Source organism: Sorghum bicolor, chromosome 8, assembly GCF_000003195.3.
Source record: "Sorghum bicolor cultivar BTx623 chromosome 8, Sorghum_bicolor_NCBIv3, whole genome shotgun sequence".
Lineage (NCBI taxonomy): Eukaryota > Viridiplantae > Streptophyta > Magnoliopsida > Poales > Poaceae > Sorghum > Sorghum bicolor.
Genome location: NC_012877.2, coordinates 48,844,397 through 48,916,485, shown reverse-complemented (window position 1 = coordinate 48,916,485; position 72,089 = coordinate 48,844,397). Strand labels below are relative to the sequence as shown.

At 44.0% G+C, this 72,089-nt stretch overlaps 2 protein-coding genes across 2 annotated transcripts; one reads left to right on the top strand and one right to left on the bottom strand.

Moving 5' to 3' along the window:
* Window positions 22,987–25,911, bottom strand: LOC8064100. The gene is made up of 3 exons (XM_021466066.1): window positions 25,649–25,911; window positions 24,622–25,336; window positions 22,987–23,133 (listed from the first exon to the last, which is right to left on the bottom strand). Exons 1-3 carry the CDS (start codon window positions 25,909–25,911, stop codon window positions 22,987–22,989), a joined length of 1,125 nt encoding a protein of 374 aa, XP_021321741.1.
* LOC110437589 lies at window positions 27,515–32,682 on the top strand. Its single transcript, XM_021466065.1, has 4 exons — window positions 27,515–27,554; window positions 31,199–31,570; window positions 31,942–31,965; window positions 32,213–32,682. The coding sequence occupies exons 1-4, from the start codon at window positions 27,515–27,517 to the stop codon at window positions 32,335–32,337; spliced, it is 561 nt and encodes a 186-aa protein (XP_021321740.1). The 3' UTR covers window positions 32,338–32,682.

Here is a 72,089-nt window from a genome sequence, read left to right as displayed (position 1 = left end):
AAGAGAAAAAAAATATGATGAAGTCGTCGAAAAGTAGATGCTGGAATATGAGTAAAAACGTGTGTTTGATTGATTGATAGATGTCTCATTACAAGGCCCTAGGGTTCATATTTATACCCTGCTCAAAGAGCTACAACTAAACACGACTAGAATTCGAATTCCAAATTACACGGAATCCGTATACAAAACGACTTAAATAAATAAGGAAATAACAAAGCTATCCTCCGTGACGAACTAAAATTCTTCCATTAAACCGATCAGTGGTTTCCGGACTCCTCCTCCATATCATCGGCAGACTCCTTGCCATGGTCATCGGCAGATTTCTGGCCATGGTCATCGGCAGACTTCCCCATTATAGCCATCGACATAAACACATTACTGCCTACAGACTTAGTCACATCCGACCTCTCCTTCATCGGCAACCATCCTCATCGGCAATTCATCTTTGTGAATAGTATACTGCCACCTTATCCTGCCATCCTGGACACGTGCTCAAAAACGGTGTCAACATATGTATATGAGTTTATTCATGAGCAAGTGAACCCAAGTACTTGATCTATTTTGGATTGTTAACAAGTGACAAGTACAACATTGGCAAGATAACCCTTAATGTGAGGTGTGAAAAAGCTTGTCATTGGTTCAAACTGGACTTGGAAGCTTAGTCAAATCAACATAGTTCAAGTCTGCAATTAGAAGCTCATGATGATTAGAGTACAAGAACAAGACAACAATGCAAATGGATATCTAAACACAAATGTTTCCTCAATTGGTATCCTACAACTGGTACTCATGATAGCAAATGTTCAAGAAAGCAAACAAGTGGTTCCATACTAGAAGATCTTCAATTGGAAGAAGATTTCCATATGGTATCGGACAAGATCTTTCAAGTATCACACTTATACATATGGTATCTATCCTACAAGAAGGTGGTTCCACAAGTGATCCTCAACTTTAAGTGATCATCATGCGAAGCAAGTTCCCTCACCAACAAGATTGACAAGTGAATGACCCATGCTATGACATAGGGGGAGTGCCCCACCAAATGGTCTCAAGGTCAAAGATCCTATGTGGTATCTCAAGAGCAATTAAGTAAATGTCATTCCAACACATATGGTGATGTCCATCAAAAATGCAAAATTCAAGCCTCAACCATCTATCCCAATGCAATCCTTTGTCACAATGTGATTCACTCTTTCTCAATTGGTATCAAGATTTAATTAGTATCACATACCTTTTATTGAAATTGATGACAAAGGGGGAGAAGTTGGAACAAAGATATAATCATGGGATAAGTTGGACAACAAAAGATATATTTTAAGGGGGAGAGATCAAAGATGGACATGGACAAGGGAGCAACATTAAAAGAAAAGATGAACGATCAAAATTCTTGGACAAAAGAGAAGCACACAAGTAGGGGGAGCAAGCTCATGAACCTTGTTTGTTTGCATTTGATATGTGCATACTCATGTGCTTGCTTGCATTGCATAAGTTTTAAATTCAATATGCATGCTTGTGTGGTGTATGCTAGTTATAGAACTTGATTGATGATATGATAACTAGCATGCATAGGTTGGTAGCTAGACTTGTGTTCTTCAAGTAAAGACTAGACCCTTGCTTTTAATGTTGATCTCACGGGGTTTCTAGTGTTTTTGTTGTCTAGCTACTCATGGTGCTAAGGATGGTGTACATTGAATGCTTCAAATGCTATCGAACTTGGTATCAAGCTACAAAGGTTTATCCTATACACCTTAGCACTTAGCAGGGTTTTATGGTGCTTATCCAAATCTTGACATAGAGCTTAAATGTTGGATAAGTAGCATAAAATCCAAATCAAGTTAGCAATTTACACTTGTGTGAAGTGCTAGCTTGAAAAAGCTTAATTTCCATATTGTCGGCGTCTAGACTCGCGGTCTAGGCACTAACAAGTATAAGTCTGCGTGACTGACCAAGCTTGGATGGTGATGCAAGTGAGACACGGAGGGTTTATACTGGTTCGGGCCAAGAATGCCCTACGTCCAGTGTGGCTGTGGATTCTGTATAACCTTGCACCCAAAGGTGCTTGCAGTAGGGGGTACAAGCTAGTTGCGAGAGAGGGCTAAGTCCCAGGTCTCGGCTTGGTGTGGACAGAGTGCGGGCTGCTGCTCTGTGAAAGAGTGTTGTGTGTGAATCTTCTGAACTTATCCTTAGTTGTGAACCCCGGCTCCCCTTTTATAGCCTCAAGGGAAGGCCAGGTATTTATATGAGTAGATGTCTTTTATTGAATGGTGAAACCACAGTCCCGACCCTGTTGAGGCTGGTCCATCTCGTCCTTGAGGGATGGTTGATGGCATGGCTGTTCCTGTTGAGGGTTACCGAGCCCTGTAGGGGTCGCGGGGGTTGGATCGCCAGCACTGCTGCACATCCCGTCAATAGTGGGAAAAGACCCCAAACAGTGATGCTGATTTTACCTCTCCCACTCCCTTTTTACTGTGCGACAGTACGCCACAGCGAAAGAGGTAAGGATGTATAGTGACAGAGGTAAGGCCACAGTGACCAGGGTGGTTGGAATAGTTATCGCCTTGCCCTGCCACGGTATGGAAGCCGTCGCGTCTGTCATGTCGTGGGTGCGGGCGCCGTGCGGTGGAAGTCTTGCTGCCCTGGCGGAGTGGAGTCCGGCGCCCGATCCTGGACGGGGTCGGGCGAGTCGGAAACTGCGTCCGAGGCCCTGAGGGGTCGGGCGAGTTGGAACTTGCGTCCGAGGCCCTGAGGGGTCAGGCGAGTCGAAACTCGCGTCCGAGGCCCTGAGGGGTCGGGCGAGTCGGAACTTGCATCTGAGGCCCTGATGATTGTGGTTAGTACGTTTCTTTGCGTTTTTTCTTTGCTCTGATTTGGGTATCCCTTATTATGGTACCCAACAGGAGCCCCCGAGCCTCTGAAGGGGTGATTTCACCTCTTTAGAGGTTCTTTCCCCACGAACTGTAGTCGACTCGGAGCCTTTTACTTTTCTCCGGTGGGTGCGCGCGAGCGCACCCGCCGGGTGTAGCCCCCGAGCCTTTTGGAGGAATGATGTTATTCCTTCAAAGGCTTTCACCCCTTGACATCTTTTGTCTGGAGTGTTTTAAGGGATAGGTTGCGTGTTCTTTACACGTAGTGCTTGTTCCCATGGTGCGAGGAAGCCCCCGAGCCCTTTCCCCGCGAGGGTCGATCAGGTTCTTTCTCGTCTTGTAATTACGTCCCTCATTCTTCCTTTCGCTCGGAGGAGGGGTGGGTCATGCCGTACTATCCTCGTTGGGCGAGTGACGACGCTTCCCGGGAGCTACAGGCGGGTAGATCCGAGTGGATGTCCGAGTCCCGTTCGATAGGGGTCGGCTAGTGGCCTTATGGGCACATCTCAAAAAGTACCCGAGGGCAGTCACGGTGGATGTCGGAACCGTTCGTTAGGTTCTGAGGGCTCGATGCCTCCCTCGATGGGATCCCACTCACGTGACACCCGCATGGGTCTCGGATATGACTTGCAAAGATGCGCCGACTCCCTGTTGGGCTCGGACCTTGGCCTCTATTGTGCTCATCTCCAGTCATCCCTCGCTCAGTCATCCTGAGGCGACTGTTCAAACCTGTATCGCAGGTCAGTCTCGCAACCTCTGGAACGTAGGTGGCCGTGGCCTGGGGATTTTGGGCCTCAAAAGGCTTTTTTCAGACTCGTTTTGTAGTGTTGGGGGTCGGGCGAGACGGAATCTGCGCCCGACGGGAGACCACCTTGCAACTTCAGCTCGGGGTCTTGATGGGGTCGGGCGAGTCGGAAACTGCGTCCGACGGTGACCTTCCTGCGACGCTTGGTCAGCGGGGGGTCGGGCGCCGCGTCCCCTGGAAGGAACCGCCCTGACATAACTTTTCAGGGTGCTTCTTTTGAGGCGCGGCGCGCGGGGACTCGAAACGGCCGTGCCGTCTCGCCCCGGCTGGATGGGACGTTTCGCCTGCGAAATTAATGCGTGCGTGCGGCGGGCGCGGGAATCGGAGGGAGTTGGCGCTTCGAGTTTTTCACCTGAGTGGGCGACGGTTGCTCTCTCTCTCTCTCTCGCTTGGCCTTCCTCACAGGGGTGTGGTCGTGGCTCGCCTCCTTCTATAAAAGCGGCCGCTGTGGGTCTGGTTCCTTTCCTCTCGCTCCTGCGCCACAAAACCTCTGCCTCCTGCCCCCTTCACCTGCCGGAGCCATGGCCGGCATCGAGGCGTGGCCGCCCAGCAATGTGACCAAGTCCGCGCTGGAGGCGCGCGTGAAGGCCGGGATTCTCCGCCCTCTCAAGGACGTCGGTTTCCCGGAATGGATCATTCCCTCGGCGAACGACAGGGAGCCAAACCCGCCGCCGGGTTATGTGGTGTGCTTCCTGTCGTTCTTAGACCGGGGGTTCGGGGTTCCGGCCGGCCGCCTGATCAGGGCCGTCCTCCACCACTACGAGGTGGAGTTACACAACCTGAACCCAAACTCGGTGATGCAGGCCGCCGTCTTCACCACGGTTTGTGAGGGGTTCCTGGGGGTTCCAGTCAATTGGAACCTCTGGCTTCACCTCTTCAAGGCGGACATGTCGGCCCGCTACATAGGGAAGGAGAAGATCCCTCTGCGGGCCGGTGGCTGCAGCGGTCCAGATTGTACATCTGGAGTTCGATGCCGTCGTCAAACCGGGGGTGGCAGAGCGGGTGGTTCTACCTCTGGAATGACGGCGGTTTGCTGCCAAAGTATACCGGGAAGATGGTGACGGAGGCTCCCATGAAGTGGGCGTGGGGCGCTCCGTCAGAGGAGCAGAAGAAGCTCGCCCCGCTTCTCGCGGGGCTTCAGAAGCTGCGAGATGCCGAAGTCACCGCGGCGACGGTGGCAATCGCCTTCCACAAGAGGAGTTTGCTTCCGTTGGCGCAGCGGCGAGTGCCCATGTTCGAGATGACCCGAGGGGTCCCCTGGGCAGGGACGAGGATGTTGGCCGAGCCGATATCGGCCTCGGACATCACCGCCCGGGTCGAGAAGACGACGCACCCGGATATGAAAAATTCCCGGGTGGTGCCGATGCGCCCTGAAAAGGGTTACATTTCCCTGGTAAGTATGGATTTTTTGTGCCTTCTTCTCATTTCCTTCTTGCCTTTTCCTTGACTCCTAACCGTTCGCTGAGGATGGGGGTCGTCAAGGATTCCCTGCCCCCTGTCCCAGAGGACAAGGAAGTCCGGGCCAAGAATCGGGCTCGGAACGAGGAGCAGAAGAAGGCCAAGGAGGACAAGAAGGCCAAAGCAGCGCGAAAAGCGGAGCGGCAGGAGATCTCGGCCAAAAATCATCGTGAAGCCGAGAAGGCAGGGGTCGCCCCGCCTCCGTCTCCCGAGACTTCGGTCTCGGAGATAGAGGGCGGGGGCGGCGACGTCGACTGGCTCGATGAGCTGATGGAGGAGGATGACGCAGTCCCTCCTGCCGGGGGGATCGAGGCCCCGGAGGGGTCAATGGCCCGAGGTGGGTCGGAGGCCCCCGAGGGGACCCAGGCGCCGGAGGGCGGGCAGCCCGTCCCCCACATCGTTGTGGAAGACGAGGACAGCGCCCCTCGTTAGGATCCAGCCCCCGTGAGCCCCCAAGAGGGGGAGAAGGCGTCGGGGGCAGAGCTCGAGGAGCCCCCTCATGCAGTAGTCCCGGAGGGTCGGGCCGAGCCCACCCCAACGTCCGGGGCGGGAGCCAGTGCCCCCGTGGAGGTGTCGCAGGCCGAGGCCATCATGGCACCTCCTGCGCCGTCGGCAGGCGAGGCAGGGGTCCAACCGACGGCCTCTGGCGCCGCGGGAGACCCCCAAGGAGCGCCGAGCTCCCATAAGAAGTCTGCTCCTCGGGCGAGGTAGAGACAGGATTCCTGATCCTTCTGCTGATTTTTTGTTTTTCTCTTTCTTCTAACTTGATGTTGTTCCTCCAGCCGTAAGCAAAAGGCGCCTTCGGTGGTGCTGGCCCCCCTGAAAGCTGTGAAGAGGGGGGCTCAGTCAACCCCCGGGTCGGCTAGGCCCGTGTCGCCGCCACCTCCGGGCTACGAGGAGGCAGGGCGTCACCAAGGGCAAGACACGAGGGCGCCGGAGCCCCAAGGACCGGAGGGGACGACCCTTGCCCCCGGGGCTGCGCCTCCTTCCGGAGGTGCTGATCTGGGGGGCGCGGGCCGACCTGCGCATACCGAGGAGGGCCGAGCCATCGTGGTGTCCAGCGCGGCGCCTGAGGCCCCTGCGGCGGGAAGGGAGGAAGATTCCGGATGGGGCAAGAGCCCCGTAATCTGGCCCAACCTCAGCGATGCCGAGGGGGGAGCCAGATTCGTTCTGGATGACCCGTCAGAGAATTACCTCTGGCAGGGTCTGGACGCGTGTGGGCGCGCTGGTGTCGAGGCCCTCAACTGAGCTTCTCAGCTCGTGAGCCTTGACATGTTTGACCTGGCTCAGGTAAGATTTTTACCCGTGTTGTGGAGTAGTTTCGTCCTTGCTTTTGCGATACTAACTCCCTGTGTAACTTTCGATCTTATAGGCGCTCAAGGCCACCTCCCTGGAGAAGTCAGTATTTCTCCGTCGGGAAAGGGATGCCAGGGCGTCCTTTGAGAACGAGAGGGCCACCAGGGAGGCGGCAGAGGGAGAGCTCGCGAAGGAGTGCGAGATTTCTGCCGAGCTTCGGCAGAAGTGCTCGGCACTGGCCACCGAGGCCCAGGAGGCCCGTGACAAGGTCGCCCCCTTGGAGGAGAGGATTGGCGCCCTTGCCCGGGAATCTGAGGCGCAGAAGGCGGCGGCTGAGGGGTACAAGGGTGAGGTCGCTCGGCTTGAGGCTTTGCTCGCCGAAAGGGACCTTGCCCTGAAACAAGCTCAGACCGACCTATCCGGGGCTCTGAGCCACGTGTCCCGCTGGCATCAGAGCTCGGCGGAGCACGAGAAGCGTGCCGAGGGTAAGATTTGCGCCCTTTACTTTGGACTCCTTTATACTTTTGAGTTAGCTTTTCCTGACTTTTTGTTTTTTATTCTGTTTTTTGACAGAGTTAGAGAGGAAGGTGGTCGAGGCAACCTCTGCTGCCGAGACCCTGCAAAGGTCCCTTGACGCCGAGGCTTCAGACCGCTCGGCTCTTGAAGCCGTGGTCACCTCGGCGTGCGAGGGGCTCGGGGTATCGGCGTCGGGGTCGTCGCTGCGGAGTCGGGTCGAAGCCCTTTATTCCCGGTCCGGGGAGAGGATGAGGGAGGCACTCCACTCCGGGGTGAAGAAGGCCCTGGCGGTGGTGAGCTCTCACTATGCCGGCATTGATTTGCCGGCAGTCTGTGAGGGCTACGTTCTCCCGGATGATGAGACTGAGGCCTAGGAGGAGGTGCAGAGGCTTGAGGACGCCATGGCTGCCCCTGGAGATGCCTTGGCCACCTTCTTCGACGACGAGGTGGAGCTTCCGCCCCTTGGGGCTCGAGGACCTGAGTAGACAGGGCAGCAGGACTCTTAGGTTTCTTTTCTTTTTGTGGGTGTTGAGGACGGTGGGCCTTGTAATATATATGTACAATGTTAATGTAGATATTTGTATGAATGCTCTTTTTGAGCTTTTTCCCTAAGTGTTTTATTTTCTTTCTCTTTGTGCCGATCTGACCTCGGCAGCGCGAGGTCGGGTGAGCTACTTAGAGTTTTGCGCTAGCCAGGGTCCCCGAGCCTAAGTGCTTTTCCTTTTTCCATAGTAACTCTTGGAAGTCCGAATTTGTTCCCTGAATTTAAGGTGAGTAGAGGTGGTCTTTGCTCGTGAGCGCAGATCATTCCTCGGGCTCATGCCTTAAGATTTAGGGGACAAATTTTCGGTTTCTTAAGTCTTTTTTAGGAGGGAGGAGGAAGGCCTTGGGTCGGGGTACTTCTAACTTGCGCGAAAGAAGAAAAAGATTTGGAGTCGACATAGGGGGTTCCCCCCATGTAGCCCCCGAGGGAGGCCCGGACTCTGCTTGGCAGGTCCGAGGCTCTCTGATAATTTAAACTTTGATTTATTCCTTGAAGGTAGTGAATGAGCAAAGAAATTTTTACAAAGTTCTAAGGGTAAAAGCGACGTAGCTGTTCTATGTTCCATGCGTTTCTGAAGACCTCCCCTGCTTCATTGGCGAGCTTGTAGGTGCCGGGTCGGAGAACCTCGGCGATGACGAAAGGTCCTTCCCAGGGGGGTGTGAGCTTGTGACGACCCTTGTTGCTCTGTCTGAGCCTTAGCACCAAGTCGCCGACTTGAAAGGCTCGGCCTCGGATTCGTCGTGCGTGGTATCGGCGGAGGGCCTGCTGGTATTTGGCAGAGTGTAGGAGGGCTACATCCCTGGCTTCATCCAGCTGGTCCAGCGCATCTTCTTGGAACGTCTTGCCGCTATTTTCGTCGTAGGCTTGTACCCTCGGGGACCCGTACTCCAGATCAGTGGGGAGGACAGCTTCCGACCCGTAGACCATGAAGAACGGGGTGAAGCCTGTGGCTCGGCTTCGGGAGGTTCTTAGACTCCAGACGACGGCTGGTAGCTCTTTGAGCCACCTTTTTCCAAACTTGATCAGACGGTTGAAAATCCTAGGCTTCAAACCCTGGAGGATCATGCCATTGGCACGCTCCACTTGACCGTTGGTCTTAGGGTGAGCCACTGCCGCCCAGTCCACACGTATGTGGTGTCTGTCGCAGAATTGCAAGAACTTTCGCCCGGAGAACTGTGTGCCGTTGTCGGTGATTATGGAGTTCGGTACCCCAAATTGATGGATGATGTCCGTGAAAAACAACACTGCTTGCTCAGCCTTGATCCTTGTGATGGGTCAGACTTCGATCCACTTGGAGAACTTGTCGATTGCGACAAGCAAGTGGGTGAAGCCCCCGGGCGCTTTCTGCAGAGGCCCGACCAGGTCGAGGCCCCAGACAGCGAAAGGCCAGGTGATGGGGATCGTTTGCAGGGCCTGAGCGGGTAGATGTATCTGCCGAGCATAATACTGGCATCCCTTACAGGCCCTGACGATCTCTGTGGTGTCGGCTACGGCGGTGGGCCAGTAGAAACCTTGTCGGAAGGCATTTCCTACCAGCGTCCGAGGTGCGGCGTGATGGCTACAAGCCCCCGAGTGAATGTCCTGTAGGAGCTTGACCCCCTCTTGACGTGGGATGCACCGCATGAGGATGCCCGAGGGGCTTCGCTTGTACATCTCCCCATCAAGGAGGGTAAAGGTCTTGGCACGACGAGCCACGCGCCTTGCTTCGGCTTGGTCTAGGGGCAAAGTGCCGTCGACCAGGCGTTGAAGCAAAGGGTAGCGCCAGTCAGGCGAGTCATCAGATGCAGGTGGCTCTGGCTCGATGTCCATGGCCTCCTGTTCTTGAGCGACAGCGTCTTTGGGGTCGGCGTTCTGTTCGCCGGGGGGTTCGCCCGACCCCCCGTCGTCCTTGTAGTCGACGGAAGGTTTGTAGAGGTCGCTGACGAAAACATCCGGGGGGACCGTGGCCCGCTCGGATGCCATCTTGGCGAGCGCGTCGGCGGCCTCATTATACTTCCTTAACACATGGTTAAGTTCGAGGCCGTCAAACTTTTCTTCCAGGCGTCGTACCGCTTTGCAGTACGCGTCCATCTTGTGGTCATGGCAGCTAGACTCTTTCATGACCTGATCGATGATGAGTCTAGAATCGCCTCGGATGTCGAGCCGTTTGATCCCAAGCTCGATCGCGATATGGAGACCGTTAACAAGGGCCTCGTACTCTGCTGCATTGTTCGAAGCAGGGAAATGGAGTCGGATTGCGTATCTCATCCTTACCCCGAGGGGTGAGATGAAGACAAGGCCCGCGCCGGCCCCAGTTTTCATCAAAGACCCGTCAAAGTACACGGTCCAGCACTCGTGCTGGATTTGGGGTGGCGGGATCTGAGTCCCAGTCCACTCTGCCACAAAGTCTGCCAGAACCTGGGACTTTATAGCTCTGCGAGGCTCATATGTGATCCCATCGCCCATGAGCTCTATGGCCCATTTGGCAATCCTACCGTTGGCCTCTCGGTTCTGAATCACTTCTCCCAAAGGGAAAGATGAGACCACTGAGACTGGGTGAGATTCAAAGTAATGTCGGAGCTTGCGCCGGGCCAACACTACAGCGTAGAGTAATTTTTGGATCTGAGGGTATCGGGTCTTTGTGTCGGAGAGTACTTCACTGATGAAGTATACCGGCCTTTGGACCGGCAGGGCGTGCCCTTCTTCCTTCCTCTCGACCACGATAGCTGCGCTGGCCACCTGATCAATGGCTGCGACGTAGAGAAAAAGTGGTTCCCCCTCGGCGGGGGGCACCAGGATGGGTGGGTTGGTGAGCAGAGCCTTGAGCTTGTCAAGGGCTTCCTGGGCCTCGGGGGTCTAGGAAAAGTGCTCAGATTTCCTAAGTAACCTATACAGAGGCAACCCTTTTTCCCCGAGGCGAGAAATGAAACGGCTTAGGGAGGCTAGACATCCCATTACCCTCTGTACTCCCTTTAGGTTACGAATGGGGCCCATATTCGCGATGGCCGAGACCTTTTCTGGGTTGGCCTCGATTCCCCGCTCAGACACAATAAACCCAAGGAGCATGCCTCGGGGGACCCTGAAGATGCATTTTTCGGGGTTGAGTCTGATCCCTTTTGCCCTAAGGCATCGGAATGTTTCTTCCAGGTCGGCAACCAGGCCACTTGCTTCCCTGGACTTGACGACAATGTCGTCTACGTAAGCCTCTACCATTTTGCCTATAAGGTTCCCAAAAACCTGGAGCATACATCGTTGATACGTAGCCCCCGCGTTCTTGAGGCTAAAAGGTATGGTTACGTAGCAATACATTCCGAAAGGGGTGATGAATGAAGTCGCGAGCTGGTCGGACTCTTTCATCTTGATTTGATGGTAGCCGGAGTAAGCATCAAGAAAAGACAAAATTTCACATCCCGCGGTGGAGTCAACTATCTGATCAATACGAGGCAAGGGAAAGGGATTCTTTGGACATGCTTTATTTAAACTAGTATAATCTACACACATCCTCCACTTCCCATTTTTCTTTTTAACTAGCACAGGGTTGGCTAACCACTCGGGATGGAATACCTCCTTGATGAATCCGGCCGCCAGCAGCTTGTGGATCTCCTCCCCGATGGCCCGGCGCTTCTTCTCGTTGAATCAGCGCAGGCGTTGCTTCACGGGTTTGGAGCCGGCTCGGATGTCCAAGGAGTGCTCGGCGACTTCCCTCGGTATTCCAGGCATGTCCGAGGGACTCCACGCGAATATGTCGGCGTTTGCGCGGAGAAAGTCGACGAGCACCACTTCCTATTTGGGGTCGAGGCTGGAGCTAATCCTCAACGCCTTGCCCTCAGAGGTTCTGGGGTTGAGGAAGACTAGCTTAGTTTCCTCCGTCGGTTCGAAGCTCCCGGCGTGACGTTTGGGGTCGGGGACGTCCTGGTCGCAGTCGCCGAGGCCGGTAAGAATGGCCAGAGACTCTGCCAGAGCCTCGGCCTGCTCGACGCACTCGACGTCACACTGGTAGGCGTGCTGACTGGTCGTGCTGACGGTGATGATGCCCTTTGGCCCTGGCATCTTGAGTTTGAGGTAGGTGTAGTTAGGGATGGCCATGAACTTGGCGTAGCATGGTCGTCCCAGGATGGCGTGGTAGGTCCCTGGGAACCCAACCACGTCAAAAGTGAGGACCTCTCGTCTGAAGTTGTCGGGGGTCCCGAAGCAGACGGGCAGATCGATTTGTCCGAGGGGGTGGGCACGATGTCCCGGCACCACTCCATGGAATGGCGCAGTGTCATTCCTCAGCCGGGACTTGCTTATCCCCATGAGGGCCAGTGTCTCGGCGTAGAGTATGTTGAGGCCACTGCCTCCATCCATCAGCACCTTAGTGAGACGGGTCTCGACGATGATGGGGTCGACGATCAACGGATAGCTCCCGGGATTGGGAATCCGATCCGGGTGATCCTGCCTGTCGAACGTGATCGCGCTCTCAGACCATTTGAGGTACGAGGGCGCGGCCGTGCTGACTGCGCAGACTTCTCGGAGTTCGTGCTTCCTTTGGCTCGCAGTGAGGCGAGCCGTGCGTCCCCCAAAGATCAGAAGGCAGTTCTTGATCTTGGGGAAAACCTCCCCCTCGGGGTCGTCGTCCTTGGGAGGCTCTTCGGTACTCTCCTTGGTGATGATGTCGGTATAGTACCGACGGAGGACTGTGCACTCCTCGAGGGTGTGTTTGGTTGGCCCCCTGTGATAGGGGCACGGCTTCTTCAACATTTCGTCGAAGAGACCGGGGCCAGCAGGAGCCCGTTTGGGGTTCTTGCGATCAGCTGCGGCGACTAGGTGGTCGTCCAACTGACCCTGCTTCCCCTTGCGACCCATCTTCTTCTTCTTGGGGTCGCGTGACCCTGAGGCTTCGGTGGCCTCGGCCTTCTGTTTCCCCTTGGGTGCGCCGTCGGAGAAAATGGCGCCAACTGCCTCTTCGCCTGAGGCAAAGTTGGTGGCGATGTCGAGCAGCTGGCTAGTGCTCGTGGGGGTCTTGCGTCCGAGCTCGTGTACCAACTCCTTGCAGGTGATACCGGAAATAAAGGCTCCGATCACGTCGGAGTCCGTGATGTTGGGGAGCTCGGTGCATTGTTTGGAGAATCGCCTGATGAAGTCTCGGAGGGACTCGTCAGGCTTCTGCCGGCAGCTCCTGAGGTCCCAGGAGTTCCCAGGGCGCACGTATGTGCCCTGGAAGTTCCCGACAAAGATTCTGACCAGGTCAGCCCAGTCATGGATCATGCGCTCAGGGAGGTGCTCGAGCCATGCCCTGGCCGTATCGGCCAGGTGGAGTGGGAGGTTGCGGATGATGAGCAGGTCGTCATCCGCGCCGCCCAGCTGGCATGCTAGGCAGTAATCTGCCAGCCAGAGCTCAGGATTCGTTTCCCCTGAGTACTTGGTGAGGTTGGCGGGCTGTCGGAATCGCGCCGGGAACTTGGCCCTGCGTATGGCCTCGCTGAAGACGCGGGGACCCGGAGGCTCTGGTGACGTGCTGCGATCGTGATCGGGGTCGTACCTCCCACCTCGGCGGGGTCGGTAACGTCAGGATTCGGCTTCGTCCCTGTCGCGTCGCCTGGCCTCGAGGGTGGCCCGCACGTCCGCGCCTGCTCCGACGCGCTCGTGTACCGACGGGGCCTTGTCGCCCCTTTGGGGTTCAGGGGGCGGCGGACCCTGTACCGTTGGTGCCTTGTTCGGAGGGGATCAGTTCCCACGACGTCTTGTGCTATGGGATTGTGAGGCAGAATTCTCCGCGTTCTGCACCACAGCCTGCTCGAGGAGGCCACGTAACCCCTGGCGCACTCTTCTTCCCTCAGGGGTCGATGGCTCGGGCATCGCCCTGAGGAGGAGCGCAGCGGCTATCACGTTTTGGCTGGCCGTGCTGAAGACTGGGGCATCACCCCCTTGGTCCTCGACGATACGGCGGTTGACGTCACGAGCGCAGCGTCTAGCCTCGCCCCCATCCCCGCGGCCTGACGGCTCTCGGACCAGGGCCTCGCGGAGTTGGCGGAGGCATGAGCGCTCTTCTTCGAGCCTGGCCTCCAGCTCATCGAGCTGTGCGAGGTCAGGATGGTGTCCCCCAGCGGGGTAGATGCTACCCCACGGGCTCCGGGATTGGTTCCGGGAGTCGGATTGGGAGGTGGAGTTGCGTCCTCTTGCCTAGAGGGCCCTGCGTCCCCCTGGGCGCCGTGCGGCGTGCCTCCGACTTCTAAGTTGAAACACTCTCGTGACGGGTCGTAGCTTCTGCCGTCGAAGTCGGAGTAGCCGAGACAATAGTTGCTGGCCTCCAAGAAGCGCATGAAAGTCTCCGGGTCGCCACACCCGGAGAAATCAGCGCCAGCCCACTCGTCGTCGCCCGAGGTTAGGTCCTCTGGGTATGATGAGACGGGTGGTGTGGAGACGAGGTCCAGTGTAGACCTCAAATGGTGCCCTGGAAGTTCCGCGTACGCACTTAATGAAGTGCTCACGGAAGAGGCGTAGGTGGCGGCGGCATTCCTGAGCCTAAAAGGTAACTCAGGAGGTGCCGCTGCCGCTCCTTCATCCGTAGGTGGAGGAGGACGGGATGTTGAGGCCCCTTTGTCCCCCTTGCGGGGGACGGGTGCGGTCCTTGCCTTCCCCTTTGACCTGGGCGGAACGGGAGGCCGCGATGGTCCTCTGTCGGTCCTGGAACCGGGGCTTGATGCCCCGCGAGCCCTTCCTCTAGCGCCTGTCGGGCCGGAGGAACGGGCGACCTGGTGAGGAATATGCGGGGGAAGGGCCGGACGGGTCCTAGCCTCAGAGGTAGGGTCAGAGATCCTAGATCTCTGACGCCCCCTTCGTGAGCCCCCCGCATGGTGTCCCGAACGTCTCCCACGCACTGACTGTGGTGGGATCGGCTCGGGGCTAGGCTCGACGTCGTCACGTGGCAGGAGGAGGACCATGTCGTAGCCGGAACCGAGGGACATGAACTCCAAACTCCCAAACACCATGATGGTGCCGCGACGGAGCGGGCGAAATCCGTCCGCCATCCAAACCTTCCTAGTAGGGACAGGTGAATGTCACGCAGAAGGCCCCTACCTAGCGCGCCAACTGTCGGCGTCTAGACTCACGGTCTAGGCACTAACAAGTATAAGTCTGTGTGACTGACCAAGCTTGGATGGTGATGCAAGTGAGACACAGAGGGTTTATACTGGTTCGGGCCAAGAATGCCCTACGTCCAGTGTGGCTGTGGATTCTGTATAACCTTGCACCCAAAGGTGCTTGCAGTAGGGGGTACAAGCTAGTTGCAAGAGAGGGCTAAGTCCCAGGTCTCGGCTTGGTGTGGACAGAGTGCGGGCTGCTGCTCTGTGAAAGAGTGTTGTGTGTGAATCTTCTGAACTTATCCTTAGTTGTGAACCCCGGCTCCCCTTTTATAGCCTCAAGGGAAGGCCAGGTATTTACATGAGTAGATGTCTTTTATTGAATGGTGAAACCACAGTCCCGACCCTGTTGAGGCTGGTCCATCTCGTCCTTGAGGGATGGTTGACGGCATGGCTGTTCCTGTAGAGGGTTACCGAGCCCTGTAGGGGTCGCGGGGGTCGGATCGCCAGCACTGCTGCACATCCCGTCAATAGTGGGAAAAGACCACAAACAGTGGTGCTGATTTTACCTCTCCCACTCCCTTTTTACTGTGCGACAGTACGCCACAGCGAAAGAGGTAAGGATGTACAGTGACAGAGGTAAGGGCACAGTGACCAGGGTGGTTGGAATAGTTATCGCCTTGCCCTACCACGGTATGGAAGCCGTCGCGTCGGTCATGTCGTGGGTGCGGGCGCCGTGCGGTGGAAGTCTTGCTGCCCTGGTGGAGTGGAGTCCGGCGCCCGATCCTGGACGGGGTCGGGCGAGTCGGAAACTGCGTCCAAGGCCCTGAGGGGTCGGGCGAGTCGGAACTTGCGTCCGAGGCCCTGAGGGGTCGGGCGAGTCGGAACTCGCGTCCGAGGCCCTGAGGGGTCGGGCGAGTCGGAACTTGCATCCGAGGCCCTGATGATTGTGGTTAGTACGTTTCTTTGCATTTTTTCTTTGCTCTGATTTGGGTATCCCTTATTATGGTACCCAACACATATCTTTGTAGAGTTGTCATCAATTACCAAAAAGGGGGAGATTGAAAGGTCCTTGTTTGGTTTTGGTAATTGAGTGACAACTTAGGTGGACTAATAGTGTTTATGTGAGATACACAGGAGATTAGTCCACAGGTGATGATGTGAAGATGGAGGAGCTCATTGCACATGAGACATGACATGGAGTCATATGACCAAGGTGGAGAAGATCAAGATGAGGCTTGGCTTGATGGACCGGTTGCAAGAGTGAAGGGCAAGTCGGAGGCTTTGAAGCGAGGGACCGCGTGTGACGGTGAAGCTTGAGCAAGACTTGGCGCCGATGGACCGAGGCAACGGTGAAGAGCAAGTGAGGTCAAGATCGATGAACCAATACGGTCATGTGATGATATGAAGTGGATCATATCATTTGGTGATTGGTTGGTGCATGTGTTGCATCAACATTGGAGGAGATGGAATGGAAAGCGCAAGGCAAAGGTATAACCTAGGGCATTTCCATTTCACCGGTCATAGGTGTGTAGAGAAGTTTATGACCGGATTTAGGATAGATGGCCGTACTATCAAGAGGGGCAAACTTGTTTGCATATCGGTCATCTAGTGCCACTTGAGCGATCTAACTTTGCATACGTGTTAGGATCGAGTGGCGTGGCAAGTTGAGAGGCTAACTCCCTTGGAAAATTGTTTGAGAAAATGCTAACACACTTGCACAAGTGTGGAGACACTTTGGTGTTGGCACATGGAAGCAAGGGTAGAAGTTAGAAATCTTTTTGTGCAACGCGTCCGGTATGAGGTCGGACGCGTTCGAGTTGAGGCACCGGACGCGGAAACAGTTTTCGCGTAGAGTCCGGTGTGCCTCGTCCGGTGAGTTCGTTTCTCGGTGAAACTCTTAGAGTTTGCGTCCGGTGCATACCGGACGCGTCCGGTGTGAACTAGGACGCGTCCGAGTTAGCGTCCGGTGCAAACTCCTCTTGCAGAGCTCTCTGGTGTGAGTCCGGTGCACACCGGACGCTCCGATGTGTGCGTCCGGTGTGGCGACCGGTGTTGGCTCAAGTTTGCGACGCTCACTGAGTTTGGGTCCGGTGCACACCGGACGCGTCCGGTGTGAACTAGGACGCGTCCGGTATTTCAAAAGTGAGAGTCCGGTGCCTTGTCAGCGTTAAGGGCAACGACTAGTTTTCTAACGGTCAAGAGCACCGGACGCTGGTCTGGTCAATACCGGACGCGTCCGGTGTGAACTAGGACGCGTCCGGTGTGGTCGACTTTTGCGCAGTGAAGGGTAACGGCTAGTTTAGCCCTTGGGGCTATAAATAGAAGTGGTGGCCGGCCTTGGCTGATGCTGAGCACCCTTGGGACTTAGTGTCCATGCTTGGGTAGTGCTAGGAAGGCCTCTAACTCACTTGTGCTTGCAAGAGTGCGAATCAATAGTGAGTGAGTGATTCTAGTGCGTTGCATTGAGAGATTGCATCGAGTGGCACTAGGTGTTCGTGTTGCAAGCCGGTGGTGCTTGTTACTCTTGGAGGTTGCCACCTCCTAGACGGCTTGGTGGCTTGTGACTCCGTCGAAGCACGCAAGGAGATTGTGCGGTGCTCCGGAGAAGAGATTGTGAGGGGTACGGTGCTCACCCCGCGGGGATCGCGAAGAGCAACTCTAGTTGAGCGAGACGTGAAGAGCGACAAGTGGTCCGGCCGGGTCAAGTGCTAGAGCTTGTGGTAAGCACTCCACGTGGGAGAGTGTGACTTGCGGGTCACCACTAGCAAGAGGACCGGCGGCAACCTTGGAGCTTGTCTCAACGGGGACGTAGCTTGGTGGCAACCAAGTGAACCTCGGGAGAAAATCATCATGTCAACTTTGTTCTTCCCGTTGGTTTGCAAGTCCCTAACACAAGCTTGTTCTTACATTTATATACTTGTGCTTGTGTAGTTGCTCTTGTAATTAGTTAGCTTGTGTAGCTTGCTAGTTACCTTCTTGCTTGTGTAGCTAGAAGTAGTTCCCTTGCGTGACTAATTTGGTTTGTGTAACCTTGTTAGTCACATTGCTTAGTTTGTGTAGCTAAGTAAGTTGCGCTCTCTAATTTGGCATTAGTTGCCTTGTTATTGAGCTTGCTAGTGAGCTTAGGCTTTGTGCGCTTTGCCTCACTAGTTTGTGTAGGAGCTGCCCCGGTTTGCAAAGTACTAGTTGCATAGGTTTGTGTGACCTTGCTCCTAGAATTGATTAGGTGAGCTCTTGCTAAGGTAGCACCTTGTTTGCTTATTTAGGATCTTTTCAAGGTGCTAGAGAACTTAGATAGAGGGGTGTAGTCTTGGCTAGGCCGATAGATTTAATTCCGCATTTGTTTTCGGTTAGCCGGTGCGATAAGTTTTAGAAAGGACTATTCACCCCCCTCTAGTCCGCCATCTCGACCCATCACCTGTTGGTACCCGCACGGGCTCAACGCTCTAATGATGGAAGCTATCACATGCAGGGATGGTATTCAGTTTGCTAAAGAAAAAGGAGTGGAGAGGCTGCCAGTTGAGACAGACTGTCAGGAGCTCATCAAGTTATCAGCGCTTGGGAGCAACCAGCGTTCTTATATTATGCCAATTATCAGAGACATAACAGAACTTAGTTTAGGTTTTCTTGAATTCTCTTTGTTGTTTGCGCCTCGATCTTGTAATCGGGTTGCTCATGTGTTGGCAAAGCAAGTCTCAGAGGTCAGGTTGGGGGAGTGGCATATAACCCCAACGTGCATCGATCATCTAGTGACTGAAGAATGTAATCCTGTCAATCCTTAATGAATAAATGAAGTCCCTGAATCACAAAAAAAAATACCAACTACAACGGTAGGGACGACCGTCGCACCGGGTACAAGCGTCACGTAGGGGGAGGAAAGGCGGGTGAAGGAAGGCGTTGAGGGGAGTCAGTAGTGACAAGATGCATGAGAAAAAAATTGGGTAGTTCATAGTAGGGACAACAAGAATAAGTAGTAAGAGAGAAAAATATGAAGCTGTAAGCACCTTGATGTCGCCTAGAGGGGGGTGAATAGGCGTATCTAAAAAACCTGAAACTCAAAAGTCAAGTTGCGGAAGTTAAATGCCTGTCGGTACCACCGACAGTTTAGGCCGGTACTACTAGTGTAAGACAGCCAGTACTACCGACGCAACTATTGGTACTACCTACGCCCTAAGAGAAGCTACAAAATCAAAGTATTTTGAGTTTTGATTCCAGATCTGAGAGTTACCACACTCTCCTAGATGTAGTAGAGGGTGATGTTGAAGTTCCCTTGGCTTGGTTCTTCTCCAAAACGTAGATCGACCCTTGTTCACCTATGAACGGGGGTAGATAGGAAGAACACAAAGAACTTAAGAACAAGGGTAGTCGATGCTACCTCCACAGCAAGATAAGATATTTATCCCGTGGTTCAGCTCGCCACCAAGGCTTGCCTATGTCCACGTTGTTGAGGAAGCCACACAGGCTTTTCGGGTCTCTTTCAACCATATCCTCGTTCTCAAGTCAAGAGAGCAATCCCTTGAGATGAGGGGTGATTTCACTAGATGATTTGAGTGATTACAAACCTCCCGAGGCTACCACATGAGTAGGAAGCTCTACGGGCAATGCCTAGCCGGCTAGGAGCCTTGCTCCAAGAGTAACAAACACAAATCCAACCGGCTTGACGAAGAAATCAAGTGCTCAAGCTTTGCTTTGATGTTTCTCTCACCAAGAATCCTTCTCTCACTCAATCCCTTGCAAGATTTGAAGTTAGGAGCAAAGGGGATACAAGAGAGGAGCTTTTGGGAGCTAGAGAGGTGCCTTGGCTGAAGGTTTGGTCGAGAGTGAGAGAGTGATCCAATGGTTAGAATGAGGGGAAAGCTATTTATACATGTGTTCAGAACAACTGCCGGTACTACCGGGGCAACCACCGGTACCACCGGCTACCTCAGATCTAACGGTAAGAAGTCTCTATGATTTGTGAGAAATAAGCCTACCGGTACCACCGGGCTTTTGTCGATACTACCAACCATTGCCGGTACCACCGGTGGAAGGCCGGTACCACCGGCAGTTCAAATCTCCGCAACCAAAGTCAGCGCAGATTTGGCCTGTCGGTACTACCGGCGTTTCACACCGGTACTACTGGTGCTGGCCGGTACCACCGGCCCGAGCCAGGTACTACCGGTAGTTCATTTTCTCGCAAAACTCAGGAGAAAGGGCTGGCACTGCCGGTACCACCGGCCCTGAGGGTTGGTACTACCGGGTCACCCTGGCAGAGAAGAAATTTCCTAGATGTTCGTGCGTGCAAGTGTGTCTCTCATGCGCATTAAGTAAATTGACTTGAGCACCCCTATCCTCATGTTACCAACTTAATTTGCATCCCTCTTTATAGTGCGGCAAATCCTAAACTCAAGGTCAAAAGTATATAACCATTTTAACCACTTTGAGTCTTCAATGTCTTCATATGCCACTTCTTCTCAATATCACTTCATCAAGGATGCAATTAACTTTGTCTTCTCTCTTTGAGTAAATATAGCTTGAGCATGTGACTTGAATCATTTCAACATATATGAGTTCAATCCATGACTTCAAGTCACTTCCATTAAAGATTTTGATCCTCAACACAATATGACTCCTCATAGCTTAATTAGTACCTCAACTCAATGCAAGTACTCTCTTCTTCACCTTAGCCATGGTACCTCGGTCTACAAGCCATTGCTTGACCTTCACCTTCGCTTAGTCCCTCGAAGCCTTTTCCTTGCTATCTTCACTCTATCAAGCCATACTCAAGTCACATCATGTTAAGCATCCATTGAAAAACTGTTTCTTCAATATTGTGATTCTTGATTGAATATCTTCTTGATATGAGCGTTGACATTAATCAAGCTTCAGTTTACACCAACACACAACTTTGGTCTTCTTTGAACTTGTGTGAAATACCATCAAGTTTGCTTTCTTGTTGAACCTTTGATACACTTAGCAAACTTGTTAGACCTTTAATTGTGTTGTCATTCAATTCACCAAAACCCACTAAAGGGCTAGATGCACTTACAATCTCCCCCTTTTTGGTGACTGATGACAACACAATTAGAGCTTACAAGAGATTAATAAATAATAAGATTTTGAATCATCTAATATGGTGAGCTCCCCCTAAATGCGTGCGTTGAATGGAATTCAATTTTTTGGCCTCATATGCCAAATGCACATATTTAAGAAAAGGTGTGGAAACTCTTCTATATCTTAGCATCCGTGGGGTGCAAGGTGTCATCATGATAAACGTGATGCTCATGATAGTTCATGCACTTCAGAGAAAACAAAAAACAATACATCATTCAAGGCATGAATATCACACACTAGCATAAATATTCCTTATCAAGAGCATCAATTTAAACTAACTTTGCACACTCCACACAAAAATTGAAAAATCTTATATGCCTCTCTTTTACCCCTTTAAATCCGCATATCGATCTCTCCTCCCTTACACTCTCCCCCAATATTTCTCCCCCTTTGGCATTAATCTCCAAAAAGGATCTATCCACCCAGAGGAAGAAATAATGGCAGACAAGTGAGGGCAAGAGGTAGGTAAAAATTCAGCATATAGGATTTCTCTCCTGAGTTTTCTACCAAACAAAGTATGCAACACTTTAAGTCAAGATTCTTGAGAAGTTAGTATATTTAGCTCATACCTCACTTAGATGATAGTTCTAACATGAGACAAACTCACTTTATCACCATAGAGGTATCAACCAAATATCTAAATCATTCTCTAATCGTCACCATAACAACAAACTCATGGTGTGGCTCAAATATTGCATACACATGCACACACTAGCATGTAGGGGCCTAGATGCACAAAGGTAATACAAGAGTTCATGGAGTAATATACCTTTGTTCTAAACCTCATAACCTCCACTATGATCATGATATTATGAATTTAGTGCTTTGATGGGCTTGGCAAAATGCAAAAAGACTTCATTTATGCCCATCTCTCTTGATCATAGGAGATATCAGAAACTTGTGCTTGATTTGAGTTGACAGTCCATTGCCAGCTCTTGTTGTTATTTTGAGATACCAATTGAAGACATATTTCTTGATACGCCAGATCGAAAGATTATCCACCAATACCAATTGAAATATGATCTTCACAATTTTGACACTAATTGAAGGAATCTTCAAAAGTTGATGTCAATTGGCATGGATGCTTGTATCTCATATTGTCACCTAGGTAATGCTCACAAGACAAGAGATAGCATCAAATTGCACAAGCTGGAGTTTCACAACTAGTGACCTTTTGTATGTGAAAGGCATGTAAGTCACTAATTGCAAAACCTCATAACATAGACTAAATTTCCTCTTTTTGATAGTGCATACATATATATGTGGAAGGCAAGAACATATGCACTTTTGGTCAATTAAGTCCAAATAAGGGAATTTAAGCTACATTATGGAGAGTAGCTACTTAAGAGATAAAATTGCAATCCAAGTAAATGTGAGAGATATCTTTACCCAATTGGATTGAGTTAATGTAGCATACCCATGAGAAACTTATTCTCACCAAGAGACTACACAAATTCACTAGAAGAAAAGGTTAGTCTCAAAGACACAGGACACAGAATGGGCTCCCCCTTAATATATGCAGCAAGTACTTGAATTACTTGTAAAGTGCATTTGAATCGGTTTAAGAGTCAAGAGGAGTTCATCCTATATCTTGGTCAAGGCATCATAAATTTCCAACAATTGAAATTTTGCCATGGAAACATACCACCACCAAGGTAGATAGATCGCCACATAGATTTTTATTTATATGACCATCATAAGTGAGAATCCAATGATTTGGATGGCCATATATTTCTCAATTGATGACATGTGATGACTTAGAGCTCTAATGATCATCCAAGATACAAATTGTGTTCCTAGTTCTTTCTTTACCTAAGGCAACCCACAAAGAGCAAAAGGTAAAATTCATGAAATTTGCAAATTGTGAACTAGGAGTTACCACTCTTTGTTGACAAGATCCTGGGTGATCAATGGAATGGTTCATGAACACTTGATGAGCTCTAGAGAGAAGAAATAGCAAAGAAAGCCCATTTTTTAATTCTTTTCTCCAACTCATTCAAATCCAGTTCCACTAAAGGATTGGGGCATTCAACATTAAACTGGGAGCACTTGGTTTATAAAAACCAAGATCCTAGAATAGTTGTGAAGCACTAAGAGAATCCATTGGAATCATCCATCTTCCTTTTTCCATTGTGTGGGAACTGCATTCCAACTGGTTTCAAACTCCTTCAGGCTGCTGTAATTTAATTAGTTTCAGCTAGTTTCAGTTGCTTCCAATTGATTTCAGCTAGTACCATCTGATTGTAACTCATTTTTGCTACTTGTCACTGCTGAAGCCAACTAGTTTCATCAAGTTTCAACTGATCTTAGCTGCTGTTTCTGACAGACTGCATTTGAATTCTTCTAACAACTAATTGCGATTATTTGCTACTGCTTGTAATCTGATTGCAACTTGTTTGGATCCTTGTATGAGTTCTCTTCTTCCAATGAAACTCCTTTATCCAAACTGATGCTGCTCATTTTTAATAAATCTTTCATGACCAACTTGAGAGCCAACTGAATCTTGTTGTTACACTGCAATCCAATTCCAAATAGTCAGTTTTCAGATTCTGTCATCCTCAGAGAAGAATTCATATCTCTCAGACCACTAGCCCAATATGCATGAAATTTGGTAGAGGTCTTCATCTATGAGTCCTCTAACTTCTGTATAAATTTCATCTCATTTGGACTCCATTGGATCAGTCAAAATAATTTTCTACCAAAACTGCTATGGTCTGAATCTGCAATGCTGAAGCTGACAGAATTCAACTCAAAACTGATTTTCTTCTTAACCAATCTTCATGTAAACTGTACAGAAACAAGTATCAGATATGTGTGTCATGCTCATAATGTTTCAGGTCAATTCATCAGTGTTTGGACTTCCAAATCCATGCTTAAAGGTAGCCAATTTAGATTTTCAAATTTCTGGACAGATTTAATATTTCACAATTCTTTTTTGCTTCTTGTCCAATCTTGAGGTGGATTTGGTTGAGAATACTCTCAAGATGCAATTTCCATTCAGTCCTCTTATCAGTACTTGTCATCTTGTGAATTCTTCTAATATAGCTCATCCAATTCAACCTCAAACTTGATTTTATTCAATTAAGCCAAGCACAACCTCTTCTCATAAATTTTCACCCTTCTTGAGATATAATGGATGAGATGGTCTCTTCATCTTGACCTTGTTTATCATCATGTTGTAGGCTTCATCCATGTCTTGGACTGATGTCACCTGCTGCTATCTATATAGGGGCGGCACAACTGCTCTAAGGTGTCAGCGGAATTAGATGCAGCAGCAGCTTGAGGATATCCTTATCACTGTTACTTGGACTTCTTTGGTCTCAAATCACCAGTGGCAATTTTCTTGATTACCTCATAAGATGATTCCTCGTTACCTACAGCATAAACAAGATCTTGCTCTACTAGAGATCCATTAAAAGCATCATATGGCAAATGATTCATTTAACTTGAAATACTCTAGCCACTCTTGATAATTCACAAATACACACATACTTGTGAACTATCAGAGACTACACAAGTCAAATGGCTAGCTAGCAATGGTTAGGTGCTAGTTACCAAGGTGAATATGAAGTTTGAAATAATTTCATTAATTTATCTTCGGGTCAACCATATAAGAAGAAACAATATGAATTGGTTGATAGCTTGAGTGAATATTTTCAGTTAACTTGCTCAAGCACCCCGAAGCATCATATCACCTTTAAGTACCTACAACACTCATCAAGCACAATTTGGTACCCAAGCTATGTTGGGTCCATCATGGTTAGTCACAAGAGACTTAGGCACCCAAATGGCCTTTGTGCTAGCACTTGGTGAACCAATCACCTTTCTAGCACAAGTGTCATTTTTGGGCCTCCTAAGCATATTTGAATCAATTGATGAGTTGGGCTTGTGAGTGTTACCCATGGGACAATCCATACTTAGATGTCCCTTTCCTCGACAAGTGTAGCAAGTGCGGTGTTTGTTCTTGCAAGACATATTCTTATCTTGCTTCTTGTTTGCTACCTTGTTGACAAGCCTCTTACTTGATGATGCCAAGCCTTCATCCTTCATGTAGGGGCATGATGCAATTTCATGACCCTTCTTATTACATCCATAACACTTCCTCTTGCTTCTTCTTATCTTCATGTTTGGAAGTGTTGCTTGGTCACCAGCCTTGCTGGAACACATAGAGACATTGTGTCCCATGTTGGAGCACTTGACATGAGCCATTTTGTTCTTCTCTTGGATCTTGCTCATGCCCTTCTCTTCTTTCTTTAGAGCGCAATCTCTGACATGGTGACTCTCTTTCTTGCACTTGAAGCAAGTGATAGTCTTCTTTGGTTGACATTGCACCTTTATGACCTTGGGAACTTTCCTGTTCTGTCTAGGTGCAACACCACCGCACTGGGATGCAACACTACCACATTCTTGAACCCTCATAGCCTTGAGCACAATTGCTACATGTTGGACAAACTGCACACTTCTAGCTTGTCCCTTGACTTTGCCATTGTTTGACTTGTGGCCTTGTAGATGGAGCTTGACGCATGCATTAGTTGATCCCTTCTCAAGCTTCTTCACCATGTCTTCATGGTTATCTTGAGAAGGTTGAGCATTGCACTTGCCTTCCCATTGAATCAAATCCCTTCTTAGCCTCTCAACCTCTTCCTTGAGCTCTTCATTTTCTATTGTAATGGAGTCATCACAAGTTTCTACAAGTACATGCTCAATGGAAGGTTGACTTGCTTGAGAGCAACAATTGTTAACACATGATAAAATATATGGAACTTGTGTGCATGTGCACTTGTGAGTGTGAGGTTGATATGATTTTACCGATGTTATCACAACCTCATGAGCTATTTCTAGCATGAGATGAGAATCAACAAGCTTCTCATGAGAGCACAAGAGCTCATCATGACTTTCTTGCAAAGTCTCATTCTTGCTAGTGAGACTCTCCACTTTGTCCTTGAGCATATCATTCTCATCTTCTAATTGAGAAACACAAGATAGAGAGTTAATAGTACAAGTTTGCTCAATTGACAAGTTTTCATACCTTTTGACCAAACTAGCATGGGAGCACTTAAGCTTTTCATGCTCTTTGGTCAACTTCTCCAAGCATTTGATCTTTTTGATGACAAACTCATCTTGCTCATGGAGTTTTTCTTCTTGATCTTCAATTTTCTCTATGAGCTTGAGCACCATCATCTTGTCTTTCTTGCTTAGGCGTGCAAGATGTTGATCGATCTCATCATCATCACTTTCATCTTCACTCTCACTCTCACTCTCACTTGCCACATTCTTCTCTTTCTTAGCCATGAGACCCACATGAGAAGTGGCATAGAGAGTTGAGCTTCTCGGTGAGGTGGATTCATCATTTGTCCTCCATCGATCACAATCTTCTTCTTCCTTCAAAATGTTAGTCTCACAAAAACAAGAGGAAGTAGAAGTACCACATGTAAAAACATTGTTCTCACCAACCATTTCATCACTTTCCGATGAGTCATATGTTGATGAGGAAGTGGATGTGACATGAACACTTTGACCATTTGACGAAATCACTTGAGGCTTGTCACTTGTTGGTGAAGTTGAGCACTCCTCAAGTGGTTCTTCCAATGAGGGATACTTCTCATCATATATGGACTTGTCATATCTTTCTTTGAGTGTAGTCCAAATAAGATGAGCATCCATAAGTGGTTCACCATCTCCAAATATGACGGTATCAAAAACATCTTCACTCAAAGCACTAAATAAGATATTAGTAGCTTGAGCATTGTGTTGTAAGCATTTCACTTCCTCTCTAGATAGATAGTCCAAATCATCACTAGGAGGTGAAATGCTCACATCTACAATCCGCTCGATATGAGGACCCATGGCCCTAAAAACATGGAGCACACTAGCGGACCAAGATGCATAATTTGAACCATCTAAAAGTAGAAGTTCTAGAGATACCTCCTCACTTGTCGACATCGTCTCTCAAGGCGGTTAAGCACGAAGTTGAGAGCCTAGCTCTGATACCACTTGTAAGGACCTTGATGTCGCCTAGAGGGGGGTGAATAGGCGTATCTAAAAAATCTGAAACTCAAAACTCAAGTTGCGGAAGTTAAATGCCTGTTGGTACCACCGACAGTTTGGGCTGGTACTACTGGTGTAAGACAGCCAGTACTACCGACGCAACTGTTGGTACTACCGACGCCCTAAGAGAGCTACAAAATCAAAGTATTTTGAGTTTTGATTCCAGATCTGAGAGTTACCACACTCTCCTAGATGTAGTAGAGGGTGATGTTGAAGTTCCCTTGGCTTGGTTCTTCTCCAAAACGTAGATCGATCCTTGTTCACCTATGAACGGGGGTAGATAGGAAGAACACAAAGAACACAAGAACAAGGGTAGTCGATGCTACCTCCACTGCAAGATAAGATATTTATCCCGTGGTTCAGCTCGCCACCAAGGCTTGCCTATGTCCACGTTGTTGAGGAAGCCACACAGGCTTTTCGGGTCTCTTTCAACCCTATCCTCGTTCTCAAGTCAAGAGAGCAATCCCTTGAGATGAGGGGTGATTTCACTAGATGATTTGAGTGATTACAAACCTCCCGAGGCTACCACATGAGTAGGAAGCTCTACGGGCAATGCCTAGCCGGCTAGGAGCCTTGCTCCAAGAGTAACAAACACAAATCCAACCGGCTTGACGAAGAAATCAAGTGCTCAAGCTTTGCTTTGATGTTTCTCTCACCAAGAATCCTTCTCTCACTCAATCCCTTGCAAGATTTGAAGTTAGGAGCAAAGGGGATACAAGAGAGGAGCTTTTGGGAGCTAGAGAGGTGCCTTGGCTGAAGGTTTGGTCGAGAGTGAGAGAGTGAGCCAATGGTTAGAATGAGGGGAAAGATATTTATACATGTGTTCAGAACAACTGCCGGTACTACCATGGCAACCACCGATACCACCGACTACCTCAGATCTAACGGTAAGAAGTCTCTATGATTTGTGAGAAATAAGCCTACCGATACCACCGGGCTTTTGTCGATACTACCGACCATTGCCGGTACCACCGGTGGAAGGCCGGTACCACCGGCAGTTCAAATCTCTGCAACCAAAGTCAGCGCAGATTTGGCCTGTCGGTACTATCGGCGTTTCACACCGGTACTACTGGTGCTGGCCGGTAGCACCGGCCCGAGCCCGGTACTACCGGTAGTTCATTTTCTCGCAAAACTCAAGAGAAAGGGCTGGCACTGCCGATACCACCGGCCCTGAGGGTTGGTACTACCGGGTCACCCTGGCAGAGAAGAAATTTCCTAGATGTTCGTGCGTGCAAGTGTGTCTCTCATGCGCATTAAGTAAATTGACTTGAGCACCTCTATCCTCATCTTACCAACTTAATTTGCATCCCTCTTTATAGTGCGGCAAATCCTAAACTTAAGGTCAAAAGTATATAACCATTTTAACCACTTTGAGTCTTCAATGTCTTCATATGCCACTTCTTCTCAATATCACTTCATCAAGGATGCAATTAACTTTGTCTTCTCTCTTTGAGTAAATATAGCTTGAGCATGTGACTTGAATCATTTCAACATATATGAGTTCAATCCATGACTTCAAGTCACTTCCATTAAAGATTTTGATCCTCAACACAATATGACTCCTCATAGCTTAATTAGTACCTCAACTCAATGCAAGTACTCTCTTCTTCACCTTAGCCATGGTACCTCGGTCTACAAGCCATTGCTTGACCTTCACCTTCGCTTAGTCCCTCGAAGCCTTTTCCTTGCTATCTTCACTCTATCAAGCCATACTCAAGTCACATCATGTTAAGCATCCATTGAAAAACTGTTTCTTCAATATTGTGATTCTTGATTGAATATCTTCTTGATATGAGCGTTGACATTAATCAAGCTTCAGTTTACACCAACACACAACTTTGGTCTTCTTTGAACTTGTGTGAAATACCATCAAGTTTGCTTTCTTGTTGAACCTTTGATACACTTAGCAAACTTGTTAGACCTTTAATTGTGTTGTCATTCAATTCACCAAAACCCACTAAAGGGCTAGATGCACTTACAGAAGCCAACAAATCTGGAGGTGTAATAGGAGGTCTACTGGAGCTGGTATTTTGCCCCCACTACCCTAATTGAGGGCAGGGGAGGGGGTCTGCTATAGGGTGTTTCTGGAGATGCTCTTATCTCCTATTTTTCTTTCTTTTATTCTTGCAACCTTTTCTGCGAGATTTTTTAAATAACAAATTTACAAATAGTAAAGCTTTATTTTTACAACTTTGGCATTGAGGGCCTGTTTTCATGACCATAACTTGTCATGCCACAATTTAGGTGTCTATCGTTTCCTTTTTTATTTCTTAGATCTTGTAGTACATGTTGTAGTATCTGAATGTACAACCAAACACACACCATATACACAACACACCACTAGGATGTACACTAGATCCAGAACATATACTACCCACAACACACGTCTATAAGACATTCATGAAGACATAAGCTTCGCTAGAGATGGGTGCATCACCTCCCCTTGTGGTCTAGAAATGCCTAAGGATGCCTGCACAAAAATTTAGGAGGAAAATCCCAGGTGAGACACCAATGCCGAGTCCAAGACTCAAACGCTGGCAGGCAAGAAGCTAGCCACTGGCTCTTGCCACCCACACTACATGCGGTCCTCATGCCACTGATTTTTATATGTGTGTTTGGGTCACTGTTATTACTATGGCATGTCACACTTTCTTAATACCCCATGCCCCACATGTCATAGACTCATTTTCTTGTCGAACTTTGCCACAAAAAGCTTCGTTTTTAGTCACCACACTTTCTGTGGCTGCCACAATTTATAAAAAGTTAGACATGGTAAGTTCGGACATGAACCAAACCGACATCTGGTTTGTAGTCCATAATATAAAGTCTATTTGGACTTTTGTATTGATATATATAAATAAGGTAGGTAGTAGAACCATTATCCTCCCTATGTTTTATTATTGTTAGCAATCGTCGCACATGTGACATACAAGTGTTTATGGTTGTATGATAGATACTGTTCTGTAATTTTTATACAAAATGTTCAAATGTATGGTTGTACTCTTTTTTATGTTATGTATAAATCATTATAAAAATTTTAGTATTGCCATTGCAAATGCGTGCACTCCTGAAAAAGAAAAGGGAAAGGTATGACTCTTACTTAAATGCACTAGTTCATCGGCCAAGTTGTCTTACTCCTGTAAATTTTCTTGATCTTAAAATTTTGAAGGTGTCTCCTCTATAGCCTTTCGGATTAAAGGTCTTACCAATGATCTATCCAAGGATTTCTTATATTGGAAATCTGGAACTTGCTCACAACCGTTGCACATTTTGCTTCAAGCACCAAAATATAAGCCCAGTGTTGAGCTAGATGAATGCTCTATAAAATGGTATAAAAGATTATTACTTCCTAAAATATAAATCCAAACAGTTAGTAACTTTTTAAGAACACTAAGAAGATAACTTCTTTGTCGATTACTTCCTTATGTTGTTGACATGGTTGGCTTCTCATGAAGCCATGATGCCAGCTCATCACTGAGAGCCTGACAAACAAATGAAGTGGGCTTCTTGATTCTCTCTAATGTTGCTAAGGATTATAACATTATTAGGTAGCAATCTTTTATCAAAATCTTAAAAAAAAATTACTCGGGGACGAGCTTACCGAGATATTTACTTGCCTTGCTCATGCTCTAGTAATAGGCCAGCCATAGCCTTTTTGAGGAGTGTCATGTGCATCCATAGCAGTTATATCCTCATCACTTAGAGATAACTTCGTCGATGAATTGGATATTAAAATCTTCACTCAATGTTATAGCAATTCATCGCTGCTCTTTGGAGGAAGAAATTTTCCATTTCCATAGCAGTGGTATTAGGCAACTTCCTACTTATTAAATAGATTTTCAGAAGTAATTAGTCTGGGATGGCAACCTATAAAAATGAAGGCATTTCCATATTTATGGAAATAGGGATTTCCATATTAGGCTACTTCCTACTTATTAAATAGATTTTCAGAAGTAATTAGTCTGGGATGACCACCTATAAAAATGAAGGCATTTCCACATGCGACATCGCTTTGTGGAAATAGGGATTTCCATAAGCAGAAGGCTATGGAGGTGCGCTGATTTCAATAGGTAGGTTGGAAGGTCCCATAAACATGGATTCAAGAGGGGGAGAGGGGTTGAATTGTGCTTAATTTTAAACTTTAATCTTATAGTTCTAATTAAATTATCATTTGAAAATATTATAAGTTACTCTAATAAGAGCATCTCCAAGAGACTCTCTAAATGATCTTGCAAAGCTAAATTTAGCCATTATGAAAGAAAAAAGGCCTCCAACAGGCTCTCTATCTGGTTTTCCAAAATGGCTAGCTCTGCAACCCTTCCCCTCCGCTCCCTATTGTTGGCAGCCTGCATCGCTCGACATCCGGGTGGTTGGCGCGCTCGAGGCTTCCTTCCCGCGCGTTTTCCTGCAATTTCCCACGAAAATAGACCCGTCCCACGTGACCTTCCATTGACTTTCGCCGGCAGAGCACGGGTTGCCTCCCACCGCGCCTTGCTCCAAGGACACCTCCCCCACCCCTCAGCTCTCGCAGGCATCCTGGGGCTCATCTCATCTCATCGGTTCCCCGTCCCCGTCCCCGTCCCTCTCAGACGTCCTCATGTCCCGGCGCCGCGTCCTCTAATTCCGGCGGCTACACGCGGGGGGTACGGCGCCCGGTATTCTCAGATTCCCCAGTTCGCCAGTAGTTCTGGGTCAAGGGAGCCAAAAGATTCCGATGGTTGCAAGCAGCTCGTGAACTTGGATTGGATGGAAAATGGAGGGATGGGGCTGCTGCGCCGGCGGGTGGTGCCTCCCACTGGATTCGGTGCCCAGATGCAGCAGTTCTCTTTCCCAGTCGGGAGGCAACCATCGCAGTTCACCTTCCCAGGTGCAGACCAGTTCGACAGTGAGGAAGATTTTTCTGGTGAGGCCTTGTTCATTTTATTTGGTTTCTCAGTTTGTTCAAAGCAGTGTGTTCCTCTTAGTAAAATTGATTTAGTTCATAAAAAGAAAATCTAGAAATGAATTGTCATGATCATTGTCCATATCTTGGTCCTGTATTGTACTGATGAATTTTGATATATTTTGTACCGGAGGGTTGAATTATGAATGTCCTCTTATTTGGGAATAATTGCACTCAGAAGTGATCCTGTGGATTTTATGTATTAATTTCACAAGGTGGTGTTTGGCTCTGTCATCATCAGTAATAGCAATTTGCTTGAGACTGAACTGATACATTTTTCTAGTTTTAAGATGACATTTACATTGGAATTAATATTATTGTTTGTTTTGCAGCATCGATGCAAGGCAATGGGCAAGGTTAGTTTCTTCGATATTATTCTTGTTGCTGTGCACCTGTTACACTTCGAGAGAGCAATGCATTGCTCTGTTCCTTTGGTGGTTCCTTCACAGCAGTTCGTCACGCTACTGAATATTTTTGCTGCACTTGTAGAACAGGCTGAGAGGTTACTTGAGGCATGGATATGCATCAATCAATTCTGGTTGTCATAGCAAGCATGAACTCTTTCTTGTAGTGTAGTAGTTAACTCTTTCTTGAATGTCACAGGTGCCATGGATTCAGGGGGATATTACACCTTTCCATCCAACTGGGCAATTTTTCCAAGTCCAATGCATGCAATCTATAGAACCAAGTATTCCTGGAAAACCTCTACTCTCACCAATTGCAAGTAATCTAGCAGTATCTTGTTCATTAGGTAATCTCATGTACTCAGGTCCAAATACCTGAACAACGGCTCTGACAATCCTTCTCAAACTTTCTAGAGCAGTACTCTCCCCAATACGTGCATAGTCATCTGTAGCATTAGCTGCTACACCATAAGCTATCATCCGAAATGCGGCAACCACCTTCTGCAAACAAGATAGTCCTAAGGTACCGGCTGCATTTCTCTTTTGCACAAAGTAGTCATCATGCTTCTCAACCTCACTCATTATACGAAGAAACACATGGCGTCTCATTCAAAACCTATGGCACAAGGTAAATTAATTAGGCACACTTGGACACATTTAGAAATAAATTTCAATCTATGGGGGAAAGTACAAACCTGCGCCTAAAATAGTTCGGCCCATATGTAGGATTATCTAAGAAATAGTCTTCATAAAGTCTGTTGTGGCCATACTGCCTATCACGGTTCAATACGCGATGTCCATCTACGGAACCACCATGACATGGGTGATTGATAGTGTCATTCGCTACTATGTTTGCAGCAGCAATATATAAATCATTGTCATCATCCGAAGACGAGGACTCAAGCAAATCATTCATATAACTGAGTTCATATTCAGAATCCATCATTAGGCACGCTTTGGGCTATAGGGCAAAAGGACAAATTATTATCTAATCAACAAATATAATTACCAACCAATTGCAAAATTCTATCGTGGACAAACCTCTATGGCCGTGATGCCCTTCAAGGCAGGATGGGGCAGCCGAATGCAGATGCTGCGATGTCCAGCGATGGCCTTCAAGCCGTGCGGCCGGCTGGACGTCCTGAACTGCCGAAACCCTACGTGGCCAGATGTCTGGGCGACGATGCCCTTTCCTCAAGCTGTGCGTTCCAAGTGGCGGCGCAAAGACTTAACGAGAAGGGAGACGATGCCCACCGCACAAATGCCGCGCGCCGTTTGCCGGTCCGGAAAAAACGATGACGTGGCACAATTGAATATGAAGAGTCCTAGTTTTACCGAGTCTGCTGAAGACCACTACTAATTTTTTGTTGTTTCTATTTTAGAGAGGATCTAAATCAGGAAATTTAGCTAGTCTTTTTTGAGAGTCTCTTGAAGATGCTCTAAGATGTGCATTTAATATTTTCTAGTGTGCTCTAACTTGCATTCAAGGTTATAAAAAAGAAATTCTGAGCCAAATCAATAACGATGCCCACCAGATCATCCCGTGGACATTAGGAAGCGGGCCTGAAGTGAAAAGGAAAAAGTTTTGGGCTAGAGTTTTTAGAGAATTTTTGGCCCAGAACAAGGTTATACCTTTTTGTAAAATTTTGCAAAATAGTTTTCAAATATATTTATTTAAACCTTTCATTTTTGTAAATTTTTCAAAATGTTGAAAACAAATCAATTATTTTAAATTATTTAAAGCTATGTTTAAACCAAATTATTTCAATCTTCTCAAAATATTTAAAATTTTTTAAAATATATTTTAGAAGATTTTAAATACAAATTTTTGAAAAAATTATTTCAAAAAATTTTTGTAGCTATGAGTATTTATTGTTTTTTAAAGCTTAATTTTTGAAAGTAGAGAAACCTATTTGTGACCTAAAAGAATTTTATAATTCACTTTCACTTAATCTAAATTATGCAACCAACATGAATGAAAATTAACTAGAATAATTTAAAAATCGAAAAGCATATTTTTCCACTCTTTTATTTTTACAAAACATAACTAAACCTTGAAAAATTTAGAGAAATTAGAAAATCATTTATTTTTAATTAGTGTTTGCTAATCACGATCCAAATAGAAATTTTAGAACATGATACAAATATGTATCATTTCAGGGTCATTTTTAACTCAAACCTTATAACTTCACTACATATTATTTCTTTTATTTGTTGAATTTAGGAATTTAAAATGGTACAAGATGATTTGTCTCAAAATATGTTTTCATAAGCAAGGTTCCTTTTTTGTGCGGCTCTCTTTTATGTGTTGAATTTAGTACATATTATTTTTTTGAGTCTATTCCTTTTTTGTGGTGCTCTCTTATGACATGTGTCACGGATTCGTTGCCACGACAAGCATCATTTTTCATCGGGTGTCATGTCACTAGGTGTGATCTCCGATGGCTCGGCTCAAAGTTCAAAAAGGCGGCCGACTTGGAGCGCCTAGGCGCACCTAATTGCTGGGTGATGGGGTCCTGCCTAGCCTAGGAGGGGAGGCGGACCCCAAGGCGGGAGCAGCGCCTAGGCGCGAATGGGCGGCGTGGAGGCGCGATTGGGTGGCACTGAGGCGTCCTGGGCAGCGCGGAGGCGGACAGCCGACGCAAAATTTCGCCCCCACAGAAACACGCGCGTGCGAGAGGAGCATCCAGCATGGGAAAAGAAGCCCTCACACAGGAAGGATAAGAGGGAGAAGGCGGGGGGAAGAAGCCACACACGCCCAGAAGGCTCTCCGACAGCCGCCCTCCTACCTGCATCCCAGACAGGAAGCTGTCCTAGCGTAGCCGAAAATGAAGATGAAAGATTTTGTCAAAAATGCGGGGTCCCTGCCGGCGCACCTCCTCCCCGACCGTCTCCTCGCCAAGGCCAAGGTCAGTCCTTGCTCCCTGCTCCTCTCTCCTGCAGTCCCTTCCCCTGCTCCCCCCTGCTCACTGCTCGCCTCCCATGCTCCTCTCACCTGCTCACTGCTCCTTTCTCATGCAGTCCCCTCCCCTGCTCCCCTCGCCTTCCCTGCTCCTCTCCTCTGCTCACTGCTCCTCTCTTATGTAGTCTTGCTCACTGCTCCCCTCCCCTACTCCTCTTCTTTGTTTGCTCTTTGAAGTGCTATGAAACTCTGAATGGAATGACTAAATGTAACACCCTAAAAATTGTTTTCTTGGAAATATAGCTCAAATGATTTATTTATGAATTTTTGTGCTCATGGAATATAGGGAAAACAATATTTTTTATTAAATTAAAATTCATCATAGAACCTAACAACATTCTTGTGCACTCATGCTTCTGCATTTTACTTGTTATGATGTGTGTATTTGAACCTAAAATTCAAAAAATATATGTAAATGCTTTGGAAACTGAGTTTGAAATGGTTTTGAATTTAAAAAAATAAGAAGGGAGAACCTGATCCTTGGCCACTCTGGCCCAGCCCCACGCGCAGGCAAGCCCTCCCCTCTCAGGCCCAGTGCGCGCGGCCCAGTTCCCCCCCCCTTCTCCTTTCTTCACTCGGCCCAACACCCAGCTCCGCTCGCACCTCGACCCAGCTCGTTCGGCCCGAGCGGCGCACCCCCCTCCTTTCCTCTCTATCAATGACGTCTCAGACCCGCTTGTCAGACGCCTTACCTTTCTTCAACCCCGCGTCGGGTGCGTGTAGGACTCTGCTCCTACCGAAATTGTTCCAATCCGTTGGCGATTTGTGCCCGATTCATGGACCTTGGTCCTATAAAGGGGAACGGGGAACCTACCGCCTCTGTTTCCTCCTGTTTGCGTGGTCACGAGTGTCTCCTTGCCCTAGCTCCGTCTCGCGGTCGTCTTTGGGATCTCGCCGGTGCCAAGCTCGGCCGAACCGTCGCCCTTGCTCTCTACCGCACTCAGGGCGCCATCGATCGTGTGCCGAGCTCTGAAACGGGTCTATGAAGGTGCTGAGACTCTTCTTTTACTCTCTATCGCACTATAGCGCTCTCACATCGACGCTGAAGTCCTGCAGGACCCTCGGTCCGCCGTCGCGAGCCGCCGGTGATCTCCAAGCCTTCCTCGGGCCCCCAAAATCCCTTGGTAAGTGTTGACATTCGTTAAGTGCAATAAGAATAAGAAAAATTCCGCAAGCGCACAGAACATCATCGTAGCATTTTACCGAGAGTATTCCAGGTATCGTTATTTATATTTTACCACTTGAGAGCTAAGGTCAAAGAATCTGATAACTTACTATCATGCATCTACTAATTTAATAAACCAACTAGACTAAAGTAGGGGTAAATGATATATGATAGGTAATAATATAAAGGTGAGAATTCTATGATAAATGCGTAGATAGCCATAGCGGGAGGACAACGGGAGAGACCTGGGTTCCTGTATACTTCTCTATTACTTCAGTTCTATGATAACAAAGAATGAATAGATATAGAAATCACATATTAGCACTTTGGGACATCAGAACACCAACCACAGAAAGAGAACTGGAAGGGGGCTGGGAAGCTCTAACTACGGTCCTACAAATACCGATCCGAACGAGGTGGAATACGTCGACCGTTACGGCTACCACAACAATCTGCAGGACTGGGTGCACCCACAGGTAACCTCTAGTATAGACACCACGTCTATACTAACGATTACTACTCTAATTACCATGAATAACTAGAGCACTCGATGCGAACGGAGATCCTATGCTAAAATATAACAACTACACTACTCGATAATAATAAAGGCATAAAAGTAAATAGAGAAGATAAATATATTAAAGCATAAGTCTTACAATAAACTCTGAAGACTTCTCCAGAACCGAAGCGCAGCTCCGCTCTCCCTAACTTCCGACTAGAACTAATCTACTACATTGGAATGTCTAGCCCTAATTCTCTATAGAGGAAAGGTTATCCTTCGAGGGCACCTCTCAACTCTATAATGATATGTTCTCCTCTAGGGGCCAAGGGCCTTGCTTATATAGTCCCCCTCCTTTGTACGTTTTTGGTTCAGCAGGCGATGTGGTACTAAACTTTCTACCATATCTCATTAAAATGCACATAGGCCTTAATGGACCAAAATCTGATTTGGGCCCAATTAATCCCGCAGCTCTTTTATGTGGAGTCCTTCTTTTATTAATATCTCTTGATTCCGAAGTCCAAATATTACAAATAATATATGCATTTCGATTAGCTCGACGAGATCTTTTTAATGGTGTACTCCATTCTGTGATTGGAGTTTGTACCAGGGCGGGCGCCCTAGGATCAAGGGCGGGCGCCCTAGGATCAAGGGTGGGCGCCCCGACCCCGGGCCCGTCTCGGCTCCGCTTCGGTCGAGTTGCTTCTAGAGTCTTCCTGATTATGGAAAATTACCGCACACATTAATTCTCTATGTAAACCCGACGTGTGGGCCTTTCCTTCGTACCTGATAACCCCCTACAGAAATAGACAAACACCAAAACTCATGAAAATCTATCAGATGAAACCCTAAGTGTGTCGGTTGCATTTGGATCCTTTTTCATGATTAGTTGATGGTTAAATGTGAGCATTAAGGACCGTCAACAGGCTCCCCCAAGCTTAACCTTTGCTCGTCCCTGAGCAAAGATGGACTCAAGAGTTTCTGCAGTGGTTTCATGCCTTAAAGGTACACATGCGTTCAAACAAGATCTCATCTCTGGGTTAGGGTAAACTGTTAAGATTTAAACTTACACATTTTACCTTCTACCATGGGGCTTGCAACCGTCACTTATGTCTTGAGGAGTTAAAAGATAGAACGGTCTAGTCAAGCGCCATGTCACTTGTTCTTCGATTAACTATAGCTCTGGAGTTTTTGCAGATTTTTAAATAAAACTCAGAGATTCCTTGTATGACTCTCTCTAGTCTCTCTTTTGTGGTATTTCTGGATCCTTACCAAGGCAGTAATGGTGTATGTCTTCTCTCAAAGTATGTGGTATTTTTGGTATGAGGCATAGTGGTATTGCCTTCTCTCTCACCCTACTCTAATAAGGTTTTGATATCTGGAGCTCATAGGTGGGATACAGCTAATACATACTTACAAGACACTTATTGCATAGTCAAACCATGGATCCAGAAGAACAAGTCAATAAGTCAAATCAAGATGTGCATGTGTGGCGAATGAATGGTGATAATGGTGAAAATAAAGGTGAAAGTCTAATTCTACTTTTTCTCTTTTGAGGGGGTACATACCTTTCTTGCACTTAAGGATTTTGAGGGGAATGAGACGCTCTATATTTTATTTTTCTTTTCTCTTAGGTGGGTATCTTGTACCCCTAATTCTACTGTCGGACACTTGTCTATTTTTACCTCTCGTCTCACTTTTTCTTTTTCTTCTTCTTCTTTTTTTTTTCGAGGTTTCAGGCACTTGCCCCTTTTTATTTCCTCGTATTCACTTTTTTCAGAGCACTCACCCTCCTGGAATAATGTAGCAAGTGGTAGTAATCAAAATATCTCGAGCATTTATTTCACGGAGAATAACAGGGATAAGATAATGTTTTTGGCTATTCTCTCCTAGATAGGAGTAGAATAATTTTGAGTGAATCTGGATATGGAAATGAGTGGATGTATGTAGATGTGTACTTCTAGAGTAGAAGCAGCATGTATGAGTGAACGTGCAAGTGAATCTTGATTTTAACCGCATGACAAGCTTCTAAGGGTCTACACAGCTTGACCACACTCAATGCTCATAAGCAGTAAAAAGTAAATGTATGGTTCATAGTCTAATAAGCTTGTATATATGGCTGTGGTAGGATTTTAAAACTCTCATCATACAGGAACTCATCATGCAACAATTTAAAGATTTTTAAAGATAAAATTCTCCAGAATTCTAGCATCTCTAGGAACCGATAAACAGCAGCCCAACCTTCCCATATCATATCTGTTAACGACTTAGACTTTTGATCAGGTACTCTTCCCACAAATTCAGGTTTAGAGCAAGCTTTAAATTATAATAGTTATGCCTAAACTTGAGAGAGAGCTCAAATTTGAAAACTAGGTACTTGGCAGAGCAACTATTCATCATATCCATGTAAGAGTTTATCATTGAAGTTCAGTTTGGCATAGACACTTTATTTATTTATTTAGCAAACTAAGCAAAGATATATATAAGCATAAAATGTTTAATTGAGTTTTTATGATTATGTATTTTTTTATTATTTGAGTAAGGTATAAATGTGAGTAGAAACACTTAGCTGGATAAATGGGGGTGCTCTCCCCCAAGCTGGATTTTAATGTAATTTCTTCTGATGTAGCTAGCAGGTGGCGTAGGTGTATTTGAATGTTGGCAGCACCCTGATAGCGATTAGGATATCCTACGTCTGCTAGTCTTTCTTGATCCTTGAATTCTGTGGAGCTCAAGTAGACAACAAAGCTTTGTGGAACTGGTTAAGTGTTAGCATAAAATTTCTTAGCCTTTATCATGTTGAGCTTCCTCTAATAAATATTACTCTTTAGTAGGATCATAAATTTATTTTTATATTTTCATTTTTACAGGACAAGAATATATTTATTTTATTTTTACGCCACCACAGTGAATGGGTTTTGTGCCACGAGCATACTCACATGGGGCTTACTGTTTTTAACATTTTTATTTTCTTTTCAAGATAGCATGATTAACTAACAAGCTATTTAAGGAAAGTAAATAATTTAAGAAAGAAGGGAATGCAGAAAGGATAAATATGCATAACTACCGATTTTACCTTTCGGCGAGGGTTCATTATTTTAAGTCTTCTGAACAAGAATTCTCACCGTGTTTATTCTTTAGGTGCGTCATTTGAGTTAGGTGTGGACCTTGACATCTGCACCTCTTGATACGGTGTCACCCATGTTTTTCGTTTGCCCAGCAGTTCGAAGCACGGCGTTGGCAGCATCCTCCTCAGTGTGTTTGTGCTCGTAGATCCAGGTCCTTCACTTGGTAGAGTCCAGGAGTTGGAAACTCCTCCATGTTTTGCTCGAAGTGTATCCTGCTCATAGAGACAAGGCAGAGATAAAGTGCATGGGCCTTGTTGGTGGAAAACACCAATAGAACCAAAAGTGTATTTGTTCTTCTCTAACCTTAAGCATAGTGAGCAAGACAAAGTTGATGGATGATAAGATCATGAGTGTAGCGTTTAAAACATTTGTCAGATCAGATCACTCAACCTTATGGAAAGATAATCTATCTAAGTAATGTTTTTTTCTTTACATGACTATCATTTTCCAAAGATCGGATGTGCAACATTTTAGCTCATATGGTTAAGAGTGTGGGATCAAGAAGGTAGTACTGGAAACAAAGATTAAAGGACTAAACATGTTGAATCAATTGGGTTGGTTAATTTGGAGTTATAAATCATACATGTTTGTCTTTTTATCCAACTGCATGCCAGAATCAAGGAGAAGCTTATAACAGTGACAGTCACATACCTTAAGATGTTACCTTAATTGAAGAGTGATGGTACAATATCACCTTGTAGAAGCTTTTCTTTCTCAATGGTTGTGCATCTTGTTCGTGGCACTCTTCGTCTCGTTCCATGGATTATCTCTCGAGCTATGTCTTTCTTGTGCAAATTGTTAAACTTCATGTGTCTCCTTCTTTATCTCCATTCTGAATTTATCTCAGGACTTCTCAAATCGATATTGAAAATTATCCTGCAGGGGTTAGTCCAACAAAATATACCAGTGTCTACACAAGCAGTTTTTAGTTCAATAACCAAACTAGACTCCATGTCTAATCGGATTAAGGAAGACTATTTAACCTAAGCACCATGCTTAATTTAAATGCCAATGGAAGTATGTCGAGTACTTTCAAACCAACACTTACTTGTGAATAGACAAAGGTAGCATGACAACATTATAGAGATCTACTCAAGTGGGGATGAAATAGAATGATTAGTGTTTAACAATTTGAGCATGTCTTAAGGGTAGGGACAACCAACATAACAACATAGCAAAGGATGTTTTTGTGTAAGGTATTCCCCCCAGCTTGAACAAGTCAAGTTTGGATGAATTTAATTCAATGTTGCATGATGATTGGTTGGACATACCTTGTTATTCTTCACTCTTTTACTTCAAGCCTGAATCGCAAAGATAACGGGATTGCTTCCCCCGAGCTGAATGTTGACATAGTCTTTAATCTTGAATCCGCACAACACAGATGTTCTTCAATATTCTTGAGCTTCAAAATGTCAGTGATGATTGTAGCACTTCCAAGTTGATGAAGATATCTTGATCATTGGGGTTTCTCTCTTTAAATCATGTTAAACTCAAATAGACAACAAAACTTGTGGCACCGATTAAACATTAATAGTTGGCCACTTAAGCCTTAGTTGTCCGAGCTTTTTTGATTTTTCTTAATTCTTTTTCTAAGCAGAGTTTCAACAAGATATCTTTCTCAATATATATATTTTTTTTGGGTTTTAATCTTTCTATGAAGCAAAAAGAAAATGGAATAGGATGAATGCATGTTTATTTATTTTTATTTTTTTATTCCACCACGGTGAATATCCGTGTGGGATTTTACACACCACACAATTTATTCACATGGGGTTTTAGTATTTAAGATGCAATGAGTTATATAAATATTTTTATTATATTTTTTAATGCAATAATAATGCAGAAAGATAAATATGTTATGGAGAAATAAATATGCTGAAAACAAATGCAGAAAAGATAAATACAATAAACCTACTAAAGCTAGTGATACATTAAATTAGCAGACATCAAGATTATTATCAAAATCTTCACACCAATTGCTTCCCCGGCAACGGCGCCAAAAATGCTTGTTGACATTCGTTAAGTGCAATAAGAATAAGAAAAATTCCGCAAGCGCACAGAACATCATTGTAGCATTTTACCGAGAGTATTCGAGGTATCGTTATTTATATTTTACCACTGGGGAGCTAAGGTCAAAGAATCTGATAACTTACTATCATGCATCTACTAATTTAATAAACCAACTAGACTAAAGTAGAGGTAAATGATATATGATAGGTAATAATATAAAGGTGAGAATTCTATGATAAATGCGTAGATAGCCATAGCGGGAGGACAACGGGAGAGACCTGGGTTCCTGTATACTTCTCTATTACTTCAGTTCTATAATAACAAAGAATGAATAGATATAGCAATCACATATTAGGACTTTGGGCACCAACCATAGAAAGAGAACTGGAAGGGGGCTGGGAAGCTCTGACTACGGTCTTACAAATACCGATCCGAACGAGGTGGAATACGTCGACCGTTAGGGCTGTCACTAACCTAGGGCTACCACAACAATCTGCAGGACTGGGTGCAACCTCAGGTAACCTCTAGTATAGACACCACGTCTATACTGACGATTACTACTCTAATTACCATGAATAACTAGAGCACTCGATGCGAACGGAGATCCTATGCCAAAATATAACAACTACACTACTCGATAATAATAAAGGCATAAAAGTAAATAGAGAAGATAAATATATTAAAGCATAAGTCTTACAATAAACTCTGAAGACTTCTCCAGAACCGAAGCGCAGCTCCGCTCTCCCTAACTCCCGACTAGAACTAATCTACTACATTGGAATGTCTAGCCCTAATTCTCTATAGAGGAAATGTTATCCTTCGAGGGCACCTCTCAACTCTATAATGATATGTTCTCCTCCAGGGGCCAGGGGCCTTGCTTATATAGTCCTCCTCCTTTGTGCGTTTTTGGTTCAGCAGGCGATGTGTACTAAACTTTCCACCATATCTCATTAAAATGCACATAGGCCTTAATGGACCAAAATCTGATTTGGGCCCGTATTAATCCCGCAGCTCTTTTATGTGGAGTCTTTCTTTTATTAATATCTTTTGATTACGAAGTCCAAATATAACAAATAATATATGCATTTCGATCAGCTCGACGAGATCTTTGTAATGGTGAACTCCATTCTGTGATTGGTGCTTGTACTAGGGCGGGCGCCCTAGGATCAAGGGCGGGCGCCCCGACCCAAGACCCGTCTCGGCTCCGCTTCGGTCGAGTTGCTTCTAGAGTCTTCCTGATTATGGAAAATTACTGCATACATTAATTCTCTATGTAATCCCGATGTGTGGGCTTTTCCTTCGTATTTCCTGATAACCCCCTGCAGAAATAGACAAACACCAAAACTCGTGAAAATCTATCAGATGAAACCCTAAGTATAGGTGTCGGTTGCATTTGGATCCTTTTTCATGATTAGTTGATGGTTAAATGTGAGCATTAAGGACCGTCAATAGTAAGCTCACGTTGACCCCCTCTATCTGCTCATGCTCTCGGTGCATCGATTAGTGGCCTCTAGCGTATTTTTCTTTGAACTCCGGTGACCTTTTCATGCCGACAATGGTGGATCGCCGGCTGGAGTTTCTGTTCCGCCAGGCCACCTCTCTTTCTCTCTTCCCAGATCTAATCCAAGCCATTTAGTCGTGATCCAACGGCCAGAAATCAAGGATACGCTGGACGTTTTTCTAAAGAGCCCCTGGACTTTTTATATATCAAACACGCAGTCCTTCACGTAGTTAGAAAATACGTTTTGTCGTTTTGAAAACGTAATCTGTCTCGGGTTACTTCAAAATACGCTTTCTGGTATTTACAAAACTGCCACTGAATTTATTTTAGCCATAAAATATTCATTTTAATTCCATTTTGATCCATTCAAATTGTGTTGGATTCATTTTAATGAGCTCTACATGTTAGTAAACTTAATTCACCAGTTTGAAACTTTTTAATTTCGTGACCTTATTCATTAATTACTTTTCTATATAAAATCTTAGAAAACTCATATATTCTCCGTTTTAATTCTAATTTTCGTGATCTTTACGTCTTTGAGATCGTAGCGATGCATAGAATCATTTTATAAACTTTTCATACTGTTTTTATATGATTGGTGTACTGTTCTAATTGTAGCCTTGATTGCTTCGTGTATGTTGTCTCTGATTGTTTGTGTGTTGATGATCGATGATCGAGCTTAGTCGGAGAGCAGTTTTTGGTGATCAAGATCAGAGCTTTGGCAACTAGTAAGACCAGCAGGATCAACAAGAGCATTTGGATTAAGGCAAGTATAACTTGGGACCATCCTTGTTACCTACACACTTTTAATACATATATCATATGCATGTGTCCACCTTGACAACCCTAGTAAAATCATAGATGATTGTTATCTTGAATTCCTTGATACCTATTTGGATATGCATTTGGGGTAGTTCTTGCTAGTGCTTGATTATAAACCATGATCTTGTAACATGAATATTTGGATATACAATAAACAATAAAATAAGCTTTCTAGCAACTTAAACATAAAGGATGAAAAGAGTTCTAGCTTTTGCTAGATTGATCTTGACCCTCCATAAGGAATTATCCCTTGGCAAAAGCTGGGACAACTCGTACAACCATGAGGGCTATATGGCTCTGGCTTTAGTCAAGTATGAGTAATTTTCTAGCTCGTTAGCGGTTACCCATGTGGCGCAATTGGGGAATAGCAGACCGTGGATTCCTAGGGGTGGATCACATGGACTGACTAATGAAACCAAGCGGCTCTAACTTGTTAGACGAACCTTTGAAAGACTTCATAGTGATCCCTGTCGACCTTCCTTGGTAGTGGGTTAAGAGGCTGATCACCTCGGGCAAAAGGGTAAATCATGACTCATGGGTAAAGATGTACAACCTCTGCAGAGTGTTAAATCTGGTATACTAGCCGTGCCCACGGATACGGGTGGCCCGGAAAACTAACGGAATAGATGGACACTGATGAACATGATTAATGATGATAAATGATGGTTTATTATGTTGTTTATATGTGTTATTCTTAATTCTTGTATACATTGATCATGTGGTTATGGGATTTAATATGCTACCTTGATATTTGCTATCCAATGACTAAATATGCTATCTACATATAAAAGCTAAACACCGTCAAACCAATGTCAGCTAATTGAGCCTCATGAACCCCTGGTTATACTTGTTGAGTACGATATGTGTTCACTCTTGCTATTTCCCCCACCCCTCAGGAGAAGTTTTGGGCTTGTGATCAACTAGTCAGTTGGATCCTGTAGAGAGAAGTTAATACCCAAAGTTTGGAGTTGACTATCCGCTGTTTGCTATCGAAGGTTATCTCTTTTATACTAAGTACGTTATATATTTATGCATCGTCTTTGGATACTACCCCTTATTTGTAGCTATATGTGAGAATTGGCTTCTAAAACTCACATATGGTCATATCTGGTTTTATCCTTAAAATCAGGTATTACACTAAATCTGATTCTCTAAAATGAATGAATCTAAATCTGCATGTATGTATGTGTATTCTATGATTGCCTGAATCTGAATGTATGTATCTGATTCTCTGTATTATGTGTGCTCACTGCTCACTAAAGTGTCAATCTAAATGTGCGCTCACTGAACTCTGAATATGAATGTGTGGATTCTAGATTGTGTGGTCACTGAACTCTTGAATGTAGGATGTCAACAACAGAAGCTGCATCTACACTTGAAACCGAGGGAGCGAATATCGTGAGAAGGAATTTAGACGATGTGGGATGGGAATATGGGGTTCTTGTTGATCCTACCAACAAGGACAAGGTGAAGTGCAAACTCTATGACAAAGTGATGCAAGGAGGGATTTAAAGGTTGAAGCAACATGTGGCCCATGAAGGAAAGAATGTGGCAAAATGCAAGGCCACCACACAGGAGGCTAAAGAGAAGTGCAAGAAAGCACTAGATGATGCAAAAAGGAAAAGGGAGGAGAAGACTGTTCGTGAGCTAGAACTTAGAGAGGAAATGAATGTTTCTCGGGTTGGAAGTGGAGAGTCAGAGGAAGTCACTTGTATTGGAAGTTCAGAGCCTCACAAATTAGGACCCATTGACAAATGGACACATGCTATTGATCCTAAAGCAACCAAATCTGAATCTTTGACTCAACAAAAGCTGAACAAAGAGCTTTGGAAAGAAAGAACACATGAGGTGCATAAATATATTGCAAGATGGGTCTATACTCATGGTAATTTCCTATTCTGTATTTATATTTTAGAATTCATTAGATGCTATTATAGCTGTACTAAACACTAATTAACCTTCTTTTTTTGTAACATTGGTAGCAATACCATTCAACGCATGTGACAACAATGAGTTTAAGCAGATGTGTGAAGCAATTAGACAATTTGGGGCTGGACTTGAACCTCCAAGTCAGTATGATCTACGAGAGAGATTGCTGGAAGAAGAATATGCAAGAACCAAGAGTTTGCTACAATAACGTGAAGCCAAGAAGATCAAGAATGGGTGCTCTATTATGACCGATGCTTGGTCAGATAGGAAGAGGAGAAGCATAATGAATCTATACACTAATTGTGGTAATGGAACCAGTTTTATTAGATCAAAAGAGATGTCACATGTGTCACACACAAGTGAAGTCGTCCTTGAACTAGTGGACAAAGCAATTGAAGACATTGGTCTAGAAAATGTGGTGCAAGTAGTGATATGCAATGCCTCTAACAACATGGGAGCAAAGAAGCTATTGCTTGAGAAGAGACCACAAATATTTTGGACCTCTTGTGTAACTCACACATTAAACCTGATGCTGGAAGGAATTGGCAATTTGGCTCGGTTCAAGAAGGTGATTGAGCAAGCAAAGGCATTAACTATATTTGTCTATGGGCACACAAGAACATTAGAATGCATGAGATACTTCACAGAGAGGAAAGAGATAGTAAGACCAGGAGTGACTAGGTTTGCTTCAATTTTTCTCACATTGAATAGCATACTAGAGAAGAAGGACCGGCTAAGAAAGATAGTGGTTCATAGTAGGTGGGACTCACCGAGGGATGTAAAATCAAAGAAAGGAAAAGATGCCACAACCATTATATTGAATCCAAACTTCTAGAAAGATGTGAAGCTAACAATGAGTGTTTTTGATCCACTATTCAATGTTCTCCGCTTGGTTGATGGGGATGTGAAGCCATCCATGGGTTTCGTTTATGGAGAACTACTAAAGGCATAGAGAGATCAAGGAGGCCATGTGCAATAATGAGTCTCAGTTCAAGGAGGTAATTGTTGTTATTGACAAGAAGATGAATGGAAGACTTGATTCTCCACTACATTTGACATATTATTTATTGAATCACACTACAGTTATGCTAATCCAGCAATCTTTGATGAGCCCACAATAATAGAAGGATTTATTAGTTGTGTAGAGACCTTCTATTTTCATGATGAGGATAAGCAAGATTAGGTTGCCCATGTTGAACTGAGAAAGTTTCAGAACAAGGAAGGTGTTGACATTCGTTAAGTGCAATAAGAATAAGAAAAATTCCGCAAGCGCACAGAACATCATCGTAGCATTTTACCGGGAGTATTCCAGGTATCGTTATTTATATTTTACCACTGGGAAGCTAAGGTCAAAGAATCTGATAACTTACTATCATGGATCTACTAATTTAATAAACCAACTAGACTAAAGTAGGGGTAAATGATATATGATAGGTAATAATATAAAGGTGAGAATTCTATGATAAATGCGTAGATAGCCATAGCGGGAGGACAACGGGAGAGACCTGGATTCCTGTATACTTCTCTATTACTTCAGTTCTATGATAACAAAGAATGAATAGATATAGCAATCACATATTAGCACTTTGGGACATTAGAACACCAACCACAGAAAGAGATGAGAAGGGGGCTGGGAAGCTCTGACTACGGTCCTACAAATACCGATCCGAATGAGGTGGAATACGTCGACCGTTAGGGCTGTCACTACCCTAGGGCTACCACAACAATCCGCGGGACTGGGTGCAACCTCAGGTAACCTCTAGTATAGACACCACGTCTACACTAACGATTACTACTCTAATTACCATGAATAACTAGAGCACTCGATCCGAACGGAGATCCTATGCCAAAATATAACAACTACACTACTCGATAATAATAAAGGCATAAAAGTAAATAGAGAAGATAAATATATTAAAGGATAAGTCTTACAATAAATATAAAGACATACCAAAACTCTGAAGACTTCTCCAGAACCGGAGCGCAGCTCCGCTCTACCTAACTCCCGACTAGAACTAATCTACTACATTGGAATGTCTAGCCCTAATTCTCTATAGAGGAAAGGTTATCCTTCGAGGGCACCTCTCAACTCTATATTGATGTGTTCTCCTCCAGGGGCCAGGGGCCTTGCTTATATAGTCCTCCTCCTTTGTGCGTTTTTGGTTCAGCAGGCGATGTGGTACTAAACTTTCCACCATATCTCATTAAAATGCTGTAACACCCAAAAATTTGATTTCAATTAATAGGATTTAATTTGATTTAATTAAGTATATTTTTGTGAGCATTTAAATTTAGTGCTTAAATAATTTTTTGTGGAAAATAAAATTTAGCGTAAGTTTAGCAACCTTGATTGTGCATTCATGCTGGAGCATATTTTATGTTATGCATGTTGCTTTTAGTTAAAAATTATTTGCACACAAAACTCTATTTGGAAAAATGTTTTGGAAAAAAAAGAAACCGAATCCCGCTCTTCCTTTCTTCTCCCTCGAGTCCAGACCGACCCCGGGCTCTCAGTGGAAACCGAATCCCGCTCAGGCCAGGATTTCGCGCGTTAGGAGATCTTCTCCAGGTCAATAAAGCCCTGTGCTCTCCCTCTCGACCCTCTCTTCTGTTTCACGCGACGTGAAGCTGCCCCAGCAGCTCTCTCGCCACGGTTCGGATCTCTCCGACGAACGAATTCGCCGCCGTCGTGGGTTTCGCCACCTGCTGCGTCCAGAGCACCGTAACCTTTCTACCGAGCTTCGTGCTGCGTTTGCGAAGCCCCTGAGTCTTACCCCTCGTGAATTCATGCTCTGTGTCACTCGTCGCAGGTCGCCGAAGTGTCCAGGGAAACTCCTGTCCGAGGTTTGCGTCGCGCGCCTCTCCCGAGACCTCCCCGAGCTTCGATAACCCCCAGGTGAGTTCGTGAGGGTCCTCTCTTGCTCCCGGAACTTTTCCCGTCGAAAACCGAGCTTCCTAGTGCCTTCTCCAGCAACTCCGGCGAGCTCTGCTCTTTTCCGGCCATGGAGCCACCGTGGACTCCCTCTGTTCTGGCCAGGGAACTCCCCTCACCCCCCTGGAATCATTCTGAGCCATCCGATCCAAAACCAAGGGCCGAGATTAGAAGATACCTCTTCGGGGTATATTTTGATAAAGAGCCCTCGGAGTTTTTCTAAATAAACCCGCAGTCCTTTACGCCTTTCCAGAAACACGCTATGTCCTTTAGAAAACGTATTTTATCTCGGGTTTCGCTCAAAATACGTTTTCATCAAATTACAAGTTTGCCACTGGATTTCTTTTGGCTATAAAATATTCATTCTAACTCCGATTTGACCCATTCAAATTGCGTTAGGTTCGTTTTCATGAGCTCTACATGTTAGAAAAATGGTTTTCTCAGTTTAAAACTTTTTATTTTCGTGACTTTAATTAATTAATTTCTTTTCTCCATAAAATCTTAGAAAATTCATATCTTCTACGTTTTAACTTCGATTTTCGTGATCTTTACGTTTGTGTGATCGTAGTGCTGCGTAGAATATTTTGATAAACTTTTATATTTGTTTTACCACTGTTTGGTGTATTGTTCTAATTATAGCTTGTTTGCTTCGTGTATGATTGTCTATATTAGATTGCGTGTTGTTGATTGACGATCGGTATAGACGGTGAGTGATACGTTGGTGATCGAGGTCAATCTTTTGAAGACCAGCAGCAGGCTCAGGAGAGCTTTGATCAAGGTAAGTATAGCTTGGATCATCCTTGTTACCTATACACAATTAATACAATATTTATCATATGCATGTGTCCACCTTGATGACCTTGGCCAAATCATAGATGATTGTTATCCTGAATTCCTTGATTACCTATTTGGATATGCATTTGGGTAGTTCTTGCTAGTGCTTGATTAATAATCCATGATCTTGTAACATGAATATTTAGATATACAATAAACAATAAAATAAGCTTTCTCGCAACTTGAACATAAAGGGTGGAAAGAACTCTAGCTTTTGCTAGATTGATCTTGACCCTCCATAAGGACTTATCCCTTGGCAAAAGCTGGGACAACTCGTACAACGATGAGGGCTATATGGCTCTGGTTTTAGCTCAGTATGAGGACCCTTTTCTAGCTTGTTAGTGGTTACCTTAAATGGCGTAAGAATGGCTAGACACGTTGGGTATAGTGTGGCCTCTGTCCATGTGTATAGGCTGCGGGTTATGTGCCATGGAAGGGAGGCTCTATATCTGCCTACCGAGTGAATCTAATGGCCTAACTTGTTAGACAAAACCTTTGTAAGGCTTCATAGTGATCCCTGCCGACCTCCCTAGGAAGGGGGTTAAGAGACTTGCAACCTCGGGCGAAAGGGTAAACCACGACTCATGGGTAAAGATGTACAACCTCTGTAGAGTGTTAAATCTGGTATACTAGCCGTGCCCATGGATACGGGCGGCCCGGAAAACTGACGGAATAGACGGACACTGATGAACATGATTAATGATGATAAATGATGGTTTATTATGTTGTTTATATGTGTTATTCATAATTCTTGTATACAATTGATCATGTGGTTATGGGATTTACTATGCTACCTTGATATTTCTATCCAATGATTAAATATGCTATTCACATATAAAAGCTAAATGCAGTCAAACCAGTGTCAGCTTATTGAGCCTCATGAACCCCTATACTTGTTGAGTACGATATGTGCTCTCTCTTGCAATTTCCCGCACACTTTAGGAGATGTTTTAGGCTTGTGATCAACCAGTCAGTTGGATCCTGTAGAGAGAAGTTAATACCCGAAGTTTGGAGTTGTTTGTCCGCTGTTGCTATCAAAGGTTATATCTTTTACACTAAGTACGTTATAATTTACGCATTGTCTTTTGATATTACCCGTTATTTGTAGCTATATGTGAGATTTGACTTCTAAGACTCACATATGGTGTATATCTGGTTTTGTCCTTAAAATCGGGTATTACAAATGCACATAGGCCTTAATGGACCAAAATCTGATTTGGGTCCAATTAATCCCGCAGCTCTTTTATGTGGAGTCCTTCTTTTATTAATATCTCTTGATTCCGAACTCCAAATATAGCAAATAATATATGCATTTCGATAAGCTCGACGAGATCTTTGTAATGGTGTACTTCATTCTGTGATTGGTGCATGTACCAGGGCGGGCACCCTAGGGTCAAGGACGGGCGCCCTGGTCCCAGGCCCGTCTCGGCTCCGCTTCGGTCGAGTGGCTTCTAGAGTCTTCTTGATTATAGAAAATTACCGCACACATTAATTCTCTATGTAAACCCGACATGTGGGCCTTTCCTTCGTATTTTCTGATAACCCCCTGTAGAAATAGATAAACACCAAAACTCATGGAAATCTGTCAGATGAAACCCTAAGTCTAGGTGTCGGTTGCATTTGGATCCTTTTTCATGATTAGTTGACGGTTAAATGTGAGCATTAAGGACCGTCAACAAGCTCCCCCAAGCTTAACCTTTGCTCGTCCCTGAGCAAAGATGGACTCAAGAGTTTCTAAAGTGGTTTCTTGCCTTAAAGGTACACATGCGTTCAAACAAGATCTCATCTCTGGGTTAGGGTAAACTGTTAAGATTTGAACTTACTCATTTTACCTTCCACCATGGGGCTTGCAACCATCACTTATGTCTTGAGCAGTTAAAAGATAGAACGGTCTAGTCAAGCGCCATGTCTCTTGTCCTTCGATTAACTATAGCTCTGGAGTTTTTGCAGATTTTCAAATAAAACTCAGAAATTCCTTGTATGACTCTCTCTAGTCTCTCTTTTGTGGTATTTCTGGATCCATACCAAGGCAGTAATGGTGTATGCCTTCTCTCAAAGTATGTGGTATTTTTGGTATGAGGCATAGTGGTATTGCCTTCTTTCTCACCCTACTCTAATAAGGTTTTGATATCTGGAGCTCATAGGTGGGAGTCAGCTAATACATACTTACAAGACACTTATTGCATAGTCAAACCATGGATCCAAAAGAATAAGTCAATAAGTCAAATCAAGATGTGCATGTGTGGCGAATGAATAGTGATAATGGTGAAAATAATGGTGAAAGTCTAATTCTACTTTTGCTCTTTTGAGGGGATACATACCTTTCTTGCACTTTGAAGCTTTTTGAGGGGAATGAAATGCTCTATATTTTCTTTTTCCTTTTCTCTCAGGTGGGTATCTTGTACCCCTAATTCTATTGTCGGACACTTGTCCATTTTTACCTCTCGTCTCACTTTTTTTTCTTTTTTTCGAGGTTTCGGGCACTTGCCCCTTTTTATTTCCTCGTATTCACTTTTTTTCAGAGCACTCAACCTCCTGGAATAATGTAGCAAGTGGTAGTAACCAAAATATCTCGAGCATTTATTTCACGGGGAATAATAAGGATAGGATAATGTTTTTGGCTATTCTCTCCTAGATAGGAGTAGAATAATTTTGGGTGAATCTGGATATGGAAATGAGTGGATGTATGTGGATGCGTACTTCCAGAGTAGAAGTAGCATGTATGAGTGAACGTGCAAGTGAATCTTGATTTTAACCACATGACAAGCTCCTAAGGGTCTACACAGCTTGACCACACTCAATGCTCATAAGTAGTAAAAAGTAAATGTATGGTTCATAGTCTAATAAGCATGTCTAGGAACAGATAAACATCAGCTCAACCTTTCCATATCATATCTGTTAACGACTTAGACTTTTGATCAGGGACTCTTTCCGCAAATTCAGGTTTAGAGCAAGTTTTAAATTATAACAGTTATGCCTAAACTTGAGAGAGAGCTCAAATTTGAAAACTAGGTACTTGGCAGAGCAACTATTCATCATATCCATGTAAGACTTTATCATTGAAGTTCAGTTTGGCATGGACACTTTATTTATTTATTTAGCAAACTAAGCAAAGATATATATAAGCACAAAATGTTTAATTAGGTTTTTATGATTATGCATTTTTTATTATTTGAGTAAGGTATAAATGTGAGTAGAAACACTTAGCTGGATAAATAGAGGTGCTCTCCCCCAAGGTGGATTTTAACATAATTTCTTCTGATGTAGCTAGCAGGTGGCGTAGGTGTATTTGAATGTTGGCAGCACTGTTGGGTATTTTAAACGCAAACAGAAAAATCCGCAAGCGCACGGATACCGATGTAGCTTTCACCCGGGAGTATTCCATAGTATCGATTTTCCACAGAGAACGTGAGTGTACTAATTAAGAATCAAGATCGCCCAGGGATAACTATATAATTGTTTTTGGTGGGAAGAGAGGAAATTTCCTGAGAGTTCTCTAGTTGATCTAAGAATCAAGAATTACTTCAAGATTATCTATATCGGGACATCAGAGCACTAACCACAGAAAGAGATGAGAAGGGGGCTAGGAAGGTCTGACTACGGTCCTACAAACACCGATCCGAACGAGGTGGAATACGTCGACCGTTAGGGCTGTCACTACCCTAAGGCTACCACAACAATCCGCAGGATTAGGTGCAATTCCAGGTAATTGCAAGACTAAACACCACGTCTAATCTATTAATTACTACTCTAATGTTGCAAAGATTAGAGCACTTGATGCAAGCGGGAATCCAATAAATAACTTGAATGTAAATAAAAGTAATTAAAGAACTCAGGATTATTAATTGAAGAACCTGGAGAACGATGAAGAACGAACCAGTTGCTGCAAAAGTACAATGTTGAGGAAGATCCGACAGATCCGGCTCCTCCTCCTCCGCTCTCCTCTTCTCTCTTCCTATTTTCTAGATTACAACTAGAACTAACTAGAACTAGAACTAGAGAAACTAGAACTAGAACTAGATGAACTAGAACTAGATCTAGATGAACTAGAGATAGAACTAGAAGAACTAGAGGGATCCTCTCTACTTGGATGAAGAATTGAAACCCTAGCTTTGATTCTATAGAAGAGGTATGCCTCCAGGGGCTGGTGGGGGTCTGCTTATATAGTCCAGAAAGAGTAGCCCCCAAGAAATCTAGGAATAGTAGCTCCCAAGAAATCTAGGAAGAGTAGCTCCCAAGGAATTTCCACGTTATTCTCCACCATCCGATCAAACCGACCTTAATCGCGTGATTTTCCTTGATCCTTAGAGTCGGTGGAGCACGATCCGCGAAGTTGACCCTGATTGGGCACTGTAGCAGGGCGGGCGCCCAGGAGAGTAGGGCGGGCGCCCTGCCTCCGAGCCCGATCGCCTTCCCGTTTGTTCCCGTGGCTTCTGGAGTCTTCTAGATGGTAGAAAATTGCGCGGCACATTAATATCTCTACGTAATCCCGACATGTGGGCCTTTCTTCCATATTTCCTGATAACCCCCTGTAGAAATAGATAAACACCAAAACTCGTGGAATTCTGTCAGATAAAACCCTAAGTCCAGGTGTTGGTTGCATTTAGATCCTTTTCCATGATTAGTTGATGGTTAAATGTGAGCATTAAGGACCGTCAACAAGCTCCCCCAAGCTTAACCTTTGCTCGTCCCTGAGCAAAGCTAAAATCATCAAGAAAACAGGGGTTACTTTTATGCCTCTTACTATAGGGTTTTTAAAGTCTTATGTGATTGAAAAACAGAACGATCAAGTCAAGCACTATGTCTCAAGCTCTTCTGTCTTACCTTTGTTCTGGAGTTGTTTGTAAGTTTTCAAAATAAAACTGAAGCATTTGCCTTCTTCTCGAAAGATATATAAGTAGAGCTTTAAAAATTTTAGCATACTTACTTTGCATTTTGCTATGTCAATGCTCGGAGCAAGGGAGAGGAATGTCATACTCCTAGATCAAGACCTTTGACCTTTTTGAAAAGTTTGTCATCTCTTACTGGCATATTGCTTATTAGAGGGACCATAGGCTATCATTTTTTTTTCTTTTTTTCTTCAGTCTCTTCTTTTTTTTTCAAGTGGGCAGCAAGTACCCCTAATTCTACTGTCGGACACATGTCCATTTTTTCCACTCAGGTGGGTATCTTTGTACCCCTAATTCTACTTCGGACACTTGTACATTTTTACCTCTCGTCTCACTTTTTTTTTCGAATCAAAATTTTGCATAGTCCCATGCCTCTAACGCAATAATACTTCGGAAGAGTGAATCTTTTATATTTTTAAAACAAAAAGATCTTGATCTTGGGAGCATGATAATTCTCTCAACCAAAACTACAAGAATTAACAATGGCTTGAACAAAGCAAGTGCCCACAGTTTTAATATTTATATCTTATAAGACTCTAGGTATTATGATCTCATATATTTTTTTTTATGAAATTTTATATTTTCAAAAGATAAAATCTGCACAACTCTAGCAAAACTTGGAACAAGTTAAATAGTAGCTCAGACATTCTCATATCATGTTTGTCAATTACCTAGACTTGAATCAAACTTTTTTTTATTTTATTTAAAACTTAGGATTACACGAAACTATTGTATATTACTCAAAAGAAAAACTTTGTTTGGTTTCATGGTTATGCATTTTTTTTATTTCCGAATACTAGTAAATAAAACCAAGAAAGAAAAGTAATACTTATCTAGATACACGTAGGGGTGCCTCCCCCAAGCTGGATGTTGACATAGTCGTTCACTCTTGTGGCCTGCATGTTCGGTCTTACTCTTCTTAAGCTTCAAAAATCCTGCACAACCCAAATAGACAACAAAACTTGTGGAGCATGTTAAGGGTTAGGTAATTGTCTAGAGCTTATGAGAGCTTAATATGAGAATTCTATGAACTCAATCACATCAAGTTCCTCTACCAGGTTGTTTTGTGGCTCGAGATAGATTTTCAAGCGTTGACCATTTACCTTAAAAGTGTTACCTATGTCATTTTGGATGGTAATGGCTCCATGAGTTGAAGTGTCAATAACCTTGTATGGTCCATCCCACTTACTTCGTAGCTTACCATGCCCAAAGAGCTTAACTCTTGAATTGAATAGTAGAACCTTATCTCCAGGCTTAAACTCCTTGTGCTTGATTCTCTTATCATGCCATCGTTTTGTTCTCTCTTTATAGATCCTTGAATTGTGGTAGGCTTTCTCTCTCCATTCTTCTAGCTCAGATAGTTGCATCAGACGATTCTCGCTAGCGAGGTGGAGATCCATGTTCCATTTCTTGAGTGCCCAATGAGCCTTAAACTCTACTTCCACAGGCAAATGACAAGTTTTTCCATATACAAGTTGATAAGGTGACATGCCTATGGGTGCTTTGAATGCAGTTCTATATGCCCAAAGTGCATCAGGAAGTTTGTCCTTCCACCCCTTACCCATCTCATCTACGGTCTTTTGTAGAATATTTTTGATTTGTTTGTTAGATGTTTCGGCTTGACCGCTAGTCTGAGGATGGTATGGTGTTGCGACGTTGTGTCGAACTCCATGATCGGCTAAGTACTTCCGGAAGATTTTGTCGATGAAGTGGGAACCTCCATCGCTTATAACTATCCGGGGTATACCAAAGCGAGGAAAGATTACTTCATGGAACATTCTCTTGGCATGTTTTGAATCAGCTGATCGACAAGGTAGGGCTTCTACCCATTTGGACACGTAGTCCACAGCTACTAAGATATACTCACAATTCCCATACATAGGGAATGGCCCCATGAAATCAATGCCCCATACATCGAAAAGTTCTACTTGAAGATTATTTGTGAGAGGCATTTCATTTCGTGAGTTGATATTCCCATGTTTTTGACATCGGTGGCATCTCCTGACAAAGTCCTTTGTATCTTCATACATCGTTGGCCAGAAAAAACCACTTTGCCAAATTTTAGCATGTGTCCGGAATGCTCCATAGTGTCCTCCATATGGCGAGGCATGGCATCTTTCCATAATTTGAGTAGCCTCGGCCATAGGAACACACCTTCTCAAGAGTCCATCAGCGCAGACTCGAAAAAGATATGGCTCATCCCAAAGGTGGAAACGACTATCGTGAAGTAACTTCCTTTTGTTTGCACCAGGTGGGACATAGCCTTTTACTATAAAGTTTACGATGTCTGCGTACCATGGATCTGCATGTGTTATCTTAAGTAGGGTGTCATCCCTTAGGTAGTCATTTATGGGAAGCTCATCATGTGTTTCCTTATATTGAAGCCTAGACAAGTGGTCGGCTACAGAATTCTCAACTCCCTTCCTATCTCGGATTTCTATGTCAAAGTCTTGGAGTAGAAGAATCCATCGAATTAGACGAGGCTTAGCATCTTTCTTAGTGAGGAGGTACTTGAGAGCAGCATGGTCTGAATAGATGATTATCTTTGCCCCCACTAAGTAAGATCTAAACTTGTCTATAGCAAAGACAACAGCCAAAAGCTCTTTTTCAGTTGTAGTGTAATTGAGCTGTGGTCCAGACAAGGTTTTGCTAGCGTAGGATATGGCATAATGCTTTCTATCCTTGGTTTGTCCTAAAACGGCACCAACCGCAAAATCGCTAGCATCACACATGATCTCAAAAGGAAGATTCCAATCAGGTGGTTGGATAATCAGGGCTGAGATGAGTGCTTTCTTAAGAGTTTGAAAAGATTCATGACACTCATCACTAAAGATGAAAGGTGCATCCTTAGCTAGGAGATTAGTTAGGGGTCTAGCAATTTGAGAGAAATTCTTGATAAAGCGTCTATAGAACCCTGCATGTCCCAAAAAGCTACGGATTCCTTTCACATTCGTGGGAGGTGGAAGTTTTTCAATAACTTCAATCTTTGCTTTGTCCACCTCTATACCACGTTCGGACACTTTATGTCCTAGCACTATTCCTTCCTGAACCATAAAATGGCATTTCTCCCAGTTCAGGATTAAGTGTTTTTTTTCACATCGCTGCAAGACTCTATCTAAATTTTCCAAACAATGATCGAAGGTTTTGCCATAGACGGTAAAATCATCCATGAAAACCTCCATGATCTTCTCAATCATGTCCGAGAAAATAGACATCATGCACCGTTGGAAAGAAGCTGGAGCATTGCACAATCCGAACGACATTCGTCGGTATGCATAAGTTCCATATGGGCATGTAAAGGTAGTCTTTTCTTGGTCATCTGGGTGGATTGGGATTTGGTGATATCCAGAATAACCATCAAGGAAACAAAAGAAAGAGTGGTTTGCAAGCTATTCTAACATTTCATCAATGAAGGGTAACGGAAAGTGATCTTTCTTTGTAGCCTTATTGAGTTTTCGATAGTCAATACACATACGCCACCCAGTGACAATTCGTTGAGGGATGAGTTCATTCTTCTCATTCCTAACGACCGTCATTCCTCCTTTCTTTGGCACTACTTGGATAGGGCTAACCCACTCACTATGTGGCACAGGATAAATAATCCCAGCACGATAGAGTTTGAGGACCTCTTTCTTAACAACCTCTCGCATAGCATTGTTAAGTCTCTGTTGTGGTTCCCTCGAAGGTGTAAAATTAGGATCAATAGGGATACGATGAGTGCAGAGAATGGGACTAATGCCCGTGAGATCCTCGAGAGAGTAGCCAAAAGCTGATCTATGTCTTTCAAGAACAGTGACAAGTTGTTGTGTTTCATAATCGGAAAGCTTGTCACTGATAATTACTGGAGTTTTTGAGTTGTTGTGCAAGAATACATATCTAAGGCCAGAAGGAAGAGGTTTTAATTCTATCGAAGGAGGTGAAGGTAGTTCATTTTTGTCTAGCTCAACGGGTTCTACCAACTCTTCTTCTTCTTGAACAAAGTGTTCATGATTAAAGAATGGTTGGGTCATCTCCTCTTGAGTCACCATTAAGACCTCCTCAATAGGATCTAGGTCAAGTTTGGGTTCCACTATCGTGTTAATTCATCTAGCAAGAGGGACAACAATAGTGGAATTCCCCACTTTGAAGCCTAAATAACCTCGTTGTGGCTGCTCTTGTAGAAGTTTCATGATTGGTCTGCCAATCAAGAGAGGAATCTCTGGTATGTCAAAAATGTGAAAGTCTAGACATATTCCAGAGTCCTTGATTCTAACAGAAACTGCCCTTAATACACCATGGCTTTCTAGAATTAATCCAGATGGACTTTGTAAAAGTTTTTGGGATGGGGTTATGGACTCGTTGGGATAAAGAGTGTCAGCTAACTCCTTGGAAATAACATTTATCCCAACATATGGATTGTAGTGGACCTTCCTAGGGGACCCTCTAATTTGGCACAGAAGAATGGTTGAAGGAGTGATGATTCGAGCTACCTCAGGAGACAGCTCAGCTTCTGTTAGCCATTCATAACTCAGAATAGCCGAAAGGCTTTTGATGTGTTCTATGTCAACAGATTCTACTCTTAGAACAGATTGAGTGGTCCTTACTAGAGGTCGTGTTTGGATAGGAAAATTCGAGGTGTTTCCATAATCTTCAAAAAGATCTTCCTCGAATTCAAAGGGATGCTCTAAAGGTGGTGGTTCATCATCCCTTAGTTGGTTTTGCATTCCCTTATCTGGAGGTTTCTCTACAACCAAATTAATAGGTGGGTCAGGTGGAATTTCTAACTCGGTTGCAAGTTCCTCATCTTTTGGTTTAGGATCAGGCTCGACTTCTTCTTCTTCTTCAGGAAACTCATCATACATGCCTGTGTAAGGGGTATTTTCAAGGATTCTCTCTAGGATAGCTCTCCCCTCATCTGTGAGTTTGTGTGTGAATGAGCCTCCTGAAGCAATGTCGAGGTGAAGAGCAGCCTCCTTGCTTAGACCACGATAAAAGTGGCAGTACAGTACATGGTCAGGCAGGGAAAGGTTTGGACCGGAATTGGTAAGGCTTGTGAACCTAGCCCAAGCTGCTCCTAAAGTTTCCTTCTCTCTTTGTTTGAATGTAAGAATTTTGATTCTAAGGTCAGCGATTCGAAAAAGTGGGAAGAAAGCAAGACAAAAGTTGCCCCGAAGTTCATCCCAACTTCCATTAACGCCTCCTACAGAATGAGCATACCACTTTTTTGCTCTTCCCAAAAGGGAGAACGGAAATAATTTCCATTTAAGGGTTTCTTGTGTCATGACGGAAATAGATCGGCAAGAACACAACTGCTCAAATTCTCTAAGATGGGTGTATGGATCTTCATCTACTTGCCCAGAGAAGGGTTGCTCCTGAATCATGGCTATTAGATCAGGGCCAAGGTCATAGCCATCTGTAAGAATTGGATGTGATGATGGTGGTGGCTCTAATAACTCGCCCTTTGGAGCAAAGAATTTATAAATAGGAGTGAAATCCATGTGGTGTGGTGAAAATGGTAAGGTGAGTGTGGTAAAAAGGAAAAGAAAAAGGATACACGGATGACTTGGTTCGAAACTAGCACAGCTACCGTTCCCCGGCAACGGCGCCAGAAAGCTTGTTGGGTATTTTAAACGCAAACAGAAAAATCCGCAAGCGCACGGATACTGATGTAGCTTTCACCCGGGAGTATTCCAGAGTATCGATTTTCCACAGAGAACGTGAGTGTACTAATTAAGAATCAAGATCGCCCAGGGATAACTATATAATTGTTTTTGGTGGGAAGAGAGAAAGTTTCATGAGAGTTCTCTAGTTGATCTAAGAATCAAGAATTACTTCAAGATTATCTATATCGGGACATCAGAGCACTAACCACAGAAAGAGATGAGAAGGGGGCTAGGAAGGTCTGACTACGGTCCTACAAACACCGATCCGAACGAGGTGGAATACGTCGACCGTTAGGGCTGTCACTACCCTAAGGCTACCACAACAATCCGCAGGATTGGGTGCAATTCCAGGTAATTGCAAGACTAAACACCACGTCTAATCTATTAATTACTACTCTAATGTTGCAAAGATTAGAGCACTTGATGCAAGCGGGAATCCAATAAATAACTTGAATGTAAATAAAAGTAATTAAAGAACTCAGGATTATTAATTGAAGAACCTGGAGAACGATGAAGAACGAACCAGTTGCTGCAAAAGTACAATGTTGAGGAAGATCCGACAGATCCGGCTCCTCCTCCTCCGCTCTCCTCTTCTCTCTTCCTATTTTCTAGATTACAACTAGAACTAACTAGAACTAGAACTAGAGGAACTAGAACTAGAACTAGATGAACTAGAACTAGATCTAGATGAACTAGAGGTAGAACTAGAAGAACTAGAGGGATCCTCTCTACTTGGATGAAGAATTGAAACCCTAGCTTTGATTCTATAGAAGAGGTATGCCTCCAGGGGCTGGTGGGGGTCTGCTTATATAGTCCAGGAAGAGTAGCCCCCAAAAAATCTAGGAAGAGTAGCTCCCAAGAAATCTAGGAAGAGTAGCTCCCAAGGAATTTCCACGTTATTCTCCACCATCCGATCAAACCGACCTTAATCGCGTGATTTTCCTTGATCCTTAGAGTCGGTGGAGCACGATCCGCAAAGTTGACCCTGATTGGGCACTGTAGCAGGGCGGGCGCCCAGGAGAGTAGGGCGGGCGCCCTGCCTCCGAGCCCGATCGCCTTCCCGTTCGTTCCCGTGGCTTCTGGAGTCTTCTAGATGGTAGAAAATTGCGCGGCACATTAATATCTCTACGTAATCCCGACATGTGGGCCTTTCTTCCATGTTTCCTGATAACCCCCTGCAGAAATAGATAAACACCAAAACTCGTGGAATTCTGTCAGATAAAACCCTAAGTCTTGGTGTTGGTTGCATTTAGATCCTTTCCCATGATTAGTTGATGGTTAAATGTGAGCATTAAGGACCGTCAACAAGCACCCTGATAGCGATTAGGATATCCTCCGTCTGCTAGTCTTCCTTGATCCTTGAATTCTGTGGAGCTCAAATAGACAACAAAGCTTTGTGGAACTGGTTAAGAGTTAGCATAAAATCTCTTAGCCTTTATCATGTTGAGCTTCCTCTAATAAATATTATTCTCTTTAGTAGGATCATAAATTTATTTTGATATTTTCATTTTTATAGGACAAGAATATATTTATTTTATTTTTACGCCGCCATAGTGAATGGATTTTATGCCATGAGCATACTCACATGGGGCTTACTGTTTTTAACATTTTTATTTTATTTTCAAGATAGCATGATTAACTAACAAGCTATTTAAGGAAAGTAAATAATTTAAGAAAAAAAAGGAATGCAGAAAGGATAAATATGGATAACTACCGATTTTACCTTTCGGCGAGGGTTCAATGTTTTAAGTCTTCTGAACAAGACTTCTCACCGTGTTTATTCTTTAGGTGCGTCATTTGAGTTAGGTTTGGACCTTGACATCTGCACCTCTTGATACGGTGTCCCCCATGTTTTTCGTTTGCCCAGCAGTTCGAAGTGCGGCGTTGGCAGCATCCTCCTCAGTGTGTTTGTGCTCGTAGATCCAGATCCTTCACTTGGTAGAGTCTGGGAGTTGGAAAACTCCTCCATGTTTTGCTCGAAGTGTATCCTGCTCATAGAGACAAGACAGAGATCAAGTGCATGGGCCCTGTTGGTGGAAAACACCAACAGAACCAAATGTGTATTTGTTCTTCTCTAACCTTAAGCATAGTGAGCAAGACAAAGTTGATGGATGATAAGATCATGAGTGTAGCATTTAAAACATTTATCAAATCAGATCACTCAACCTTATGGAAAGATAATCTATCTAAGTAAATTTTTTTTCTTTACATGACTATCATTTTCCAAAGATCAGATGTGCAACATTTTAGCTCATATGGTTAAGAGTGTGGGATCAAGAAGGTAGTACCGGGAACAAAGATTAAAGGACTAAACATGTTGAATCAATTGGGTTGGTTAATTTGGAGTTATAAATCATACATGTTTGTATTTTTATCCATGTGCATGCCAGAATCAAGGAGAAGCTTATAACAGTGACAGTCACATACCTTAAGATGTTACCTTAATTGAAGAGTGATGATACAATATCACCTTGTGGAAGCTTTTCTTTCTCAATGGTTGTGCATCTTGTTCGTGGCACTCTTCGTCTCGTTCCATGGATTATCTCTCTATGATGGACGAGCTATGTCTTTCTTGTGCAAATTGTTAAACTTCATGTGTCTCCCTCTTTATCTCCATTCTGAATTTATCTCAGGACTTCTCAAATTGATATTGAAAATTTTCTGCAGGGGTTAGTCCAACAAAATATACCAGTGTCTACACAAGCAGTTTTTAGTTCAATAACCAAACTAGACTCCATGTCTAATTGGATTAAGGAAGGCTATTTAACCTAAGCACCATGCTTAATTTAAATGCCAATGGAAGTATGTCGAGTACTTCCAAACCAACACTTACTTGTGAATAGACAAAGGTAGTATGACAACATTATAGACATCTACTCAAGTGGGGATGAAGTAGAATGATTAGTGTTTAACAAATTGAGCATGTCTTAATGGTAGGGACAACCAACATAGCAACATGGCAAAGGATGTTTTTATGTAAGGTATTCCCCAAGCTTGAACAAGTAAAGTTTGGATGAATTTAATTCAATATTGCATGATGATTGGTTGGACATACCTTGTTGTTATTCTTCACTCTTTTACTTCAAGCCTGAATCGCGAAGATAACGGGATTGTTTTACCCCACGCTGAATGTTGACATAGTCTACAATCTTGAATCCGCACAACACAAATGTTCTTCAATATTCTTGAGCTTCAAAATGTCAGTGATGATTGCAGCGCTTCCAAGTTGATGAAGATATCTTGATCATTGGGGATTCTCTCTTTAAATCATGTTAAACTCAAATAGACAACAAAACTTGTGGCACCGATTAAACATTAGTAGTTGGCCACTTAAGCCTTAGTTGTCCAAGCTTTTTAGATTTTTCTTAATTCTTTTTCTAAGCAGAGTTTCAACAAGATCTCTTTCTCAATATATATATTTTTTAGGTTTTAATCTTTCTATGAAGCAAAAAGGAAATGGAACAGGATGAATGCAAGTTTATTTATTTTTATTTTTATTTATATTTTTATTTTTTTTATTCCACCACGGTGAATATCCGTGTGGGCTTTTACACACCACACAATTTATTCACATGGGGTTTTAGTACTTAAGATGCAATGAGTTATATAAAATATTTTTATTATATTTTCTAATGCAATAATAATGCAGAAAGATAAATATGTTATGGAGTAATAAATATGCTAAAAACAAATGCAGAAAAGATAAATACAATAAACCTACTAAAGCTAGTGATACATTAAATTAGCAGACATCAAGATCATTATCAAAATCTTCACACCAATTGCTTCCCCGGCAACGGCGCCAAAAATGCTTGTTGACATTCGTTAAGTGCAATAAGAATAAGAAAAATTCCGCAAGCGCACAGAACATCATCGTAGCATTTTAGCTGGAGTATTCTAGGTATCGTTATTTATATTTTACCACTGGGAAGCTAAGGTCAAAGAATCTGATAACTTACTATCATGTATCTACTAATTTAATAAACCAACTAGACTAAAGTAGGGGTAAATAATATATGATAGGTAATAATATAAAGTGAGAATTCTATGATAAATACGTAGATAGCCATAGCGGGAGGACAATGGGAGAGACCTGGATTCCTGTATACTTCTCTATTACTTCAGTTCTATGATAACAAAGAATGAATAGATATAGCAATCACATATTAGCACTTTGGGACATCAGAACACCAACCACAGAAAGAGATGAGAAGGGAGTTGGGAAGCTCTGACTACGGTCCTACAAACACCGATCCGAACGAGGTGGAATACGTCGACCGTTAGGGCTGTCACTACCCTAGGGCTACCACAACAATCCGCAGGACTGGGTGCAACCTCATGTAACCTCTAGTATAGACACCACGTCTACACTAACGATTACTACTCTAATTACCATGAATAACTAGAGCACTCGATGCGAATGGAGATCCTATGCCAAAATATAACAACTACACTACTTGATAATAATAAAGGCATAAAAGTAAATAGAGAAGATAAATATATTAAAGCATAAGTCTTACAATAAATATAAAATAAATATAAAGACATACCAAAACTCTGAAGACTTCTCCAGAATCGGAGCGCAGCTCCGCTCTCCCTAACTCCCGACTAGAACTAATCTACTACATTGGAATGTCTAGCCCTAATTCTCTATAGAGGAAAGGTTAACCATCGAGGGCACCTCTCAACTCTATATTGATGTGTTCTCCTCCAGGGGCCAGGGGCCTTGCTTATATAGTCCTCCTCCTTTGTGCGTTTTTGGTTCAGCAGGCGATGTGGTACTAAACTTTCCACCATATCTCATTAAAATGCACATAGGCCTTAATGGACCAAAATCTGATTTGGGCCCAATTAATCCCGCAGCTCTTTTATGTGGAGTTCTTCTTTTATTAATATCTCTTGATTCCGAACTCCAAATATAGCAAATAATATATGCATTTCAATCAGCTTGACGAGATCTTTGTAATGGTGTACTTCATTCTGTGATTGGTGCATGTACCAGGGCGGGCGCCCTGGTCCCAGGCCTGTCTCGGCTCCGCTTCGGTCGAGTTGCTTCTAGAGTCTTCCTGATTATGGAAAATTACCGCACACATTAATTCTCTATGTAAACCCGACGTGTGGGCCTTTCCTTCGTATTTCCTGATAACCCCCTGCAGAAATAGACAAACACCAAAACTCGTGAAAATCTGTCAGATGAAACCCTAAGTCTAGGTGTCGGTTGCATTTGGATCCTTTTTCATGATTAGTTGACGGTTAAATGTGAGCATTAAGGACTGTCCACAGAAGGACCATTCGAAAAGAAGTTAGCAATGACTTTCCAAAATTTTGATTACAACCTAGGTAGAGGTACTTGCTATTACAATCTGATTATTTGCAATGCACAATAAATTAATTGTACCTACTAACTAAAAGGGTGTTTTCATTCATTCTAGCATCATGGTGGTGGTTGTATGGAACTGAAGTACCAGCCTTACAGAAGATGGCAACAAGGATCCTCTCTTTGACCTCAAGTGCCTCTGGTTGTGAAAGAAACTGGAGCGGGTTTGAAGGGGTAAGTAGCTATCTGCTGTCAGCATTTTAGGAGTTTTTCAATTAGATTGCAGACTTGAACATGTTCTTATTTTTAATCTATAGATACACACTGAGAAGAGAAATAGACTTACTACAACACGTCTTAACAAGTTAGTCTACATTTAGTTCAACTCCAAGCTGCTTAATAAGAGAGAGAAAATCAAGTCAAAGAAGATCAGTGATGTTCTCTTGTCTAATGATACACTTGAAGCTCAAGGATTTTTGCATGAGAATGGAGATGATTATGCATTAGTGGTCTATAGAGATGAGGAGGAGGAAGAAGAGATGGAAGGTACTGAGATACCTTGGTCTATTCTTGGAGATGCAGTGGGAGCAAAAAAACAGCTTCAGCTGCATAGGAGTGCTAGAGTGAGAGAGCTCTATGAAGGAGAAGAGTTTGAATCTGATAAAGAAGAGTTTGATGAAGATGAGGATGAATACTTGGAACCCTATTGAAGAAGGAATAGGATACGGTCCTAGGGCATTTTCTCATGTCATGGTTTATCTTTTGTGATGCTATGTGCCAATGTGTGTCTTAAACTTGTGAACTGCTGCTGCTGTGTGACTGTTTTTCTTCTTTTCTGAGAACTATTTGTTGTCGGAACAAGATCTTTATTTATGAATTGTGTTGTGCACTTGTACTGCTGTCATTCCTGTCCACTTATCTGTGATTGCTAGCTGTTGCTGATCTGCTATGGTGTGTTCATTAAATGGATGGGAGATGGCTGGTAATCAGATAAGTATCAACTTGCTATTTTCTATTTTCTATTTTTTTTATGAACTACTTGCACAATCCTTGTTGTAGGACTAAGAACACCTGTCTATTGATTTTTGAGTCTAAGCCACTAAGGTATGTCTACTACCCTCTATTTTATATACATTCAGTATATGCTTCTATATAACTTATTTATTCAGCATTTTCTATTGTATATATAATATATATATATGTGTGTTATTTAGTAAATTAGCAAAACACCTAGAAAAATGCCTAGGCTAGCCTAGGCTCTAGGCTATGGGTCAGCGCCTAGAAACCGCCTAGCGCCTTCTTGAACTTTGGCTCGGGTAGACTCAAGAATATAAGAAAAGACATGACGATGTTTCCTGGTTTAGTCTATCGGAGCCCTACGTCCAACAGTGGTTGTTCTTTGCATTAAGAGCACCTAAAGCTGGGGTTACAATGAAAGAGAAAGAGATTTGGTAGGAGATCGCTTGGAGCTATCCTATATATAGTGTTTTCACAATTGATACTAAAACCTTACTTATAATGTTGATCTCATGAGGTATCTAGTATTTCTAGCTAAACATATGCTAAGGGTGATTTAAATGTGCACTCCGATAGGTATCACGCTTCAAAGGTCTACTCTTTACACATAAGCATTGTTTGGTAGTGATTACTCTCCCACAACTCTAATTCATGTATATGTTGTTGACGGTCCTTAAGTATGAAATTTAATTATCAAATAAACAAAGAAAAGGATCCAAATGAAATCAACATCTAGATTTAGGGTTTTATCTGACAGAATTCCACGAGTTTTGGTGTTTGTCTATTTCTGCAGGGGGTTATCAGGAAATACGGAAGAAAGGCCCACTCGTCGGGATTACATAGAGATATCAACGTGCCGCACAATTATTTTACATCTAGAAGACTCCAGAAGCCACGGGAAGGAAGCGGAGGCCGAACGGAGCCAGGACCTGGGCGCCCGCCCAAGTCCTTAGGGTGCCCGCCCTACTACAGTGGCCAATCACGTTCAACCTCGCGGATTATGCTCCACCGACCTAAAGGATCAAGAATAACCGTTCAATCAATGTCGGTTTGATCCAACGGCCCAGGTTCACTTGAGGGGACTATATAACCAGACCCCCTGGCCCCTGGAGGAGGCACCCCTTGATCATTATTCATTATTCATAGACAGAGCAAAAGCTAGGGTTTAGAGATGAGAGCTCTCCTCTCTTCTCTAAACTAGAATAGATCTAGATAGTAGCAAGATGGAGAGCGAAGGAGGATTAGAGGAGAGGCCGGCCTGTCAGTTCTTCCTCCGGTTGTACTTCGTCATGATCAAGCTCTAATCAAGCTTGCTCATGGGATGACTCTGGTAATCTACTTCTAATTCATTATGCAATTACTAATTATGTATGTTCTGGTTCACAACTCTTTTGAGTACTTTAATCTATAGGACGCTATAGGTGAGAGTTGTAGTATAGGTGTAAGCGTGGTGCTTAGACCTAGATTACTTGTGGATATCCCCTGTCTAGCTGGATCGTGTGGTAGGCCGCGTAGATGACAGTTACGTTGGTCCTCTGTAGTCCACCCCTCGTTAGCAGGACGGGTAGGGTTTATCGGCCTAAGGATAAGCATCCTTTGTGGTGTACTCTTATCACGTGGTTCGTCCCAGACATAGACATACCCCTTTGAAGTAGAGAAACCATAGTTATTCTCTCTATTCTGCTACCATCGCCAATATACTAGAATTGCTATATTCTCTATTCCCATATTATCACTGACTGTTATCTTACCTTTAATATTGTTCTTATTCGATTCTACCATCTTTCCTATTTACACCTATTTACTTATCTTGGTTAAGTTAGAGCGTAGATCAGTTCTCCCGTTTCCCTGTGGATACGATAAAACCTTTAACTGGGTAAAAGCTTCAACGGTATCCGTGCGCTTGCGGATTATCTGTGTGCGTATAAATACCATAGTACACTCTAGTGCCATGCTGGGGATGACAACCTAGTATTCAAGTGGTGTTAGCAAGTGTCAACAAGCATTTTTGGCGCCATTGCCCGGGAAACGGTTGCTGAGTTGACTACGAACTAGCTTAATCATTTTCTAAAAAAATAAAAAAATTTCCTTTTATCCTTTGCCTCATCTCTGCTATTCTTTCTTCTTATCTAATCCTTGATCTCTGGTCTATCATGAATTCAAACATGTCTATCTATGAATTTCATAGACCTACGGGCACACATCTCGAACCACCAAAATCTTCAAAGCCTATCATAGCATCTAGTTTTGAGATAGACCCCGAATACATAGAATTTGTTCAAAAAAAACCTTTCTCAGGAGAAGGTGAGGAAAACCCATACACACACCTAAGAGAGTTTTATCGAGTCTGTGACCTCCTTCGCATAGAAGGAATGTCCGATGAGACCCTTAAATAGAAGCTCTTTCTGTTCTCTTTAACGGGAAAAGCTAGACATTGGTACAAACTCAAAATAGGGAGTGTTCATGGAGATTGGAAGGAGTTACATAATAGTTTTCTTTCTAAATATTTTCCAATCTCCAAAGTGGCGGAACTTCGGCGTGAGATTATTTCTTTTAGACAACTGGAAGAAGAATCTCTTAGGAAATCATGGGACCGCTTTATTAACCTTACTCTCACTGGCCCAAAGCTTTCTATTCCAGAAGAAGTTCTTCTAATTCACTTTTTTGAGGGCCTTAGTGGGGAAAATAAGCAAACCTTGAATACAGCCTCTAGAGGATCCTTCTATCACCTATCTGCTAGTGAAGCTTGGAATTTGATTGATTTATTAAGTGGAAAGTCTCCTAGCTTTTATATCCCTGAGAAAGAGACAGAACCAGTTCCTAGACAAGAAGAAGAAGTTTCGATAGCCAGATCACAACCACTTCAATCCCAAACTTTAGCTATCGATCCTAAACCATCAATACCCCAAAATTCGGAGGAAGGAATTCCGACCTTAAATCTTTCAGATGCTGATGGTTAGACATCTGGTTCCATAAGAGACCTTCAAGCAGGGATAATTCAAATCCTCGCAATAATGGTTCTCTTAGAGAATGTCCTGGTTCCTGTTATGAAGAAGTCGAGGATGACATATCAAGTGAAGGAGAGCTAAGCCATATTGAAAATTCTAACACCTCCCCTTTCTTGATCACAAGTTCTAAATGGCTAGAATGTGTAGAATGGATGGATAAGGAAGAAGCCTTAATGAATTCTGACTTTGGTTCAATTTCAAATGGTGAGTTCTTGACTCCCTTTGAAGATGGGATTCATCCAACTATAGAAGAGGACATAAGTGAGACCAATCCAAGAGGAACTATGAACATTCAGATTAGAGACGAAGACAACATTAATGAGTATGGAATTTATTTCATGGCCACTTTGTTTACTCCATGCTCATATGCAACATCTTCCCAATCTATTGGTCTCTCCAACATCACCACATTTGAGATCTCCAACCCCCTCTTCCTTTCTATTTATAAAAACTTTAAAAGGACGGTTGTCGATGCATATGTCTATAATAAATATTGCAGATCTCGTTGAGTTGATCGTGATTTAGGTCAGCGTTGGAAGGGAAACCACTTCGCCGACATAAATTGATGGTTTCCCAAGAACAAGCTTGGTGTCCTAAAATAAGCACTGATCAGATCATAACATGAGTTTTTAATTATTTGCAATATTACCTTGTGTATTGAGCATATAAGCATAATTGTAAAAAATTATTCCTTCGGGTATTCTTGTCACTAACCTTTCCAGGATTGGAACAAGAAGATCAGATGAATGACAAGCAAGTACAAGGTATGTCCAACCAATCATCATGCAACACTGAATTAAATTCATCCAAACTTGAATTCTACAAAATTCAAGCTTGGGGGAGTACTTTACATAAAAACATCCTTTGCCATGTTGCTATGTTGGTTGTCCCTACCTTTAAGGCATGCTCAATTTGTTAAATACTAATCACACTACTTCATCTCCACTTGAGTAGATCTCTATAAATGTTGTCATGTTACTTTTGTCTATTTACTAGTAAGTGTTAGTTTGGAAGTACTGCACATACTTCTATTGGCTTTTAAATTAAGCATGGTGCTTAGGTTAAACAGCCCTCATTAATCTGATTAGACATGGAGCCTAGTTCGGTTATTGAACTAAAAACTGCTTGTGTAGACATTGGTATATTTTTGTCGGACTAACCCCTATAGAAAAACTTTCAATATCGATTTGGGAAGTCCTAAGATAAACTCACATCAGAGACAAAGAGAGTGACACATGAAGTTTAACAATTTGCACAAGAAGGACATAGCTCATTCATCATAGAGAGATGATCCATGGAGGGTGCCACAAACACGATGCACAACCGCTAAGAAAGGAAAGCTTCCACAAGGTGATATTGTACCATCACTCTTCAAGCAAGGTAACATCTTAAAGTACTTGACTATCACTTTTATAAGCTTCTCCTTGGTTCTAGCGTTCATATAAATAAAAGAGACAAACATGTATGATTTACAACTCTAGATTAACCAACCCAACTGATTCAGCATGTTTAGTCCTTTAATCCTTGTTCTTAGTACTACCTCCATGATCCCACATGAGCTAAAATGTTACACATTCAATCTTTGAAAGATATAAAGAAAAAGACATATACATAGATAGATTATCTTTCCATAAGGTTGAGCGATCTGATCTGACAAATGTTATAAGTGCTACACTCATGAACTTTTCATCCATCAACTTTTGTCTTGCTCACTATGCTTAGGGTTAGAGAAGAACAAATACACTTTTGGTTCTGTTGGTGTTTTCCACCAATAGGGCCCATGCACTTGATCTCTGCCTTGTCTCTATGAGCAGGTACACTTCGAGCAAAATATGGTGGAGTTTTACAACTCCCAGATTCCACCAAGTGAAGGACTTGGATCTACGAGCACAAACACACTGAGCAGGATGCTGCCAACGCCGCACTTCGAACTGCTGGGCAAACGAAGAAGATGGATGACACCGTATCAAGAGGTGCAGACGTCAAGGTCCGCACCTGAATCAAATGACGCACCTGAAGAATGAACACGGTGAGAAGTCTTGTCAAGAAGACTTAAAACATTGAACCATCGCCGAAAGGTAAGATCGGTAGTTATCCATATTTATCCTTTATGCATTCCCTTTTCTCTTTAATTATTTACTTTCCTTAAATAGATTATTAGTTAATCATGCTATCTTGAAAAGAAAATAAAAATGTTAAAAAAATACTAAGCCCCATATGAGTATACGAGTGGCATAAAACCCATAAGTACCTTCACTGTGGTGGCATAAAAATAAAATAAATATTTCTTTTCTGCTTTATAAAAAAATAGGGAGTAATATTTATTGAGGAAGCTCAACATGATGAAGGCTAGATATTTATGCTAACACTTAATTAGTTCCACAAGCTTTGTTGTCTATTTGAGCTCCACAGAATTTAAGA

Coding starts and splice junctions, on each gene's coding strand:
- LOC8064100 (XM_021466066.1), bottom strand. CDS start 25,911: ATGGCTAAGAAAGAGAAGAATGTGGCAAGTGAGAGTGAGAGTGAGAGT. Junction 25,337..25,648: donor CATGCTAGTTTGGTCAAAAG/GTATGAAAACTT, acceptor CTCTCAAGCAAG/TCAACCTTCCATTGAGCATG. Junction 23,134..24,621: donor GTAAGAGGCTTGTCAACAAG/GTAGCAAACAAG, acceptor ATTGGATTGCAG/TGTAACAACAAGATTCAGTT.
- LOC110437589 (XM_021466065.1), top strand. CDS start 27,515: ATGGCAACCACCGATACCACCGACTACCTCAGATCTAACG. Junction 27,555..31,198: donor CGACTACCTCAGATCTAACG/GTAAGAAGTCTC, acceptor CAGCTCTCGCAG/GCATCCTGGGGCTCATCTCA. Junction 31,571..31,941: donor CAGTGAGGAAGATTTTTCTG/GTGAGGCCTTGT, acceptor TTTGTTTTGCAG/CATCGATGCAAGGCAATGGG.